General features: G+C 38.2%; 4 protein-coding genes across 5 annotated transcripts; 1 reads left to right on the forward strand and 3 right to left on the reverse strand.

The window, feature by feature from the left end:
- Positions 1-16811: 16811 nt before the first annotated feature.
- Positions 16812-17192, reverse strand: LOC139189912 (uncharacterized). Its single transcript, XM_070809178.1, has one exon. It carries the CDS (start codon positions 17190-17192, stop codon positions 16812-16814), a length of 381 nt encoding a protein of 126 aa, XP_070665279.1.
- Positions 17193-24520: 7328 nt separating this feature from the next.
- LOC103450799 (protein SCARECROW-like) lies at positions 24521-28281 on the forward strand. The gene is made up of 2 exons (XM_008390190.4): positions 24521-27012; positions 27611-28281. The coding sequence occupies exons 1-2, from the start codon at positions 24998-25000 to the stop codon at positions 28068-28070; spliced, it is 2475 nt and encodes an 824-aa protein (XP_008388412.2). The 5' UTR covers positions 24521-24997; the 3' UTR covers positions 28071-28281.
- Positions 28282-30280: 1999 nt separating this feature from the next.
- Positions 30281-35667, reverse strand: LOC103450798 (probable galacturonosyltransferase 7). The gene is made up of 10 exons (XM_008390189.4): positions 35047-35667; positions 34902-34933; positions 34743-34793; positions 34594-34653; positions 33143-33266; positions 32999-33048; positions 32612-32913; positions 31956-32313; positions 31346-31864; positions 30281-31097 (listed from the first exon to the last, which is right to left on the reverse strand). Exons 1-10 carry the CDS (start codon positions 35189-35191, stop codon positions 30819-30821), a joined length of 1920 nt encoding a protein of 639 aa, XP_008388411.1. The 5' UTR covers positions 35192-35667; the 3' UTR covers positions 30281-30818.
- A 5444-nt stretch (positions 35668-41111) lies between these two features.
- LOC103430562 (leucine-rich repeat receptor protein kinase HPCA1-like) lies at positions 41112-47138 on the reverse strand. Of its 2 annotated transcripts, XM_070809530.1 has the most exons (20): positions 47035-47138; positions 46351-46797; positions 45781-45904; positions 45597-45668; positions 45319-45393; positions 45138-45209; positions 44886-45047; positions 44703-44777; positions 44528-44599; positions 44357-44428; positions 44190-44258; positions 44014-44088; positions 43848-43919; positions 43623-43757; positions 43059-43528; positions 42819-42968; positions 42578-42717; positions 42268-42487; positions 41925-42160; positions 41112-41783 (listed from the first exon to the last, which is right to left on the reverse strand). In XM_070809530.1, the coding sequence occupies exons 2-20, from the start codon at positions 46436-46438 to the stop codon at positions 41271-41273; spliced, it is 2892 nt and encodes a 963-aa protein (XP_070665631.1). In that variant the 5' UTR covers positions 46439-46797; positions 47035-47138; the 3' UTR covers positions 41112-41270. The 2 variants fall into 2 exon arrangements, with proteins under 2 accessions (XP_070665631.1, XP_028945595.1); XM_029089762.2 differs by lacking the exon at positions 47035-47138 and having other exon boundaries at positions 46351-46934.
- Positions 47139-53506: the final 6368 nt, after the last annotated feature.

A 53506-nucleotide genomic window follows, 5' to 3' on the forward strand; every position in this document is an offset into this window, starting at 1 on the left:
ATAAGGGAGAAGTGCCCTTTAAGTAAGCTGGCTAAGTTATTCATATCGAAGGTTGTAAAGTATCATGGTGTCCCAGTGAATATCATTTCTGATCAAGATCCAAGGTTTACTTCTAAGTTTTGGATAGCTTTTCAAGAAGCTTTGGGCACTAGATTGCTTTACAGTACAGCTTATCACCCACAGACAGATGGTCAGTCAGAGAGGACTATTCAGACGCTCGAGGATATGTTGAGATCCTATGTGATGCAATTTGGTGATTCTTGGCATGATCGCTTGGATTTGATGGAGTTTGCCTACAATAATAGTTTTCATTCGAGTATTGGAATGTCTCCATTTGAAGCGCTTTATGGTAAAGCTTGTCGTACGCCATTATGTTGGTCAGAGGTCGGTGAAAGAATACTTGAGGGCCCAGAGATTATGGATGAGACTACTCAGAATATTCAGGTAATTAAGTCTAACCTGAAAGTGGCCCAGGATAGGCAAAAGAGCCTAGCGGATCGACATACGACGGATAAAATGTATAATGTGGGCGACTATGTATTTATGAAATTATCGCCTTGGAGAGGGGTGGTTCGATTTGGAAAGAAAGGAAAGCTAAGTCCCAGGTACATTGGACCTTATGAGATCACTGAGAGGATTGGTGAAGTTGCCTATAGGTTGGAGCTGCCTCCAGAGTTGTCTAAGGTACATAATGTGTTCCATGTCTCGATGCTTCAGCATTATGTTTCAGATCCTTCACATGTGATTCCTACTCAACCTTTGGAAATTAATCCGGATTTGACGTATGACGAGGAACCAGTGACTATACTGGATTGGAAAGATAAGGCTCTAAGGAATAAGACAGTGAGCTTGGTAAAAGTATTGTGGAGGAACAATGCAGCGGAAGAAGCTACATGGGAGACAGAAGAACGGATGAGAGATATGTATCCGAGGCTATTTTATGAGTATTGATGGTTTGGTTGGTGGCTGGAATTTTGGGGACGAAATTCTATAAGGAGGGGAGATTGTCACAGCCCGTCCCAAAATTATTAATTCCGAGGACGCGGAATTACAAAAATGACCTTAAACGGGATTAAGGTGCGTAAATTCGACATTAGTTTTACCTAAAGTTCCTAAACTATTGTTAATTAGAATATTAATTAGTGTTAGGAACTTAAACTAGGACTTAGATTTACATTTCTATATATTAATTTTGTGTTTGGGGGTTTAGGTAGGGCCTCACACCCTAATTCCCTCCCCATTTCCCGTATACTGTCACTCTCTCTCTTCCTCAGACACTCACTCTCTCTCTCTCCCTCTCGAACGTACGAGCAACCACCAAAACCACCCAAAACTTCTACCATCGTCAGATTTAAGGCTACCATTGCATTCCTGAGGACTCCACGATCACGTAGGTACCAATTTAAGGTGAGTTTTACTTCGAAAACCCTAGTTTCTAAAGATCCCGTAAATGTGTACTGTTCACGAGCTTTGAATTGGTTGTGTTTTAGGCCAAACTAAGCTCATAGTGAGCTTTAGGAAGTCCCAAGGAAGCTCGGAGTGTGTCGTTTGGAAGTTTTGGACGTCGGAATCACCTAGTTCGACGTTTGGCCGATTTCTTGAAATTTTGGAAGGTATGATCCCGTGGTTTTTAGTGCTTAAAACCATTCCATCGTGGTTCTACATGTTAAGGGCTTCGATTTGGTATAAAATTCGAGAAAAATGGACGAAAAACGAGTGAGAATAGTTAATTTGAAAACTTCCCAGTTTTCCGGTGACCGGAGTCCGGCGAGAGACCATCGGAGAAGAAACAGGAATATTCTGTTAGTTTTAATGGAATATTCCTAACGGCGTTAACGGTACCGTTAGGTTTTAACGGAATACTCCCGGAATATTCCTGACGGCGTTAACTGACGGCGTCAACATGCAACGCACGTGGCCGCACGTGGGGGCGCGTAGACCCGTGCCCAATTCGGCGCGTGAGACGTAGAAAAATTATTTTAAAAATAGTACGATGCTCGTGAGGTTGTGTAGATCGCGTTAGAGTATTTATTTGTCAAAATTGAGCATCGTATGAGGAATTAATTGCCTAGTTTCGTTTATGCGCTTTAAATGACGTTTTATAGTTGTTTCGCATATAGGTGAGACTTATAGGGAGGACGAGCACATCCAGGGGCGTCAAGGGGGTTACGACCCGGCAACATACCAGTGAGTGGGCATTGCTTTCTATATATATACCTATATACTCGATTTCCCCAGAAATCAACTTAAATGAAAAGTATGTTGAAATGAGATATGAAATATAGTTTGGTTTGCCATGCATAGAATTTCATGAATATTATGAATTGTTGTATGATGCATATATGTGAAATGGTGCTGTGGACGCACAGGTGAGTATCAGGTGAGTATTATTACTGTTATGATGATGTTGAGATATGTTGAGCTCATAAACTGCACCTTGGTATTAGTGCTTATATTATTCACCCTGCATCGCACGCTCACCTTGGATCCAAGTAGATGCTAGTCGTACAGACCACTAGGGGTGGTTCCGACATGCCAGTCGTATAAACCATTAGAAGGGTTCCGACTGGTAGGTGACCTTAGATTATGTGCACAGATGATTGATGAGAGAAGCACTAGAACGTAACATTAACCATTAAGTCGTATAGACTACATTAGGTAGTTCCGACTTATGTGCAGTGTAGTGCCGTACAAGTCATACTAGGTGACTCTGGCTAGATGAGATTTTGAGCTCTAGATTCAGCCGTACAGGACCATTGCAGGGTCTCCGGTTGATTTATCTTTCCACCTGATTTATGTTAATGCATTCATACTAAACTGTTGAATTTGATATGGCACATTTTCTATTGAATCTGTTATGAGATTGATGATTGAGATGGTTGAGATATATATGTTTATATACTATTTTTCTGGGAAAGTATACAGGTTTTCAAAGAGGGGTTATAAATGTGGATTATGAAATGTTTTGGAAAAGCTTTATTTTCGCCCACTCACGTTTTCTGTTTTGCGCCCCTCCAGGTTCTAGTTGAGGCGTTGGTGGCCTACGAGGACTTCTTCGGCGTTCTGACAGACTAAATAAATGTAGGATTCACCCGAGGGTGTTGTAAATTAATTATGGTCCTACTTGACTGCACCTAGACGCTTATGCTCTGTTTATGTGTGTTTAGTACACTCTTATGCACATAGAATACTAGGTTGTTAATAACTGCAATTAGTGGTTTTTGTTGGTTCGTATTTTGTTATATTATCGTTTCCGCCTGCATTTATGGTTACGTCACACTCACGTGACGGCCAGCACGTCCTAATCTTCGGGTTAGGGTGTGTCAATTATAATGAGGGATTTTAAATTTATAGGATTATAAATCTCATAAAATATCAAACAATTAATGTCAAAACTATAAAAATATAAATATTAATAGTAATATAATGAGGTGTACAAAGTCAAGGGACTTTGATCAAACTTTGAATACCATTAAGGTTTTAATCAAAGAATGTTAAGGATTAGGGACCGCATTGGTAACAACGTCCTTATAATAACTAATAAGTATTTAGTCACAAGCAATCTTCATGACTAAAAATCTTAATAACAACAACCTTATATAACGAAAGCTCTATTAGTCACAAGAAAACTAATGATTAAAAACAAATTTATCACTCACACATGTTTTTCATGACTAATATATTTAGAAATATCATCAACGAACGACAGAGAACTAACATCAAGCTAATCTCAACAAAGCTGGTTCGTACATATAGGAGCTTCCAATTCAGTTCTCAAATGTCAAATATGGAGAAAAGCTTCAACAACAATCTCTAAAGCTGCCGCACTTGAGTCAGAGAGAGAGCTCAGGAGCTGCTGCTGCCGTATTGCTGCTGTATTCTTAAGTTTGGAGATGCATTAACTAAACACTGAAAAATATTCACCCACCATTAGTCTTCAAAGTGAATCATACTTGTAGTTGAGGTAGTAAACTACCCTACCCAGGCATGCAAATTAATTAAGAAGAATTAAATATTTGAATTAGAAGATCAAATATATATCCGTGTATCTGTAACAAGCAATACTTTCAAAAAAAAATTCCCCCGGAAATAAAGAATAAAAAAAATAAAGACAACTGTGGAACAAGAAAAACCAAACAAAAAATAAGCAGTGAAACAAACCTTTGTGTATGTACATAGGTGGACAGTGAGAATCTCCCCTTGAGGAAATCATGGAGATATTATAGTGGAATCAGTCAAATGTAATTTTCCTTCCAACACATCTCTCTTTCAATAATATTGCAAAAATACATTATATAATTTGCGTGGATCAGTGTATGGCCACATCATAGATCAATCAAATCGAACACGAAAGTGATCTTATCAAAACTTATATGAGAGAGAGAGAGAGATAGAGATGGGACTGGAGTTATTGAAAGGGCATGGCATATCATGGCATGCATGACTCTGTGTGCTTGCTAGCTTTTTGTAGATGAATTATGAATATCTTTGCTAAGAAGAACAGCCAGCGGCAAGTTTTGGCCTATGCTTTGAACCACATTCTAAATTTGATGTAAAATTGAAATGGATGCCTTTGTTGTGTTGTTAATGTTCGAATGTTTTGGTACAAACTTAATTTGTGTCTTTTTTCTATCAACTGCAGATTATCGCCTTCTGCATCAATATTTTTAACCTATATAATGTGTGCAATGCTTTATACATCAATATCATCCATGTGACCTGCCTCAGTTTTTGATCAATCGCTTTAACAATATTAACATGACAATGTGACATTGCCTGTGCTGCCCATGCCACACCGCTCCCTTTCATGAATTTTGATCCATCTTTCCCCACGTGACGAAAGAGATATATACAAAATTGTGTACAATCCGTTATATGCAAGAGTTATATTCTCTTCACATACCAAACAATATTATAACACGAGTAATCGATCTACTACATCATGGAAAGTTAACTTAACTAATCTAAATTGTAAGGAATGAAATTCGAACTCACATGCATCAGCTCTAGTCAGTATAACAACGCATACGGAACAAGAACTAATGGAAGCGAGATTGGGTAGCTGAAACATCAAATATTCCAGCTCTCCATTATGTTTCTAGGGTTTGAATGGAAGTCTTCATTGGTCAACATGTTACTTTTAGAGGAGGGTGTATGCAGCCAAACGTGTCTTTTCAAAGGCCAAGAGTTATTTGAACAAAAAAAGAGAGTTATAATTGGGTAATTATTGGTATCAAAAGCTGGACGAGATGTTTGATGTGGTTTAAGTTACAGCGTTCATACACAAAAGCTGAATGCATGGAAGTCTTAGTACACTTGTGGGGTAAAGATTAGGGCCCATCTCGTTTTTGTTGTCACCTTTGCAATTATACGTAGAAATTATATCAAAATAAATCACTACACCTTTCACTTCTTAATGTAATCAATTTTCATAACGACAAGATAAATTAAACACACAAAATTAACACACAGAGAATGTGTTACTTTTGTACGGCCAAATAATAACATTTTTTAATATGTAATGTGTAATTTAGCTAGTTGCATGGCATATTATCGTACTAGCACCGCACTAAAGAAATAGGATACTCGTTGCACACAGTAACCTGTACTGTAGTCTTTTCTAAAAAGATTGTGAATCAAAATCTTGCTATAATAAATTAGTTCTGAGTTTAGTGATATTTATCCAAGCTTAACTCTACCAAATCATAATCCCTACATTGGTTGCGGTCTGGGGATTGAGTTTGTGACTAGGGGTTCGAACTATTTGAGAGGTGAAGATGCTAAGACCATCTCCAACCGAGAGTCCAGAGGGTCGAAAATGGTCCGAAAACCGTCTCCAACCAAGAGTCAAGGCAAAGGGCTCGTGGACTCCACTAGACAAAAAATGCCAAAGGGCCAATCAACCAGCCCCGGCCTGGGCCAGGATTCAAAAAACCAACAACTAGCCGTTATTTTTATTTTTTTTTATTTTATTTTTTTACAAATTTTTTAAAATTCTATTTTTTCTTATATAACTTCTTAAGCCATTATACAACATTAAATTAAATTAAACAATATGAAACAACATTAAATGACATTAACCAACATAAAAATTATACAACATAAAAAAAACATTTAATAACATGAAATTTAAACAACATTTTTAAAAACATTTAACAACATAAAACTTAAACGCCTACTTCATGCTTCTTTTGGCCCAAAGATGTGCAACAAGATCTTGTTATAGGTACTTGTTTGTGGCACGGGAACGTATCATTCTATAGCACCTCATGTACTTATTTATAGAAAGGTTTTTTAGCCAAAATGGTCTCTAAGATTGCATAACACATCACTTTGGTTCCTGAGATTGAAAATCAATAGAAATGGTTCTTGAGAGTGTCCACCATCCATTATTTTGGTCTTTTTTTTTAAAACTCTGTTAAGTGTCCAAGAGCTCTTGGCCGGAAGTTTGAGCAATTTTCAAAGCTTCGACCCATAATATATCAAAATAAAGATAGAAAAGTGTAGATAAAGATTATACCTATTTGAAAGCCCAATGGTTGGCAGAGATGGCCAGAAAATAGCCTGAAAGGTGATTAGTCTACTGGAAACTGGGTAAACTTTAAATGTTCATAACTTCTTTAATACTCAACGAAATCAAGTAATTCAAAAACGAAAATCATACTTTTCGATGAGATGAAGAGAATGGTACCCTTCTCGGTGACTAACTCACCTTAGTTTGGCCGGAAAATGGCTCGAAAGTGGCTAACTTGATAACCAAGACAGCCATTTTCGAACCATTTTTCAGTCAAAGCATGGCGAGTTAGCCTTCAAGAAAGGTATTCTCTTCATCTCGTCGAGAAGTATGATTTTCATTTTTGAATCACTTGATTTCGTTGAGTATTGAAGAAGTTATGAACTTAAACGCCTACTACATGCTTCTTTTGGCCCAAAGATGTGCAACAAGATCACGTTGTAGGTACTTACTTGTGGCACGGGAACTTATCATCCTATAGCGCCTCATATACTCATTTATAGAAATACTACCAGTTCTTGGATTAAAAGGCAAATTAGGCCTATCGTATATTTTTTCACGAGCCCATCTTGACCTATTTGGATCCTCTTGGTCATCATCAAACTCTCCATCCATATACCCATCTCACTCATCCTCCACAATCATGTTGTGTAATATGATGTGATAGGAGCATATTTATGCAACTTAGTTAGCTTGTTTCTTGGCATTTACTTAGTTTAATTCTAGTTATTTTAGTACTTTAAGCTATTTTCGTGTGTTTGTAGGTTCAAATAACAAAGTTAGCAACAAAGTGCTATTTGGAGCATTTTGGAGCATTTTTGGGCCAAGATTGGATAGTGCAAGCATGGAGACATGAGGATGGACGTTTTTGAATATTTGAAGGCTAGAAATCAGCATGTATGTGTGCAAGTGTGTTGACCTACAACTACAAACATCCATCCACTACACCCATTACATTCACTCATTACCACAACACTCACCCACTACACCCATTACATCCACTCATTACCAAACATCCATCCACTACACTCATTACATCCACTCATTACCAAACACTCACCACTACACCCATTACATCCACTCATTACCAAACATTCACCCACTACACCCATTACATCCACTCATTACCACAACATACACCACTACCACCTTAATTAGATGGTGATCCTCTCCCTAGCCTATAAATACATCCACCCTTCACCATAACAAGGGAGAAAAAAATCCATCCAAAACACACACACATCATCTACACAATTCTCCACTCTTTGCCGCATTCAATACAACCTTCATCCAAACACATCCATTCATCTTCACATTCATTCCTCCATACAAACAAACCTTCAACCACTTACCAACACCTTGTGCCGTAGCAAAGGAAGGGAAGGAAATTGCTTGGACGTGCTTGCTGTCCAACTTGGATCGTTAGAGCGTTTAGGTATTTTCTTTCTTTTGTTTCCAATGTTTAAATTCATTTTCTTTTGTTTTGTTGTGAATATGAGTGGCTAAACCCCTCTTGGCTAGGGGTGATTTCAAAGCCATGATTATGTGTGCAATATAATTTGATAAATTCCAGTTATGAACTCTTGAATCGTGAATGCAATTGGCTTAACTATTTGATTGATAACTTATTTGTATTTGTTAATTAAGGTTCAACACTTAATTGGCATGCATAAATCCGTTGCTAGAATATAAGGAAGTTTCACATAATCGTTACAAACTTATATTCACATGTAGTGAATGTCGTTTATAAACGATCGCGTTAAGTTCAATTCCTAGCATGAGTGACATGATGTCATAGTTGCAAGTGCTTTGTCAATGCTTATGATTTTCATTAAACTTAATGATCTTTTATTGTATCTCTATTATGATGTCATGTAGGGAACTTTAGAAGAATGTTTTGGGTTGTCGAATGATGTCATCCAATCCAATAAAATAAGGAAAATCTGAGAGTTAACTAGTGATGTCATGGTTAATTTGGAGCATTGTCGTTCATAATTCAATGAAGTAGTAACTGGAAATCGAGTTATTTGCATACATGTCATGTGTGGAGAAAAAGTCTCTAGCTATCCCATCCATCATCTTATTTCTCAAATTTGTTTTACAATCTGTCTAGTTTTTCATACTTGTTTGTTTGTTTGAACTTCGTCCAAAACTCAATCCCCATTTACTTTAGTGTGTCTAATTAGTTAGAATCTGTTTTAATTTGTGTTTTTAAATGTTTTGATTCAAGTAAAAGTCAATTTTCGTCCAAAGTCATTCCTAGTGTCTAGTTTAAGTTTATTTAGTTGTTTTAAGCTGTTTTGAGTATTTTAAGTTTGCTTTGAGTCTTGTTAAGTAATTTTAAGTTTAGTTTTATGTTTTTGAGTCAGTTTAGAGGTTATTAGCAAGCCCTCCTAATCCCCGGTCCAGAACGATCCCTACTTACATTCTTTACTACAATTGATAAAAGAGGGTTAAATTTGTGTGGTAAGATAATTTTCGCACCAAGTTTTTGGCGCCGTTGCCGGGGATTAGCAACTTTGCTAATCCCCCGTTGTTTCTTTTTCATGTCTTTTGTTTTTAGTTACTAACTTTGTTTCTGTTTGTGTTTTTTTTCTTTTGTTTTACTTTTGATATTTGATTTAATTTTGTTTCCTTGATTTCAAGTACTAGAGAAGTAAGACATGGATTTTGCTACCATTCAAGCTTAATTGGCGAAACTTACTTCTCAATTGTTACAATATCCCGAAAGGACCACAATGCAAAGTGTCCCTACATATGGTGTGTCCTATGGGCAAGGATATCCAACTCATCAATGTTCTCAATTCGCTGCGAATGAAGATGCTTGGGGTTATCAAGGCCATAGCCAATCATGGGACAACATGTTTTCCAACGCTTACAATTCGGATTGGAGAGATTATTCAGATTACATGTGGGGAGAACCTCAACAATTCCAACAAGATGGATATTGGCAGCAAGAAGAGGAGTTCTATTCAAGACCTATGCAGCCACCACAACCTCCTCCACAACAATTCCAATCAAATTCAAGTATGCCTATGAGTTATGATGAAATTCTTGATGTACTAACCTCGTTGACGCAGGGCTCACAACAAGAAGAATATTTGCTGCCATCGGATGAGTTCTATCACTGGGCATATGAACCATCACAGCCACCACAACAATCTGCCCAATTCAATTCAGGTACGTCTTTGGATAATGATATATTTAATAAGTTACTCACCTCTTTGAACCAGGAAGTAGAAAATGGAAACAAAGAGATGCAAAATCAAGCCAAGAAGACGGGTGAATTAGAGAAGCAAATTGGGCAGATTATGGAGTTCATGGCACAAATTCAAGAGCAAAGTGAACTCTCCAACTCAACTATTGAAAATTTGAAGGAAGATTTTGAAATCCATGATGCTATCACTTTGGGAAGTGTTATGGAGGTTGGAGGTGAACCCAAGACATCCAAATCAAGCCAAAACATGGATGAACAACTGCTGCTCAAAGAAGAGGAGAATAACAAGGCCACGGCAAGGGAAGAACCACCTTTGCCGCAACCCCATATGCCCTTTATGTCGTCCACTACAACCAAGGTAAGCCTAAATTCAAATTGTCCTGACCCCGTTTCACTAAATGTCCTTATTCCTTGCAAGATCATGCAATCTAAGGAAGAAGAAGGTGAGAAAGGCATATTTGAAACCTTTCCAAAGAATCAAGAGCAAGAAGTGGATGGGGAATGTATAGAATTCATCAAAGAAGATACACTTGAGACGAAAATTCCCAAAGAAGTTGGATTTTATGACATGGGACAAGTCATAACCCTCAAAACACCAAATCTGGCCAAGTCCCATATCCCTGCAACCTTCAAAGATGTGGTGTTCATAATTGAGTTTGTGTTGGAGCAAGAAAGTAAGCCATCTTCTCCAACTTCGATTTTATTTTATACTAACTTGCTGATTTTAATGATTCAGGCACCTACACTAGAATTTAAACCATTGTCGGATCACGTCAAGTATCACCTTCCATTCAATGATCAATTCCATGCTATGGGCCTTATCCAAGTTTAGAAGGAAGTTTCGTCCGGCTGAAGGACGTTAAAGCTAGCGCTTCTTGGGAGGCAACCCATGTATTCAAATAAGGAAGATTTTTGAATCGCTCCACAATCAATTTTGCGTTTCTAAAAACCTTCCATTTTCTGCATTTCTATTTTGCCATGATTGTCATTTTTTATTTTTGTTGTTTATTTAATTATTTTTGGGTGTGGGTTTATTTTTGAAACATTGACAGATATGCAAGGTATTTTTACATTCATTTTCATGAAAAAAAGGAACATTAAGCTGAAAATTACAAGAGGGAGCTTTCACAAAGGCTGCTTAGGAGAAGTCTCAGTAGTCGTCGGAGCCTCAGCAGTCGACGGAGCCCCAGAAGGAGGAGGCAGCGGAGGTTGATCATTTGGAGTTTCAGTACGCGGTATAGCCCCAAAAGACGAAGGCAAATGCTGTTGGAACAAACCCACAAACCTCTGATGATCAAGTAAAATCTGACCATCAGATTCCTGCATCTGGTCAATCTTCCTCTTCATGTTTGTAGCATAGTTATGTGCGAGCCTGTGCAACTGTTTATTCTCATGCTTGAGCCCTCTAATCTCTTGCTTGAGACTCATCACTTCAGCCGCCAATGATTCAACTTAACAGGTTCGAGCAAATAGGCGTTGGGCCATATTAGACACATAACCTGTACACTGAGAGCCAAAGAATCCTTAACGGCCAACTCATCAGACCGTTTGGAAAGTAGTATGTTATCTTTGGGAGTGACAAGGTTCCGGGCCACCACCACAGCGGTCATGTCATTCTTCATCACCGAATCCTCAACGGTAAGAGAACCAGTAGGGGATATGAAGGATGGGCGCCATATGTTGTCTGGAGAAGGCTGAACTACCTCTTCTCCAAGGTTTAAGTCAAAACGATGGTCAGAGGGGCCAACCATTTTCAGAGGTGTTAAAGAAAGAAGAGGTCGGACAAGTCAAGGTCGTATAAGTGCAAGAAGGGAGTTTCTGCAGGCAGAAATTCAAGTGTGCTTTGAACGTCCTGCGTACCTCTATAAAAATTAGCACTCGACGGGATTTCAGAGATCGAAGAGGTGAGCTCAGAAATCGAAGAGGCCAACTCAAAAATTGAAGAGGCGCCAACTTTCTCAAAAGATGGGCTTGCTCAGAAACCACGGGCCAATCTTCTTTTCCAAATTTGTCCGCACTTGTCACTTGCAACCTCTGCACTCGACGGGATTTCATAAATCGAAGAGGCAAGCTCAGAACTCGAAGAGGCAAACTCAGAAATCGGAGAAGCATCTGCTTTTCCATATGTGTCAGCATCTGTCACATGCAGAGTCAGCTTTGCGAAAATCACTGGTAGTTTGTCGAAGCGTCGATTCCAGATATCGAAGAGGTACTTGCTTTTCCAGACGTATCAGCGCCTGTCACATGCACACTCAGCCTTGCGGAAATTACGGGCAATCTGTCGAAGATCTCTTGTGAAGTAGAAAACATATGAAGTTTACTATTAAATCATCCAACGGTTGCTGACAAGGGTGAAAGAATAGTACCGGTTATTAATTCCTATAAATGTCACCATTCACCCTCAATTGCAATGCAGACATACATAACCCTTATTCTTATCCGAGAATGCCTTTCCAACAAACCCTCTCGAGTCATTCAGTGTTCCTTATTCCTTGGGATACCTCTGCAAACAACTCATCCAAAGAAAAAGTATTTCATATCATGAAGTTTGAAAGCAAGAGTATCTCATATCATGCTTTCTCCTTGTCCTTCTCCTTGTCGTTGTTTTCATCTGCGGGACAAGGAAAAAGAGAGCAATCAGCTAGCACTCAGTATCAATCTTCCAATCTGGAACCGACTGCCTGGAACCCCTTCCTGATTGCTTACCTAGCCCTGCTCTCGAGTACTCATCTTCAACATCTTATGCTTCCTATTCGTTTACCACATCTGTATGGGGAACAGATAAGGGAAGTGAAAATGATACCTCGAAGCATGTGGAGACAATGTGCTAATTCATCCTCAGCTAGGGACAAGGAGAAAGAAAGCAAGAGGTGGGCACTTGGAAAGATTGAAGAAAGAAACAGACCATCACCTCTACCTCGTGTCTGCCTGCCGTGCAGAAGAAACAAGCAAAGAAGAATGCAGACTGCACAATCAAATCAACCCAGCAGAAGGAGTCTGATTTGAAACCAAGGAACTCTCGTTCAGAATTCTGAACCAGTTCGAGATCAAAGCTATGGAAAGATAACAAGATCATCTATCTCCAAAACCATATTTGCGTTCTTAAACTCTACTCTGTTTGGTTTTTACTTTGCCATACTTGTCATGTTTATTCGTTGTTTGTTTGATTGTTTGCTTGTGTTTGTGTGAGTTTATGCTTGAAACATTGAGGACAAAGTTTGATTTAAGTGTGGGGGGGAAACCAAGTTGTTTTGCATGAAATTCGTGGAAGTTTATCATCCATTACTTCTAGTGTTGTTCCTTGCTGTTTTTAAGTGTTTTTATACTGTTTTGGAGTGTTTTAGTGTGTTTTGACATAAAAATCCAAAAATTTCATAAAAATTTGAAAAATTGTTTTGAAAAAACCCAAAAAGAGTTGTTTCTGTGTGTTTGTTTGTGTCTTATGGTACCTTCCAACACAATGATGAGGATTTGGTTTTTAATTACATGACTGTTAAAGAGAGTTATAAACATGGATGAAAATTTGATTTACTCTTTGGTGTATGCTTGGTTGTGGTTATAATTTATGAATTCACATTATAAAGGAAAAATCAGTTTTTGTAACATGCTTGAAAGAAGGAACTCAAATGAACGCTACAACCTTGTGAGACTTGAGTCTAAACGTTTGTTTGGAGAGTTAATAATATGTGCATCATTGTTTTCTAAAGTTGTTGCATGATCTTATTATTCTTTGCTTGGTTGCTACTTAGAAGGCGTTTCATCATTTAGTTCCAAATGCTAAAACTCATGCCTATTTCATTCAAAGCATGTCATTGATTTGCATAACACATATTCAAGATGAAGTTGTGTAGTGACCACCAAAGCCAAATTGTAGTGCCCCTATTTCATTATGTGTTTAAGTTTAACCCCATTGAGCCTTGTTAATCCTATGTTCTTTGTTAACCCACACTATCCTTACCTAGCCTAGTGTTAGGACCATCCATACCCTTGTTCTTGAAGCATAGTAAATCATGACTTAAAATGAACTCCTTTTTTATCAATGTATTGCAGAAAGCAAGTGTGGGGGAAGTGATTCTTGTGTGTGTGTGTGTGTGTGTACCAGAGTCCTTAATAAGGCACGGGTAGAGAAAATAAAAAAAAAAGCATGAAAAAGAGCTCTAAAGTGTTGTTTGTTAAAAAATGGTCCAAAACATTGAATTCGGCCCTAAGTGTTGCATGAATCTTCCCTTTGTATGTAAAAGTTGATTCTGCATTTTAAAGTGATTTCCAAGTGTCTATTTCATTGCTTTGCTTGCTATCGCTTTAAGAACGTTTGTTATCCCTATCCTTTCTTTGTTAGCCATTACCCCCAAGCCCTGTTACAACCATTGACTTCAATCTTGAGTGTTGTGTGTTTCAATTTGTGGAGTTCGAAATTGGTATAAGCATATGGTGTCACTGGTTCTCGCATCTAAGTAGTAGCATTCCATTCATGAGATCATATCTAAACATGCTTAATAACTCCAGAAAATTGCTTTCTTTGTTATAACATATGTGAGTTCTAATCTTTCGTGTTTACATCAATCTTCTCACATATACTAGTGTAGGGTGTGTAGTCAGAAAATGTGTGTGAAAATAGAGAGTATCTTGTAAAAAATTGAGCAAACTCTCTAAGGCATGTTACTACATTCAAAACAACGTTTTAATTGATTAATTGTGAAATAGTAAGTGATGACTGTGATTAAGTATGTGCTCAAGTGTAAGGATGACCAAAATCTGTGGGAATGAGGATTTTTAACACGTCATGTTTCATTAAATCTGTGGGAATGATGATTTTTAATTGTTTCGTTTTGTTTCTTTTGTTTTGCTCGAGGACTAGCAAAAGCTAAGTGTGGGGGAATTTGATAGGAGCATATTTATGCAACTTAGTTAGCTTGTTTCTTGGCATTTACTTAGTTTAATTCTAGTTATTTTAGTACTTTAAGCTATTTTCGTGTGTTTGTAGGTTCAAATAACAAAGTTAGCAACAAAGTGCTATTTGGAGCATTTTGGAGCATTTTTGGGCCAAGATTGGATAGTGCAAGCATGGAGACATGAGGATGGACGTTTTTGAAGATTTGAAGGCTAGAAATCAACATGTATGTGTGCAAGTGTGTTGACCTACAACTACAAACATCCATCCACTCATTACCACAACACTCACCCACTACACCCATTACATCCATTCATTATCAAACATCCACCCACTACACTCATTACATCCACTCATTACCAAACATTCACCCACTACACCCATTACATCCACTCATTACCACAACATACACCACTACCACCTTAATTAGATGGTGATCCTCTCCCTAGCCTATAAATACATCCACCCTTCACCATAACAAGGGAGAAAAAAATCCATCCAAAACACACACACATCATCTACACAATTCTCCACTCTTTGCCGCATTCAATACAACCTTCATCCAAACACATCCATTCATCTTCACATCCATTCCTCCATACAAACAAACTTTCAACCACTTACCAACACCTTGTGCCGTAGCAAAGGAAGGGAAGGAAAGTGCTTGGAAGTGCTTGTTGTCCAACTTGGATCGTTTGAGCGTTTAGGTGTTTTCTTTCTTTTGTTTTCAATGTTTAAATTCATTTTCTTTTGTTTTGTTGTGAATATGAGTGGCTAAACCCTTCTTGGCTAGGGGTGATTTCAAAGCCATGATTATGTGTGCAATATAATTTGATAAATTCCAGTTATGAACTCTTGAATCGTGAATGCAGTTGGCTTAACTATTTGATTGATAACTTACTTGTATTTGTTAATTAAGGGTCGACACTTAATTGGCATGCATAAATCCGTTGCTAGAATATAAGGAAGTTTCACATAATCTTTACAAACTTATATTCACATGTAGTGAAGGTCGCTTATAAACGATCGCGTTAAGTTCAATTCCTAGCATGAGTGACATGATGTCATAGTTGCAAGTGCTTTGTCAATGCTTATGATTTTCATTAAACTTAATGATCTTTTATTGTATCTCTATTATGATGTCATGTAGGGAACTTTAGAAGAATGTTTTGGATTGTCGAATGATGTCATCCAATCCAATAAAACAAGGAAAATCTGAGAGTTAACTAGTGATGTCACGGTTAATTTGGAGCATTGTCGTTCATAATTCAATGAAGTAGTAACTGGAAATCGAGTTATTTGCATACATGTTATGTGTGGAGAAAAAACCTCTAGCTATCTCATCCATCATCTTATTTCTCATATTTGTTTTACAATTTGTCTAGTTTTTCATACTTGTTTGTTTACTTAAACTTCGTCCAAAACTCAATCCCCCTTTACTTTAGTGTGTCTAATTAGTTAGAATCTGTTTTAATTTTTGTTTTTAAATGTTTTGATTCAAGTAAAAGTCAATTTTCATCCAAAGTCATTCCTAGTGTCTAGTTTAAGTTTATTTAGTTGTTTTAAGCTGTTTTGAGTATTTTAAGTTTGCTTTGAGTCTTGTTAAGTAATTTTAAGTTTAGTTTTATGTTTTTGAGTCAGTTTAGAGGTTATTAGCAAGCCCTCCTAATCTCCGGTATAGAACAATCCCTACTTACATTCTTTACTACAATTGATAAAAGAGTGTTAAATTTGTGTGGTAAGATAATTTTCGCACCATGATGCAAGACATCATGATGGAGTCCAAATTTTCTCGACTCCACCTTCTTGCCGATTCCTTGATGATCTTCCACCATGCTTGTAGAACACCAAAAACTCTCAACATTTTTCTGGTATGCCTCTTGGTGTAAGGTAAAACACTCTTTGGCGTCATTTTTAGGGTTTGGAATTGCTTGGACAAGTGTTGACCACTTTGGGTAGATGACATCTGCCAAGTAATACCCCATATTGTATTGACGGTCGTTGATGTAGTAGTCAAGTTGAGGTGATTTACCTTCCGTCAGGTTATTGAAGATGGGTGAACACCCAAGAACTGTAATGTCATTTTGGGATCCAGAGACTCCAAAGAAAGCATGTCAGATCCATGTGTCATACGAGGCAACCGCCTCTAACACAATAGTTGGCTTTCTCGACCTTCCGCTAAAGCCTCATTACCATCCAGTGGGACAGTTCTTCCAATTCCAATGCATGCAGTCTAATGACCCTATCATGCCTGGAAACTCACGGTCTTCAGCTTTGCAAATGAGTCGATCCAGATCTTCTTGATTTGGCTCGCGGAGGTACTCCTTTTTGTAAAGCTGAACAATTGTGTTACATAATTCAGCAAGAGTATCGAGGCATGTAGACTCAGACATACCATGGGTTTCATCCATCGAATCAGTTGGGGAGGCATATGCCATCATTCGTAGTGCAACAATAACCTTCTGATGAGGTGAGAAACCAGGGCGGCATGCTCTGTCCAGTTTCTGTTGAAAGTATGGATTGACCTGATGGGCATCATGAAGTAAACGCTTGAAGACATGACGCCCCATCTAGAAGCGATGTCTGAAATCATCTTCTGTGTACATCAAGTTGAGGTTGAAGTAGTTGTTCATCAAATTGGAATGCGTCATTGCTCTATTTCGTGGTTTGTAAAAGCGACCAGCAACAGAGCCACCCCATAGAGGTTGTTCCTCAGTTGGCTGACACACCATGGCCGCAGCCATGGCTGCCATATATTGTGTGTTACGTCATGCTTCATCTTCTTCATAAACTCATCATCTTCTCGTCTCATCTGCGCCCATTTTTCTTCCAATTCGGAATTGGATGAGGACCCCCAATTGGAATTCGAAGATGATCCAAAGTTGGAATTCATTATAAACTTGAATTGAAAGAGATTGAAATGAAATAGATTGAATTCAAAGGTGTGTGAGTTATAGCCCAATATCCATCCTATTTATAACAAAAAACAATCAAATCCAACAATTAGCTGACGTCATGCTGACATCAACTAACCGTTGGATTTGAATTTGAATTTTTTCGGCCAAAATTTGTAAAAAAATATTAAAAAATTCTCATTTTTTCCTATAAATTTAAGTTGTTGTAGTTTTTAAATTTAATTTGTAGTTTTTAAACATAAGTTATAGTTTTTAAATTTAAATTGTTGTAGTTTTTAAATTTAAATAATAAATTATGTTTGGCCTTATGGCCTTTTGACTATCGGTTAGAAATAGTAAGAAATATGCTCATGCACTGTTTATTAAAATATTAATTTCTTGAATGATCAGAGAGCTAAAACGAGCCATATGTCATTCGTTCAGTTGAAAATGGTCCAAGTAAGACTAAAAAACACCAACACTTTTCACGAGAATAGTCCACGACCATGTCCATATATATCCAAACGGACCCCCAACCAAATGGAATTCTGCATGCCCTATCTCTATCTAGCTGCCCGGTCCTTCAAATGCAGAGAAAGGAGCTAGCGCAATAGCATAGTAGGCCATGTCATCATCATGATTGTCGTTTTCCAGATTTTGTTTGTCAAGTTGCTGGTTTTGATCTTTCCAGTTTTAAATAAATATGGACAACCATACGCGCTGTTCATAGAAAAAAAGGCAATTGTGAATAATTTTCAGAGGGACAAGATTCTCACAGTGTCATACTATAAAGAAATATCTCACATTAAAAGTTTATCAAATCTTGTTGCTTATAAAGAGTTGGATACTTCTCATATTGTCCATGAATTTTATGTAGGAATCTCAACTTTCTTTATAGTATCAGAATCAAGTTGCTCTACGACGTCACACGTAAGTATAAGCCAAATGGCCATCTGTGCTACATAACATTCAATTTGTAGTGCCATGTACTGTAGGTAAGAAAAAGGAAAACGAAAAAGAAGTTGCATAAAAGAACGAGAACACAGAAACTTAGATAATGAGACATGCCTGCATGGTGAATGGTGATGGAGTAAAAAGACACAAGAAAAAGTGGAAAAGGGGAAAACAAAAAGCTAATGAATTGAAATTCATCCAGAAATGTGTGAAAAGGACTAGTGTGGTCGAAATCTTCACATCTCAAAAATGAAGGAAAGGGTGGGTTCTGGTGAATGGTGATTTGTCTCTCCTTCACGTGTTCTTAGCTTGTGACTGTGTCAGCAACGTCAGAAATGCAGAAAGAGAACAAAAGGAGAAGAGAAAGAGTTCGAGGGGACGATGGTCCAAAAGACGAATAACTTTTACATGCAATGCCCACACCATAATATGTATCTATCTACTTCTGATCGAACTGCTTCATCTATTAATCTTTTGATTATTTACAGTAAATTATTTAATCTTTTGATCACTTTCTCTAATTATGTATTAGGGATTCAAATTAGTCGGCTTACTTTTTGTGGTAGAACGTGCTGCTTTTTGTTCGTATCTGTTTTTGGTTCTCTAGTTGTCAGTTGTCCAGACATTTTTCACTGTAAAAATGTTGGATCTTATTTACAAAAAAAAAAATTCACTGTACAGAGAGGGAGGGGATGCGGCACATAGAGAAGTGAGAGACGAGTAATTGTGAGGTATATTATATTCCACGCCATTGTACTTTTATTTAGGGGTGTGCTATCCAGACACCCCATTTTACTTCTCACACACCCCTTGATAATTTATGTCCGGTGATCTTCTTCAATTCATCCGATCCGACAGCCGAAAATTAAAAATTTTGTGAGAGGTAAAATGGGGTGTGTGGATATCACACCCCTTTATTTATAGTAGTAGGGAAGGTTAATTCCTTACCTAATAGGATTAACTCTAATAGGATAATATTTAGTCTAAGAGATATGGTAAAATCCCATAAAGATATCTTAGATATGTTAGAATTTACACAATTATATTCCTAATCTAACAGGACTGCAACATAAATCATATTTTACAAAAAAAAAAAAGTTGACGTTAGAGAGATTATCTAATTTGAACTATATTTATAAAACACATAATATATTTTATAAAATATGGTCCAAAAATATGAATCTCTAGCATTTTTCTTTTACAAAAGTCATACTAAGTGCTCTTATATTCTTTTTGGTTTCAGATCTGTACGAAATTGTTTTTGTCAAAAACACTTCTATTTATAAGTACTCTTAACAAAATTTCAAACACTAGAAAGCTTTTTTGATAAAGCGCACGTGCTTTCATAAAAAATAGTTCTAGATCCAAAATAACTTATGAATTTTTCTGCCGAACGTAGTTAGAAACTTAGAAAAAAATTGATTATCAGAAAGCGATTTGAAAAGTAGTCTTAAACAATCTTTTAGCGTATTCTTAACTTGTTATTGAGTAACAATGCTAAAGATGTTTTTGTACTTGTACCAAGTTTTTTTGTACCTCGTAATTAATAATAAGAAAATAACAAATTTCGGCATATTAACTAAAACTTGGTTAATAAGTTATATGCTTAATATAATTGTGAATAATAACATGCTTTTCAATTATTAATACTTGACGTTATAATATGAAGTATAATAATTTGAGTGAATTCATAATTACGTCATGTCAACATATTACCGTTACGCCAAATAATAAATTTCTTGAATTCTCTATGTTAAATTTTGCCTAAACCCCTTGCTTAATGATGGTCATGCATAACCCTAACTAGAAAATTTAATTAGCAAATACTTATCTCCTAATCTAGGGCAACATATAGCCGGTGGGAGAGGGTCAAACAAGGCCACATAGTTTTTTACTGCTAGGCTTTTGTTGGCTGTAAAAGTAAGTAAAAAGTTAAGTAGTAAAATATACAGAAGAGATCCTATACAAATAAAAAAAGAGCAAGAGGAAAAGGTTGATGGTGGTAATGCAGATGAAAGCAAAATGTCAACCACTAGGCTTCAATTTTCAGGAACTGAGAGATACTTCTCTCACTGGGTCGGTCACGAGGGTTCAATATTATTAGTGCATGTCGACAGCTTTTTACCCTCTTCCTTGTATTCTATTCATTTTCTTACTTCTATCGGAAACTTTTGACACGTATTATTATTTTATATGTTAGAATATAAGTAAATGATATCGTAGATATATATCTCAATTTTCGTTTATATTAATAAAAAATAAATACACACGTTATAATTTGAAAAACATAGTAACATCATGCCCGAGTATTCCTACATTGAAACCCTTCTCCTCTCTACCTTTTCATATGAGAGATGATCTTACACTCTTCTTTGGTTTCAGCCATTGAATGAAAAAAATGAAACGAAAATAATAACCAAGATTAAACAAGAGTGTGAAAAGTTAAAAAGAGTGCGTGTTTATCATTTTCGCTTAATAGATTAATTGGAAAAGGACCTAAATGTAATTCACATAAGCTAGTTTACGATATCAACGCAGCTATTTTCCTCGCTGTTAACGAAGCTGCAATACAAAAATGTTACATTACTTTAGGGTTTGCTTGGTAATGTAATCACTTATTAAGTAATCAGTAGCTAATTACCTTTTAGCCATAGCATCGTTTTCCCATGTGAATATTGGAATCGAAGACTTTGAGAACAATGAAAAGTTGTCCTTGTGAGGTCAAATACATATTAAATGTTAATTAGTAGTTAATTAGCATACAATTACTGGAATTACGGGTCCTTTTCTTGGACCAAAAACTAAATTCCAAAACAAATATTAATTGATTAAACAAGGACGAATTCGGACACTTCGTTTGGCGGAAGAAACAAACATTTCATGCATCTGCATGACTTAAAATACAAGATGCATCACAATCTTTCGTGTTGTCATATGTATTGCCATTCTTGGAGTAAAAAACCTTGTAATTATTGTCACAATGAAACTTGGCAACATGGAAATTGGATGGTTTTGTCATGACTCATGCATGACGTATCATATAGTGATGTGGCAAAATATATATTGCAAATTAGTGTCCATTTCAGCTTATTGTCTTGTTTCTTTTTTGTCAAGTTCAATGATCAAAAGCTTAAGAACTGTTTGATAACCATTTTGTTTTCAGTTTTTACTTCCTTTTTTTTTAATTGAAAGTTTGTTTAGTAACTACTTTTCAGTGTTCAATTAAAAAAAATGAAAACTCAAACTAAAATTTGAAAACACAAGGCCTTATTTTGAAGGGAACTGTTATTGGGACTCTAAAAAATCTCATTATGCACTCTAAACTTTCTATATTTAGAAAGAAAAAAAAATACAATTGAGAAGTGCACATTAAAATTTTTGGAGTGCTAACAACAATTCTCATTTTGAAAACTCTATAAAGTAGTTTTCAGTTTTCATGTTTTTGAAAACTAAATTAAAGTAGTTGCCAAACAAGATTTCAGTTTCGGTTAAAAAAATGAAAATAAAAATAAAAAATTGATAAGGAATTAGTTATCAAACGACCCCTTAATTACGTAGTGTGCAATGAAAATCTTTAGGGTATGTTTGGGTGAGGAACCTTGAAATTCCAAGGAACTTAGACAAAGTGATGAAGACATGGATCACAAAAAGTTAGATAAGAGGGATTATAAATGCATCTTCATGAATATAAACATAACATGATAAATTTGTACACTTTGTGATGCTCATTTGGTGCATTTTTATTTCCTCCTATTTAATTTTTTGTGATCCATCTCTTCCTCATTATGCATAAATTCCTTGGAATCTTGAAAGTTCCTCGCCCAAACATGCCTTGAGGAGTTTGTCTACAATGGCTAGGGTTCTTAAGGTTTCTCAATATGTTTTTTTTATCTTTCGGAAAATTGATAGGATATATGTAGAAAGATCTTTTAAATTGCCAATAACTTATCTATAATAAGCTACAATATTAAATTTTAGTACTCCTTATGAATATGTTGTGATCGTATGTTAGACCAAACATGAGATCTCCTTCAATCGAGTGGAGACTTGGTGCTGCAAGATAACTGATCATGTGTCTCAATAGGTGTTGAATGAAAATGTTTGTTGTTCGAGACCATGGTGCTTAAGTGGAAAAATATGAAGAAAGTCGAAATTCCATTATAATTAAAATTACTTGGTAATATTGAGAGGAGCCAAACTCCTTATAGGCTTATAGCTTTTGTATGGTTTGGTCCCTCACGATTTGGGACTTTGTCCTCACATTCTTACACGTCCCCTCACGTATTGCGAATTTTCAAGCCTACACATGAACAACACAAACATGATGACGTGTAACACGTGTAGTAGTTAGCCTTCACACACGTGTGGCTGTTTGGGCCAACCTGCTCTCATATCAACAAAGTTGGGGTTCCACCATAAAACCGTCAATTCTTATACCAACATTATAAAACATTATACTAAAAGAATAAGGTGGCAAATAGTTCATAGAAAATCTCACTTTAGAGAATTTCCTTAACCTTTCTCATTTAAGAATGGTTGCTGCATCCATGAGTACTAGCAGTCCCCCAAAATATGCAACAATTTCATCGAAAATAAATGCTCCCATCCAATTCCAATCTGATGAAAGAAAGAGGTTAGCACGTTTAATTTGTGGCAGGTAATAAATTAAATGGAAGAAATTAGGTTTGGTAATTAGTTGATTAACTTGTAGTGCTAGGGTTTTGTCTTCTCACTGTGGAGAGTAACAATAACGACGGACTGGTCTCCCAAAGACATCAATGTGCATCGCCAGATATCATAGGAATGGTCGTTCCAATTTCTGAACGCCAATGAAAACGTCAAACGCTTTACGATGAACCATGCACAGGAGAAAATTTTAATTGTGATGGGAACATATGTGGTTCACTACGTGTTTTCTATTGTTTTAATAGAAGTGGTGAGAATTTTTATTTTTTAAGTTATTAACTTTTTAGCAAACATATCCCACCATTTGTATAATAACACGTAGTGTACCTCCCCGTGTATCGATCACATTGAAAAATCTCTCCATGCATAGAGCCACAACCCACACCCTTCCCTTCTTTTCCAGTTCTTCCATATGTTTGTTTCTATCGCTAGCTAGCCTGCTTGGCTTCCACTAATCCTTATGTGTGTGTTTGAGACTGCTTCTGTAAATTTATAAGTGGGTATTGGGTATAGAAGTGCCTTTTTCATAAGCACTTGGGGCTGTCGTTCTGAATGTTTTGAGCTAGAAAGGTTCTTTTTATTATGTTTGACAAAAAAACTTGAGGCATGTTTGAGACAGCTTCACGAAGGGGTAAAAATTATTTATGATAACTAAAGGTGTTTATGACTACGTACGTTTGACAAAAAACTTAAATGTGCTTATGAATTGTAGAATGTTTTCTCAAAAAGCATATGAAGAAGCACTTCCAACTCTTTTTTTAGAAATTTGGAATTTCAATAAAAATTCATTGTATCTCTAATAAAACACTTCTTGTAAGTGTTTTCTAAAGAATCAAATCCAAACGAGCCTTATTAGTTTGTATATGCGATTATGGTTTTCTTATAGCATTTGTAGCATAAGCACTTATGAACAATAAATACTTCCTACAGAAGCAGCCAACGAGCAGAGAAAGCCCATTGTCCTATGAAGAGTAGCAACTATGAATTTCAAAATGCGCTTATGAGCAAAAGTGCTTCCTACAACAACAGTCCCAAAATATTTAACCTGCTACGAATAAAAGTGTTTACAAGCATAAAGTGTTTCCTGCACAAGCGGTTCTAAACCAACCCTAGTTATTTAATCCATGAGAAACAAATTAAAAGTTAAAAACAAATTATAAATGTCACTCAATACTACGGTCTGGTGATAATACTCTTCACTTGGAAGTGAGAGGTCTTAGGTTCGAATTTCGTGGATGGTGAATTCGATAACAAATTAAACTGTTCATTTTGTGGCTTAACCAAACTTCTCCTCCTCTTAGTGTAAATATATCGAAGCACGAAAAAAAAAATTACAAAGAGATTAAATTCATCCATCCACAAACAGACGTTTAGCTAATCGCCATTAATCCCACTCTCCCACCACGAGCAACCCTCTCGCCACCCTCCCTCCCTCCCACCTTTTCCTTCTCGGTTCTGGAAAAAACCAGATGCTTCCAAACGACATAACTTCGACGTACTAATATTATTTAAACTAGCTTACCACTTGGGACCTCGTGTTTTGCTTTGAAGTACTTCGAGCTAGAGAGAGAAAGACACACTGAGTCAGAGAGAGATTAAGAGAGAGAAAGACTGGAGAGATTTAAGAGAGAAGAAGGAATCCCAAAGCCGCTGTCCCAATCTTTACACCGTTATCTGCTTGGGACATTGCAATCCCCCTTGTTCCTCCCATTGCCGAGATCCCATTTTTATTATATCGGTCCAATCCATGAAGAAACCCGAACATCAAACACCTTCCTCTCTCTTTGTCCCAGTACTATTTAGTCCCGTTAGGTCCTCCAGGATCTCCAATAATCTTCCCAATGGCTACTTGTGCTCTTCTCGGTGACAATGGCGGCGATCGCATCAGCGGTAATGGCAGTAGTAACAACAACAATAGCGATAGCCTCGGTGGCGGTGGAGGAAACCCTTCTTACCCCATGAACAACAGCACTACCAATTCCAACAGCAGCAGCGTCGGGCAGCAGCCACCCAAGATGGTGAGAAAGCGAATGGCGTCTGAGATCGAAGTCCAAACCACCCTGACAAGCAGAACCGCCGGTTCGGACTATTTCAGGCTCTCCCGCCGCGGGATTATTAATAATAGTCCGCCAGTCCAGCCGGTTAATCAAAATCCAAACGCCAGTAAAGTGAATAGTAGTATGTTTTATCCCAACCACTCCACTATGCAGTTACCAGTACCATCTTCCACAAATTTTGCCGCTTTGACGTCACCTGGTGGGGCTTTATTGTCACCTACTTCTCCTTCTCCTTCTCCTTCTTCCGCTGCAGCAGCCGGCACCTGGGGTCCTATCGATCCATTGTCTTTTCATCGTCCTCTTCCGGTTCAGCCGACGACGACCTCCCAGACCACTACTACTCCTGCCGTTTGTGGGTTTTCAGGCCTGCCGTTGTTTCCGCCAGAAAAGACTACGCCTTTGAATACTAGTATTACTGCTACTACTCCGTCGTCCGTGTCCATGGAAGATGGGTCCTCCGCCGCCACGGCGTGGATAGACGGGATCATAAAGGACCTCGTCCACAGCTCCACCAACGTCTCCATCCCCCAGCTCATTCATAATGTTAGGGAGATTATCTTCCCTTGCAACCCCAGCCTCGCCGCTCTTCTAGAGTATAGACTCCGGTCAATATCCGAGCCGCTGCCGCCGCCTCCTCTGCCTCTTCCAGTTCCAAGCTTTAATCCAACCCCAATCCCGGACATAAGGAGGAGACAACAAGGTGGTCCTGGCCCTGGGGCTTTTAAGCTCAATATGGACTCCGGTGCACTACAAGACGTTGCAATCTTCAACCCATCAACGGTGGAAAACAATGACTTGTACTTGCAGTCGTGGTCTGGAGGAGCTGGCGGAGGAGGAGTTGGGCTGTCCCTACCCCAACCCAACCCTACTCCTGCCCCTATCACCTGCAACCAAACCAACCCACATCACCAAAGCCCTTCCTTCAATCAGGCAATTCATCAAACACAAGACAAGCAGTTAGAAAACTCTTCACCATCCTCCCCTGCGGCGGAGGCCACCACCCCAACAGTTGCACCCGCACCCACAACCACCCCCGCCACTGCCCCGCCAGAACCAACAACCTCAGCAGTATCCCTACTCAGAGAGAAAAAAGAAGAGATGCGGCAGCAAAAGCGAGACGAGGAAGGCCTCCACCTCCTCACCCTCCTCCTCAAATGCGCGGAGGCCGTCTCCGCCGACAACTTCGACGAAGCCACAAAAATCCTCCTCGAAATCTCGGAGCTCTCCACCCCGTTCGGCACCTCCGCCCAGCGCGTCGCCGCCTACTTCTCTGAAGCCATGTCGGCCCGCCTCGTCAGCTCCTGCCTCGGCATCTACGCCTCCCTCCCTCGCTCCTCCGTCCCCACCACCCACACACAAAAAATGGTATCCGCCTTCCAAGTCTTCAACGGCATCAGCCCCTTCGTCAAGTTCTCCCACTTCACAGCCAATCAGGCGATCCAGGAGGCGTTCGAGCGGGAGGACAGGGTTCACATCGTCGATCTCGACATAATGCAGGGTCTCCAATGGCCCGGGCTGTTTCACATCCTGGCCTCCAGGCCGGGTGGGCCTCCGTACGTGAGACTCACCGGCCTCGGAACCTCCATGGAGGCCCTAGAGGCCACAGGGAAGCGGTTGTCCGACTTCGCGGACAAGCTAGGGCTTCCATTTGAGTTCTTCCCCGTGGCGGAGAAAGTTGCGAACTTGGACCCGGAGAGGCTGAATATCAGCAAGAGAGAGGCTGTGGCGGTGCATTGGCTTCAGCATTCGCTTTACGACGTCACGGGTTCCGATTCCAGCACGCTCTGGCTTTTGCAGAGGTAACGTCTCTTCAATCCTACACAGTCCAATCCACTGCAATCCGATTCCAACACGCTCAGACCTTTACCACTTTTTCTGGTTAATATATATCATGAAAAATTCGAACTGGGTTTCTTTTGGGTTGCACTTTTTGATGTCTTTGATCGATGTTGGTGATCAAAGTATCAAACTTTATTAAGCACTATTGCACTAGCTAGCGCTGACTAATTATTTAACAAATAGTGATACATTGGGTTTAGATCAACCGCAACTTTCATGCACTTTCCAAATCTAGTAACTGCAAAAAGCTGCACCTTCGTAGTGGGCAAGAAGCAAAAATTAAAGATTTGATACTTTTTCTTTTATTCCGTTCATTTCTGATCTTTAAATTGAAAAAGTTGAAGCAGATAAAATTAGAATTAAACATAAGTGTGCTTAGGAGAAATGAGTGTTCGAAAATAATTTTTCGTGTTTTAATCAACGGCAATATTCAAACTTGGATACATTTCGGTACAAGGGTCGGACTATGTCTCATGTCTGCATGTTTTATTAAATATTACAATGCACATGTTATATATATTGTTTTTTTTATGTTTCTGTTACTGTATATTGATTCAGATTGGCGCCAAAAGTGGTAACGGTGGTGGAGCAAGACCTGAGCCACGCGGGTTCGTTCTTGGGCCGGTTTGTGGAGGCCATACACTACTACTCTGCCCTGTTTGATTCCTTGGGAGCGAGCTACGGCGAGGAGAGCGAGGAGAGGCACGTGGTGGAGCAGCAGCTGCTCTCCAGAGAGATTCGTAACGTTTTGGCAGTGGGCGGGCCGTCGAGGAGCGGAGAGGTGAAGTTCCACAACTGGAGGGAGAAGTTTCAGCAGACCGGGTTCAGGGGGATTTCCCTGGCGGGAAATGCTGCAAATCAGGCCGCCTTGCTGCTCGGGATGTTCCCTTCCGATGGGTACACTCTGGTGGAGGACAATGGGACTCTTAAACTGGGGTGGAAGGATCTCTGCTTGCTCACCGCTTCTGCATGGCGGCCGCCCTTTCATGCCGCTGCTAATCCAAACCTACACTATTGAGATGCTTTTGCCCATGTATGTATGAATACGATGCTTGGCGTCGGCGGTTGATGAGTTTGAATGTATTATCTTGTTGTGCTTACCCTACTTTAATCTTTTTTAGTTGAAATTGATGTTGAGTTTTGGAAGAAAACTTGGGTTTGGGGCCTATGGGCCTTGGGGAGGGAGAGGCTAGGCCTTCTACGTTTATGTTCGAAAATTATTTATCGCACTTTTTTTTTTTTTATCAGTGAGCGGTTGAGATTTAACTAAATAAGCTATAGTTAAATCTCAACCTTTCCTATTTTTTTCTTCTTTCTAAAATAATGCTCAGGTGAGACTTGCTCTTGCTCCGAAAGGCTTTAAACCATTGCCAAAAACTCTACATTGTTGCATCGCCTTGCAGTCGAGTATGTATCTTAGTCCTAGTGTGGTTCGATGATCCTCTGGGACCAACTACTGATCATTTTTAATAGAGAAATACTACCAAACTAATAATTCAACGTTCAATGCCCTATTTACAAAACAAACGTGTTATGTTTGATTCAACACCACCCAGGGGAATTTGGAACACTAGTCTTTTTTGGGAGCCCTAGTAACATTTGCAATAACTTTTGCATTTAGACCTTTTCACTTTTATCAAATATTATGTATCATTTTGTACATAAAAACAAGACATTTTAATCATTTCAGCTAGGGATTAAAGATGCAAAGCATAAAATATAATTTCAAAGACATTAAATGTCTGGTTTTTGTGTAAAAAATAACACGACGTTTAATAAAGTAAAACTGTCTAAATGTAAAGATAAGTGCAAAGGTTGCATTTCTCAAAAAAAAAAAAAAAAAAAACCAAGATTTAAAAAAGGCCTAATTGGATAAATGGTCCCCGTGGTCATAAGGTATTCGGATGATAGCCCCTGTGGTAAAAAAATTCGGATTTAAACCCCTGTGGTCTAAGTCTGTTAGGATTTAAACCCATGTGGTCTAAATCTGTTAGGATTTAAACCTTTCTGTTAAATAATGCTGATGTGGCTGCCACGTGGCTGCCAAATGGCTGCCACGTGGCAAAATAATAATTTTTAATTTTTTTTTAAAAAAAACCTGAATTAAAAAAAAAAAAAAAAAAAAAAAAAAAAAAAAAAACAAACAAACAAACCGGATCTGCAAGAAGAAGAAGGAAGAGGGAGAGGGAGGAGGGCGCGAGGAGACGGCTCCGGCGAGGGGGGAGCTAGTCTCCGGCGGGAAGAAGAAGAAGAAGAAGAAGAAGAACAAGAAGAAGAAGAAGAAGAAGAAGAAGAAGAAGTCGCGCAGGGAGACCGGCGGGAAGAAGAAGAAGAAGGAAGAAGGAGAGGGAGGAGGGTCGCGCGGGGAGAGGGCTCCGTCGGGGGGGGGGAGCTGGTCTCCGGCGGGAAGAAGAAGAAGAAGAAGGAGAAGAAGTCCGGCGGGGTGGGGGAACGGGCGGAGGGCGGAGGGCGGAGGGCGGGGGGGATTTTCTGGGTTTCTGCGTTTTTTTTTTTTTTTTTTTTTTTTTTTTTAATTCAGGTATTTTAAAAATTATTATTTTTGCCACGTGGCATATATGTGGCAACCACGTCAGCATTATTTAACCGAAGGGCATAAATCCTAACAGACTTAGACCACAGGGGTTTAAATCCGAATTTTTTTACCACAGGGGCTATCATCCGAATACCTGTTGACCACGGGGACCATTTATCCGATTAGGCCTTTAAAAAAAGGGAACTTTAACGAAAAGCACCCGGTACTGTTCACTTTAACGAAAAACCACATTTTTACACTAAAAAGTCAATCCTGGTACTATTCACTTTACCCTTTATTTTGTCCTTATCATTAAAACTCAAAGTTTTCAAGCCATTTTCATTAGTTTTCTTTTAAAAATATAGTCACTCAAGATCCTTCGAGAGGTGACCAAACCATCCTCAAGTATGCTTGAGCTCACCTAGAGCAGTTAAATAACTCTAAACCTACACCAAAAGTCATTAATCGAAAACTTCGCCACTTCTGAGTCGGGTCGTGTTCAACTCGTGCTTCTTAATTGTCGAAAAGCATAAGCGACTATCTTACCATGTTGCATTAACACGCAACCCAAACCCTATCGTGAGACATCATTTCAAGTGTCATTCTCATTTCTGACGTATCTTTCATTTAATAAGCACAAACACACAAAGAATGAAAAAAAGTAAAGATCTGAAGAGGAAGATGACAACACACACTTTTACTAATGGTAATTGAATTGATTTGTCAGAGAACAACAAAGCTGATACAAATTATAAAGTAGTTAGTCCACTGATATCACCTAAGAAAAACAAAAGTTGAAAAAAATTAAATAAAATAAAAATACAATCTCAGAAGAAATAGTAGCTAGCCACCCTTTCCTGTGTGCACATAATTATTTGCACAGCTTTCCCCTAAGCAGAAAATCTCCCCTTCAAATCATCACTTCCACCGGATTTGCCCGTCGAAATCGCCCTTCGTTCTCCTAATCCGGTAACCTCGGAAGCTTAAGCTGCCATCCCGGGAGCTTCGTCCTTCTGCTCTTTCCAGAAAGAAAAATAAATGTTTTGAGTTTTTTATTTACCAAAAAAATCACACTTGTGTGTTTGTGAAACTCTGGGCGGCTATCACTTCCTCTGCCTTGGAAGCTTTGATGAAAAATTCTCAGCACCGGTAAAATAAGGCATCCATCGGTAAGTGCTTCAGGAGCCCCATGCTTCATATAAAATCTGGTAGTGAACACGGACAATCAGCTCATCATGAATTCACGTTGCAGTCGCTCAAGAACTGATCTTCTCGGCTCAGAAAAATCTTCCAGTATCGTTTATATTTTGGGATCCCTAACTCAAGCCAAGGTTTCATCTTCCCGTTATAGTGCAACACTGCAGCTTTCTTTATCGGATAAACATCTATGTTATAGTCATGACCTAGCCCAGAGAGAGCCCAAGAACCGTCAAGAGGATAAATCAAGTCCCGAAAGGTAAGCAAACTTGCATGTAGTGCGGCAGCTTCATTTACTCCCTCTTGCGTCATCACCTGCAAATAAATCAGAAAATGCGAATGGCTCACAGACAATTGTATTAGCAAACCAAAAGCTAGACATAAAAATTGCTGAAATGGTTTTCAATGACGATAACATTTCACCAAAGATCATGAAACCCAACGGGGTCAAGCATTCAATCCTAACTCAAGCTAAGGTTAATGTTTTTACCCCCTCTTTTCCAAAGATAGTTAAAATAATTGCAACGATCATAGGTATTAGGTGAACTTAAAATGTCACTCACCTCCGTTACAAACTTTTTGTAAGTTTCAGTGAGATCGAGCTCTCTCCACTTAACCAGATCAATCACATTCAATCCAGACATCCAAGCGCATGAATTTTTATCGAAACTGTTCTTGCCAAGAACACTCTTCAGCAGACTCAACTTCACTGAGCACAACTGCACAGCAGCATTAACTTTCCCTTCCATGTTGAGGCTCCATAGTGCAGACAAGTCCTGCTGGACAACAACATCATCATCCAGAACCACAACTTTCTCCAAATTCTGGAATATCTCAGGGAGAAGATAGTGCGAATGAGAAAAAGTAGATAAGTATTCGGTCCTAGATTGGGCATCAATGCTATAGGAGACAAAGAACTCCAACGGCAGTGAAAGATAGAGTTTGCGGTTGTCCAGATTAAGCTGCTCCATGTTTAACACCTCAACTGTGGCTTCCTTGTAAGTATTTCTGAAAAACCATAGTTTCATAGCAAAGTAATTCTCTTGATCTGTCAGCACATGAAAAACAAGTTTCCTGCTATCCTGAAACATGGAAAAAAATTTAATCGGGATCATCACTAGAAGTGAAGCTAATTAGCAGCGAAATACGTATGAGAGAATAACTAATACATACTTCTGCATGCATTACAGTTGAGTTGATTACAACTGACGATGCAAGTACATTAGTGGAGAATATGACATAGTGCTGCAATGTACGATCAATGTATTTGTCAGCCAGAGAGGAGTCGGTATCGTCAAAAGGAGATCTAAAATATTCCACAGTCAGCCTCATTGACAGGCAGTGGTGGCTCTTTGGCATCGTCTGGACAGCAAGTTGGTAGAGAAAGACACTTTGTCTCATGTGGAAGTTAGCTTCATCCTCAGTCATGTCATATATTTGTCTCAGTTTCTTGTCAACGTTATTACAATCCACATGGAATGTTTTGGCTTTGGCTGTTGAAGCTTGCAACCTTTGTAGCTTCTTCTTAATCCTGATGAAACAATTGGCCATGTGCTTAGTTCAGCGGGGAAGCCGGACACATTGTCAATGCCCATGAAAAAAGAAATCTAAGAAAACCAGTATCGGACTGTCCCTAGAACAAGGTTCGAAAAATAAAACAGCAGCACAAATTTGCAAGAAAAAAAGAATGAATTACTTTCGCATTTTCAAGGCGATGCGACAACGAAATTCAACCAGTAGATCTTAAAACATCAATTGCAAGTACAAAACCCTTTTATGTTGTCATTGAGTGGAAAATGGGGAAATCACAAATAGTTTCCATAACTTACTGTGGGGGAAGATCAGCATCTGTAGTACTTTCACTAAGTACACGCTCCACCTCCTGAATATTTTGTCTCATCTCACGAGACAACTTGTCCTGTGATGAAAGTTTCGCTATACTAGGAAAATATGCTCGAGCTACAAATAATTGATCCTTCAATCTCTTCACCATAGCATCCTTCATGTCTTCTCTATGTTGTTCACGCCAAAGGCAGTAGCTCCCAAACTTCAACTCACATGATTTTCCACTTTGATCCACACCACCTTTGGCATAATCAATGATTTGAGCTGAGTCACCAGCTTTAGAGTTCTGCCAAAAAGATTCAAATTAAACAGAGGAGAAGACGATAACTATACAAGGACTTCAGAAAAGAAAAGGACTGACTTATACATACATTTTCAATGGGTTGTGATTGCGGATCATCATGAGGTGGCACTGAATATCCTGCAGTTATTAAAAATAAAATTTAATTTAATATCTATTACATGGCAAGTAAAAAGGATAGACAAACCTTAGAAGGCATTCAACATTAACAGACCTTTTGCTTGTTCATTATTGTGGACGGCACTGGCTTGTTCATTGTTATGGACGGCATTGACATTTTTGGTTTCATTTTTGGCTTGATGTGAAATAGCTTTATGCGAAATATTCTTTAGTATATCCTGGCACAAAATAAATAAAGGTAGAGAAAAAAATCAGGTCACTGATGACTTTAGATGCCTGCATCACATCCTCAAATTATTGACCATGTTTGTAGACCAAATGAATAAAATATTCCTGCAATGGTTCCTATAGGTCTTACATGCCAAACGTTTCAGAGTCAAAAAATTAATTCTCACATCATGGGTTAGTGAATGGCTGCCTTAAGCCGACCCACATGAACCTGGATACATGGGTGTCCCAAGATACAAATTCTGTTAATTAGGCAGCAACTATGAAAGGAGGGAAGACCCGTGAAACATATAGAAGCCCAGATGGAGAAACTAGTATGGTAAATCATAACGACATTTCTTCACTGTGGATCTTTACTTTCCTCGTTTCAAAGATGGATTAAATGCCAAGACGTGTAGAAAAAAGCAAATTTGTATGTGCCCATAACTAGTTTTCAGCTTCTCCTAAGGTACACAATTCTACAAGAACCAACCAAATGCGGTTTAAAATGATTTATTCATTTTTTTTCTTTCCATATTTTTTTATTGAAAACAATTCATCCATAAAAGCTTATGATCTTCAGTTACTGAACAATACGGTTGTACTTGTCCAAAGGAAGTGTCTACTGATTACTGTAGTGTTTATTCCTCAAGCTCCTGATCTAAAAGGTCTAAAGCACATCCTCCTGAAGAACTCTTAGATGTGTTAGAATAATCCAAAGCCCATTGGCATGTTAATCCAGTTAATGTATCCTAAACATAGAGAAAGAAAAATCAAAACCTGCTAATTGCATGTGACTCATTAATTTGTTGTGATGAATTAAAAGGTGCCGTACTCGAATATTTCAGAGCTGATTGTGTATTTTGTTGTATTTTCCCATAGTTTAGCACTTTTTAGAGGACCAAGCCAACACTTAAAAGTTCTTAGATGACCAGGGTGGATGAGGAAGTTGATGAATATCGTAGGCACAGGCACATGGCCAGAAGAATAGATCCTGGTAAATTCTGTGTCACCCCTTAGGCCCTCACACGTTAATAAAAATTAGACTTTTCGGGATAACGACCCTTAATGAGATGAACAAATTCCTAGCATAATTCATCTAAAATGAGGCCCAAGGTCTACTAGCAAGAGAATATCAACACAAAACTATTCCCTTTATCAACAAATACCACACATTTCAGTAAAAGTCGTCTGAAAGCGTAATAGTGATGATTCATCTAGAAGCCTATTTTCCTTTAACTAATTACGCATTGTAATCGCCCAAACACGAAGTAATCAAATGGAAAGCAGGGGTACCATAAAGAAACAAACATCAGAGCAGTGTGCAACGAATCAAACCTTTGAAAGGGTTGGTGCGAACTTTTTCACGAGATCATCTACACGCTTCGAACCAACCCCCTGCAAGCAACCAAAAAATCATTAATTTATCTCCACCAATGTGTTTCTGTTCGTGAATTCGATTTACAAAGGTGGCTAGTATGGTATACCCCTGACATATTAGAAGCGTTTATGATGATTCTTGTACCATATACTCCAATCTGACACCCAATTGAAAAACCGAAAAACGGATTAAAAACAGATCAACAACAAGAATGTAGGAAACAGAAAACAATTCCAAATTAACAAAACAAAGTTCTAGTTCTTACTGAAGGCGAACTTCGTTGTTCTGGTACATAACCTGCATTTGTGAACAAAAAGAACAAATCGAGATTTGAGAGAGATCCAAAACTACCATTGCAAAAGCAAAATCGGATCGGAGAGAAACAGATCTAGAGAGAGAGAGGAAGTTACCGGGAGGGTGAAAGCCATTGTGAAGGCCGAGAAGGAAGAGAAGAGGAACGAGCATGGAAAGAAAAACCAGACCCAACACTCCAATCACCAGCCCCTTCCATCGCCGCTTCCCGGAATAACCACCGCCCGCAACCCCGCCCTTCATTGCTTCGCCAACTCCTCCTAATCCGATCTCATTGCCGCAATTAAGCACCAAATCTACGACAATTAACGATAATCAACACCAATCCTCCTCCTCCTCCTCCTCCTTCTTCTTCCTCCCCCTCCGGTTGTTGCAGTGCCGATATCAAATGCGAACTCCCACCCGCACTCGCACTCCCAATCGCCGTCGCGGTCGGCGTCGCATCAACAAGCGAAACGCGGTGCTTCCTCTGTGGCATGAATCATTCTTTCCAATGATTTGATCGGTTGTTTCTGAGCTCAGAGTGTCTCGCACTGCGATTCCGAATCAAGGACGGGACGGGATTGGACTGGATTGGACAGTCCGGCACCGATTGGATTTTCCTACTTACAAACTGTGATTCTGTCCTTATTTTCTGAGGGAAAGATAAAGAGAAAACAAAAGAGAAGAGCTTACCGTGGTCTCGAGCTTTTTGGTTGGATTACATTCTTTACCCCTTCGCTTGATATTTATTTATTTTGTTTGTTTTTTATTTTTGGTTCGTGACCGGACTTTCTTCCTTTATAAGCAACAATTAGTATCTGTATACTATTATCTTGCATTATACAAGTGTGATATTTTAATTATTTTGTTTAAATTTTAATTAGATGTGAAATAATACGTTATATAATTTGTATTTTTTCAATTTTTTTTTATATAAAACGAGTTTATCGTAACGTTCTAATCTAATAATACAATTTTATATTTAAATTTCTATCCGCATAATTATGCATAATAAGTTCAACATAAATTGTTCTCGTGTACTTTTTTTTTTTAATTAAGATTGCAACAAATCACCTTAATGCTAGGCGCAGCTAAATTATTTATAAATTGTTCTCGAGTATCTTGTTGCTTATGTGTAACTAAGCAACAATTTATTTTAAGAAAAACTAATGAAAATTGTTTGAAAATTTTAAGTTTTAACGATAAAGACAAATAAATGGTAAAGTGAATAGTATCATGATTGATTTTTTAGTGTAAAAACGTGGTTTTTCGTTAAAGTGAACAGTAGCAGGAACTTTTCGTTAAAGTTCCCTTCATTTTAATGTCATACTCTTACAAGTTTCGGCTACTAAGCTCAGCAAATTGTTCTGTATTTTATACGGGTAATATGTATTTAGTCTTTTCAACATAAAAATCAACCAAAAATATTAGAACTCGTTTGGATGTATTTTTAAAATGACTAAAAATGTTTTTAGAGAAAATATTTTTTGGTTTCAAAAGCACTTGAAGTGCTTTCTACAAGAAGCACTGGTTATGTGATTCTTCTAAGAAGCAATTTAAGTATTTTTTCAGGATTTACTTGCATTTTTACTAAGGTTTGGTTCCAAGAATATTTTCATCAAAAATGTTTTCAGTTATTTTAAAAGTATATCCAAACAAGTTCTTAATTAAATTTGTTTATATCATATTTAGGGCTTCCGTATTTAGACCTCGTATAAATACTCGGATTACTTAAATGTAATTATATGATAAAGGAAGAGGCAAATATGTAATAAGTGAGGATTCCTTATTCTATAAAATAACCCTTCACCCTCCCAATTGGGAGAGGCCATTTCTGAGGCCATTTTCCTAAGCCCTCTCACCCCCTCTCAAAGCTCTCATATTCAGAGGTTATCTCCCTCACCTCTCAGATAAATACAATAATCAGTGTGGACGTAGTCCAAATATTGAGGTGAACCACGATACATCTTGTGTTATTTACATTATTTACAGATTCACGGTCGGATTTACGTTGTTCCAAGACCTTCGGTTTTGGGAATCAACAAAATTCATAAACTAACCATGGCGGAGTTTTTTTCAGTCATAACATCTGTGAAATGCTTACATGGCAGCGAAAATATGACACAAAATCAATTTCATAATTGTATTTGTTTAAATTTACAAATCCGACTATAAATTTTGAGTGTTAGTCGAATTTTCATTTAAAATGCAACTGTTGAGTTTTCAAACAATCTTTCTTAGGAAGATTACGAAAGTACTTGTGGCTGTCCAAAACATTTCTGTCGCAATAACATGCATGGGCTCCGCGTCCGGATGAAAATTTTAGTGTGTGGAAACACGTTTCGGTACATCAAATATTATAATTCAAATACTTGTTTATTTTTTTTGTCCATCCATTTATATTATGACAGTTAATATATTAAGAAATTTTATTTGAACCTTAAAAGCTTCTTTCCACACCCAACTCTAATATTTTTGCCCTTAAACTCTGCACTTTACCCCCAAATTAATGTGAGATAAGAAAAATATATTGAAATGAGATGAACCCATATGTGGAAGGTAAATGGGCTGCTATGGAAGGCAGAAGTTGCCTTGAAAAATCACCAGCAAATCTCTGGTGGGGCATGAGGTGGAAGTGACCATGGGTGTAAAAAGATACTTTGAGTTTGTTTTTTGTTTTTTCAGTTTTATAAGATCATCTCTAATGATGGGCTAAATGCTAAATTTTTCCATTTATTCCCCCCCCCCAAAACATCCTCCAACCCATGCTAAAACATAGGGCTAAAAGCCAAATGCCAAAGCTTGGCCAAATTCCCCCTGCGAGTGAACTCGCGAGCAGTTGGGCCAATCTCGGCCCGGTCACTCTCAAACGCACCCACGCGATGGGTTTGCAGACATTGCCCGACAGGGGTGTGCCCCTCTGTCATAGGATGTCGGCCACCTAAAAAACCCCAACGACTCTATTTTTAAACCAAGGGCTGAGATCTAAGGATAGTTGGTTGATCCAACGGTCCTGTTGACCCTAAAAACTACCAAGCCTACGTGGCGCGCATGCCGAGTAATTTATGAGCTAACTATGTCCTTCGGTGAATGTGGGGCGTGCCAACTTGTCGGCCGAGCTCGGCCGAGGAGTAAAATTTGTTGATGTTGTGTTGGGTGTGCAGCTGACTTCTACGTCTTGCGATTGCGACTGAGGAAGGAACACGTCTCGACCTCTTGGGTTCTCGAACCTGAAGACAAGGCTACTATTCTTACGAAGTTCACGAATCGTCGTCGTCGAATTCGGTCACAGTGACAGTATTCGTCAGAGTAAACTCACGCCGAATCGACACCAAAGTGTAAGGGCACAAATACTCAAAGCGGATATAAGTCTTAATAGTGAATGTGATTCGTCCGTCTGAATGCCGAACTCTAAATCCCACTTGAGAGTATCCAATCATAAAATAACTCGGCGTGCAATGCGCCGAGCTCAGTAAGCTGTAACACCTCACTTCGCCAAGAAGGCTAATGAGATGACCTTGATCAATAAGGATTCAGAAATCCTTCTCGACCAAGATTTGGATAGGTAACCAACCGTCATCACCGCAGTACTGTTGATGCCAACGGAAGATGCTGCGAGATCGGCTGATTCTACAGCGACAGAGTTATCTATGCCGACTAAAGATATCACCGGTTGCTTTCACAATGTTGTTGATGCCAACGGAAGATGTGTTAGCGAAAAGAGAAAAAAAAAAATCTCAAAGTTATTGAGAGAGTTTGCGCAGGGCAGTTGTGTGTTGAATTTGAGGGGCTCTGGAATGGTGCACGACCTCTTGTATTTATAGTAGTTGTATATCTGCTGTGACATTCAGGCTAAAATAATATTCCTCAGAATATTATCTTTAATATCCCACAGATTGCTTTTCAATTCTATCTCTTGCATGTAATCTCTTCTGAGCAATTAGTCTTTGATTTGATAATGTCTGACAACATCATCATCACCCTAAAAAGACCTAGCCACCCTAGGCTTCTTAAATGTCACCATTATCCAATACTTTTATCTTGGCATTCCCCCATACTTTTAGACTAGGTGCATGCAACGAATGTGATGTCAATCTTCTGAAGATACACCCAAGCCGTTCTAATTCGCTGCATTGCTAACAACTCCAAATTAATCCGGACTGTTTCGCTTGCTTGGAGGTATAATTTGCATCTTATCTTATCACATTCAAGAATATGTCAAGATAACTCACAAAAGATAATTTTTACGGTAAAAACCATAATATTATCATTTAAAAATAGAATTACCCTTATTTTCCATCCAACGGTTGGGAGCTATGCTCACTCAACGGCCTTGATTACACGGGCCGATAGTGTAAATTTGAGTCCAAACAGGTCCATATGCAAATTTAATTTTTTTAGAATATGTTATTTTAAAATACATTGAATCCAACGGCTGAGATCAAATATAATCAAATCTAATAGTAAAAAAAAAAGATCTAACGGCCCAAATTTAAATCCAACGGCTCAAAAAATTATTTAACTCAACATTCACCTCAAAACTCTATAAATACATATGTATTTGTTCAAATCTAACGGTGAAAGTTGAAAGTTTGATGTTGAACGGTTGGTGAATTAAAATTTTGGTGTTTAAACGGTTGGTGAATTGAAAGTTAGCCCAAGGTTGAAAGATTAGTGAAAGTTGAAAGCTTGCTTTGTGAAAAATTTAGTGATTTTTCAATATTTATCGGAATTAAAATATTTTTAGATTAAAATATTCATAAAATTAATTTATGATAGTCTACATATTTATTTATTTTTAATTTAATTTAAGAAAAAAAATAACCTAAGTTCATTCTTTAATAATCTCGGGCTAAAATTTTAGGTCATAACAGTTGGAGCAGAAAAATTGTTTCTGGGCTAAAAACTAAATTTTCCGGGCTAAAATATTTGACTTTTAGCCCAATTATTGGAGATGATCTAAGGGTTGAATAGGAATTTGAATAAAATATTTTTAAAGTTGGGTGTAAAAAGAGGTTGACTGTGTTTTAATAAAATTTCCCTAGTATATTAAACTGTAATTTTGTCACATCGAAAAATCTCTCGGGACGCCTAGCACCAAAACTAATTTAACAGTTTTGGTAAAAAAAATAAAAAAAAAACTAATGAAAAAGGTTTGAAAACTTTGAGTTTTAATGATAATGACAAAATAAAGGGTAGAGTGAATAGTATCAGGATTGACTTTTTAGTATAAAAATGTGATTTTTTGTTAAAATAAATAGTACCGGAAGCTTTTCTTTAAAGTAAAAAAAAAAAAAAAAAAGGTACAACCCTTTTGGTAAATTTCCGGATAGCTGAGTCATAAGCTACCCAATTGAGAAGTTGAGCAAAAGCGAAAAAATGTTGGTCGCAGAAAAGAGCCTTATCTTTAGCAGTAGCCGCAACCTCTCACCTTATCTGTTGCTGAAGAGAAAAAATGGCAGGGAATTTGGAAGCACATTCTTATTAGCCAAAAGGAAAGATATGCCTGAAGATTCGAGGACATTGCCGGAACAACAGTTGGTCTTTCCGTTGAGGATTCGGGTTTCGAACACGGTTCTTGCGAGGGCTGCGGTTGCGGTGTTCGGGTTGGGATTCATCGATGCAGGATACAGTGGAGATTGGTCGAGGATTGGAGCGATTTCAAAAGAGAGTGAGGAGTTGCTGAAGATTTCTGCATTTCTTGTCGTTCCGTTTTGCTTGTTTCTCATATTTTCCTTCTCTAAAGAAGCTGAGGATTGAATTGTAAGCTGCAGGGGTTCTGTGTAATTTTGTATGTTCAAAACTCAAAAGCGCTTGTGCTAGAAGTGCTTTTATTAGAAGAATGTCGAAATTTTTATTAGAAATTCAAGTGCTTGAAGTTGGAAGTGCTTCTCTATGAAACATAAGATACGTTTGAAACCGTTTTTGTAGAAAGCATTTCTGCTAACAAACGCTTATGTCACCCGGTTTTACCATAAACTTTTCAAAATATTTGTTATATAAATGATATTATTTGGAAAAATACTTGGAAGTGCTTTCTGAAAAAACATCTAGGTACTTCTCAAGAAAGTGTGTATGCAACTCATGCTTAACTTTAAGTTTTATGTCAAACGTAGCCAGAAGCGTTACATCAGAAGTGTTTTTAGTTGTCAAAAAGCACTTTCAGCTGTTTCAAAAACAATTTCAAACAGACCAACCAAAGATTACATTTCTATGTGACTGTTGACACGAAGAACATTACATATTCTTTAGCTATATTTATGTATATATGGATATAGAAAAAGTTACAATTACAAAAGAAATTAATTAACACCAAACTCTGCAGAACTCCTTATAATTACTACTTGGGTTCGATCTTCGCTGAAACTGCATATCCACCGCTGTAATCAAAGGTGCCGGAGCTGTCATTGACATCCTTTTTCGGCAAGCCATCGTTGTAGGGATGTTTCGGAGCACCTTTTGATGTTGCAAAATCCGTGGCCGAAGAAGATGCTGATGTCGAGTTTGTGTTCATCCCATCATTCTGCAGAATGGTTTCGATAGCCTTCACAAGTTCACTCATTGTGGGACGATCTGCAGCTGAATCTTCGACGCATTGCATGGCTAGCTCCAAGAACCTCCCAAACCCGATGAGAGTCCCTGAGTTTCGAATGCTTCGGTCTATTAAGTCCCCCAAACCGCAATGCTCTTCGTCATTCTTGTCCATCACTAATCGTACCTCGCGGACAATGTATTTTCCCTTCTCAATCGGTTGCCTAGCAGTTATCAGTTCAAGCATAACGACTCCAAAGCTGTATACATCGCTCTTCTCGGTCAATTGTTGAGTCATGTAGTACTCAGGATCCAGATATCCCTGAAAGTCGAGACAGTAGCTTACAATACAAGAAATGTTGGAACTGGAAAACACGATTTTCCTGCTTTGCGCTTACCCTAGCAGATCACACTTCAGGCAGTTATAAATCATAAGTTTCGAAATGCAAATTGTAAAGCTTACCAGTGTGCCTTTGACCTGAGTCGAGACATGTCCTTTTCCGCTGTCAGAGATCAACTTGGACAAGCCAAAATCTGCAACCTTCGCAGTTAAATGTTCATCTAATAAAATATTGGAGGACTTAACATCTCTGTGGATTATAGGAGGATTCGCAAGCTCGTGTAAGTAAGCCAGTCCTCTTGCCGAGCCAAGAGTGATTCGGAGTCTCCTCTTCCAATCGAGATAAATACCAGATCTCCCTGCAACTCATATTTAAGCAAAGCTCGTCATTACGATTTACACGTTAAATCAGTAGTGCAGATTGAAAACTAAAAAGTATGAAGTAAAAGTAAAATGCAGAACTAACCCAACAAGCTTTCCCTAAGCGTTCCATTAGGCATAAACTCGTAAACCAGCATCTGCTCTCCTTGTTCGAAACAGAATCCCAAAAGACCAACCACATTTTTGTGATGAACGCGCGAGAGCAACTCAATTTCAGTCTTGAACTCAAGGCCGCCCTGCATTGATCCTTGCTGAGCTTTTTTGATTGCTATTACTTGTCCATCAGAAAGGATGCCCCTATAAACCTATGGATAACCAACCCAAATGTATATGAAAATAATCTTTTACCTTCAAGCAGAACTTCATAGATGTTACTGAACGAGTTCAATATTTACCTTCCCGTAGCCACCAGATCCTATTTCATTACTGTCAGAGAAATTATTGGTGCACTTCTTAAGCTCATCATACGAAAACCATCTTGCTCCCTTTAACTGTGGTGCACCGCCACTATCTTTTCCGCTTGGCGCCCAAGAAGCTGGACGATAGAGAAGAGTAGTGAATGTAAGCTGACCAGTGTCTAGTATTAATGACAGAATTTCAGTCTACCAATTATCCACAACATGAATGATTACTAACCGAAAGGTCTGCTTAATCCAATGGCTCTTTCCGCACGTTTCTTTTGCCTAATGGCGTAAATTCCTAATACCACAAGGCCCAGAACAAGAACGAGACAACCAGCTGATATCCCAATAATAACACCAGTGCTCATAGAGCTTTTACGCGCGTCTGAAACAATTCGGGTTTTTTACTGTCAGTTTAGCTGATCTTCTAATGCAGGGAAAATGTATATGAAGTAACACTGCGATTAAAAATTACCTGGGAAATTATATTGAGCTGGAATAAAAATGTAGGGTCCAAACTCCTTCGGCGGCTTGTAAGTCTGATTGCTCAAATCAAAACCAATCCTGATAACCTCTGACCTATTAAAATGTGTTCCTGAAGATGGAAAGAGTGCCAGATGTATTTGAAGATAGTCATTGATGTCGAAGAAAGGGTTTTCAAGCGACACTGAACCGGGAGTGAGGCCAAGTTTCACCCATATGCTCATTTCTAGTGAGTGAAACAGATTCACATTTGTCAAATCCCTGAAAGAGGGCGCTCGGAAATACAATGTTCCTTCGAAAGGATATCCACATTGACAACTCTGAGGGCTTTGCTGCTGACCCCCGGGGCATGTAGCAGATGGACAATTCGTGCTGGTAGTATATGGTTTCGTATTTGGCTGTGGAAGCTGACAGAAAGCATTTGAGCTTGACCCATTGGTGCACACCGGGTTCCCCACAAGTCTGCAATATGTAAAAGTGACAACTAAGACAGATTGTCCCAGGAAGATACACAATATCGTAGAAAATCAAGATCAAGGCGCATAAACCGTCTTACATTAATGTATTTTGGTATTCATAACCCAGAGTTATTCTGGGAATATCATTGTTCTGCAAATCAACAAGCGTCAGTTGCTGACTGATACTATCACCCATGTTTAATGTATCGTTGAACGCATTGTTTTTCAGTTTCCTGTCAAGAGTCGGAAAAAGGATGTATGGTCAGTTTACTAAAATTGCGGTAAAACCTCAACCTAGTATTCCATATTCTCCTCACACTTACACTTGCTCCAATGACGGGATGCTGAACATCTTCTCTGGCACGGTCCCTTGAAGTGCTCCATATTCTAAAACGCTGGCGTCATAACAGTAGAGAATTTAAACATAAATTTTACAATAAAGTTTTCAGAACCTCCTACGGCATTATCGTGTAACTCCTACAGACTTACATAGTGGTGAGCGAGGGTAAGGTTGAGAACCAAAGCGGAGCTTCTGATGGATCAAAGGAGTTGTTACTAAGGTCTCTGAAGAAAAACCGTTAGGACATATCAGTACAACACAAGGACAAGTGAACAACCCACAGAAATCTGAAATTGCAAATGACAACTCTATGCCATGTACTCACACATAATTGAGGGAATTCAATCCAGTTAAGTCGGGTAAAGAGCCATTCAAATCGTTGTAGGCCAAATTTCTGGATGAGAATATAAAAACCATGTAAAAGCTGATTAACCATCACTGAGATCATGGTAAAAGCACATCAAAGTATTTTCTTGGAGAAGTTGTACTCACAGTTCACCGAGATTTATAAGGTTTGTGATATTTGAGGAGACTGGTCCCGTCAGAGCATTTCTATCAAGCCGACTGTTGCACACAAGAACGGTTTTAGTCCAATAAGTGTCAAGAAGCGGTTACACTTAAAATGTAGAAGAAAAAGCAAAATCAAGATGGTTTTTCACTCACAGAACCTCAAGAGTCTGAACAGAAAATATTGTTGATGGAATAGTCCCACTGAATCTATTTCCATCAAACAATCTGCAAATAAAGAATGACAAGCAGTTGATGAGTACAAGTATAGAACATAAACCGATAGACAGGACCAGAAAAAACTAAAAACTGATTGTTCGGAGCAACTTACATATGGATCAGTACCATCTTGGAGCTGAAAAGTCTGGCTGGAATGATACCTGAAAGCTGGTTCTGGTTGAAATGGCTGCAAGTTCATATAACAGTTAAATGTTTACGCAATAAGCAGTGGCATAATCCTTACTAGAAACTTTTTTTTTTTCAGAATGGAGAGTTTTAAAACGTAAACACTCACAAATGTTTAGCCTTCACCAGTTGGTCTAAGCCGGGAGCAACGGCGGTTGAAACTGGGATAGGTCCAGTCAACTGATTGTCTGCCAGGTCCAGCCAGTAGAGGTTGGAGAGTTTACCAAAAGAAGCAGGTATGCTACCGGTGAAGTTATTCGTATTCAAAGCCCTGAAAGAAACAAAAGTTATATAAACTTTTGAAAAGTAAAACATCATATTGGTTTGCAATAACAGTACGAATTATCAGTCCGATTCTTACAAGAAGGTTAGCTCTTTTAGATTCCCCAATTCACTCGGAATACTTCCAGTGAAGCTGCAACCAGCTAGGATCCTAAAAGATGAAAACAGTATCGTATACTTATCTGATATAAAAACTCATGTTGCATATATGAAGTTCAAAAGGTGCAGATGTGAAAAATTGCTTGGTAAATTGTTCTTACAGGATGTTTAGCTTGCTCAGATCCCCTAATCGCGGAGAGAGAGAACCGGTGAGACCTTTGTTGAATGAAAGATCCCTGCAATGTTAATGTTTCAGATTCGTTACAAAAAGAATTCCATCCCTAACCAAGATTTAGCTAAACAAAACAACTGACACTGCAAAATAAATATGTTTTATGCATATGTTTACAATTAGACATCAAATTTGTTGTGTGTTGTTCAGTTCATAATATGCTGCAAACACAATGCTGGTACGAAATGAGGAACAATCATTACTCACAAGGATCTTAATTCAGAGAGGCCCCCGATGTCGCCTTCAATTTTCCCTTTCACGTTTATTGCTGATAATCCCCTGCACGGTGAAAATCAGAAGAGGTTCTGGTTCAAAACTTGATTAAGAAAGTAAGCGAGAATGCTCGTAATTACAAGGATCACATCAGAATTCAAGGATGAACAACACTCACAATGCAGTCACCCTCGAGTCGTTGCAAGTGACGCCTTCCCATTGCGCCCCACACGGATCGCTTGACTTGTCCCAGCTGGGTGGAACATTGCTCCATGTCTGCTTCAAGGATTGGAGTGCACTAGCTGAACCAACACAGTTATACGTCAATCAACTACCCTTAATTGAAACAATGAGGGTTTAGACCGAAGTTTAACCAAAACTTCAAAATAATTCACATTAAACCTAAATTAAATGGACTAATCGCTAAGTATCCACACACGCCCGAGAGAGAACCTACACCAAGGACCCAAACCAATCACACACTGCCATCAATTTTTACTTTCCAACATAACAGGGTATGGTTAGTTTGGAATACCGACGCAGAGAATAGGAGGATGAACATGATATCACAAAAAAAATTTCCCAAGTCAACGGATATGAAGGTATGCTTTCAAATTATAGACCAAAAATAGAAACTACACAAAACCCAATTTTTCCATGAATTAGGAGATAAATACATATATATATATATATATATATATGTTTAATTATATGAGAAATAATCATTGATAGTTAAGACTATACATACCATCATCCGGGTCTGTAACAGAGGAGATCACATGAAGCCTAGAAAAGCACAAAGCCAGAAAGAGCAGCAGCAACCGCATGGTTGCCATAGCAAATCAGCAGATATGGTGTATCAGTCTGTGAGGCCGATCAGCAAACAAGCAGAAGCCAAAAGCACATTTGTGCAAAATTCTACTTCCTTCAAATGTCAAAAAAAGCACTTTTCAAATATTTCTTCTTCCACTATACAGACCAACCACTACACCACTTGGATTTTGATTTAATGAGGAAAATCTGGAGTCCCACGCATGCATGTACATGCTAAATCTCCATGTTCCCACCAAGCAACCAAAAAGTGCTTTTCTTGGAAGCTCTGCTTAATTCTGAGCAATGAAGCTGGATTTTCTGAGTTGGGTTTTTTCAACTGTCCAAAAAAAGCCCGGCAGGCTCCAATATCTAGAGAGAGAATCTAGAGAGAGACAGAGAGAGACGAGGAAAAAGGTTAGGGCTGGCTTTCTGGAGCTTCTTTTAGATGATTAAGCCTTGTCTTAGAAGCCAAAGCAATTGATTAAACCCAACAACCGAAATCATCATAGCTTTCAGGTTAGTCCAAAACAAAAACCACCATCACCTCATCACTACCTGTCGGGGTTAAACTTAGTTAAACAAAGTGATTAAGTTAATTAAATACAGTGGGTGGTTTTACCGTTTCCTCCGCCTGCCCGCGCAATTTCTGACGGACAATTAGCATAAGACAAATACAGTGTGAAGGAAGCAACCAACAAAGCAAGCATCTTTTGAATATACAACCAAAAGGGTCTCACGATGATTAAATTATGAAAATTAATTAAGATTATAGCTTGCAAATTAAACAAGAGATGTAATGGGTACAGTTGGCTTTAGGTGGAAGTGGGTCCAAAACGCTGACTGACATGAGAATCAAGGGGATGGGGCTCCTTCGGCTGGGACCCTTCCTGGTTTGATCCATTTTCTTTTCTTGTTGAATGGAATATGAACAATGTTCGGTCGTTTTATTTGGAAAATTCTTTATAAAGTAATCTGAAAATTAAGTCCAATTAATTGTTGATGTTAGTATCGATAACATAACAATCAAATATGATGGTATAGCGATCAGATGTTAAGAACATAAACACTAATCAATTTACTAATTAAGATATAATACATGATAATTTTGATCAAATGTATTATTTTATAACTGTCAAATGCCAATTTGTAAGTAAAATGATGTTCGTCGTAATTGAAGAAAGAAGACTCCTTACATGTAAAGGGTCCAAAATAATGTTCTTTTTTATATGGTAAGCTGCATTTGAAGTCATTATTTCGTACTTATAAATTATTGTCTAATTAATATGAGAAAAACTTGCATGCAATCAAAGACGATGAACACTGTTAATTTAGCGTTGTTGCATGAGAATCTAAAATATATAAGTTAAACCCTAATTTATTAGGAACCAGTTTTCGTAAGAAATGGATAAGAGGAGTAAGGAGTAAGACGACCTATGCCCATGGGGTGTGTGTAACTAATGTCGTTGCCTCCACTAGGTGGTGATGGTTGAGGCCATTTTTATCATGGTAGGGTCTTCTTCCTCCTTTTCTTTTCTTAGCATTCAAGCATACATAATTACAGATGAGATCCACATCATTTCTAGAGTGCAACTGTGTCTAGAAAACATCCAAATTCACAAACTAATAAAGTACAAATTGTCTAACAAATCCAACTAAAGTTTTGAGATGACGTGTGCCATTTGATTGTGGTTAGGCGTAGTTGAAATGCTTTTAGCCTTTTCGGGGTTCACGAAGATCCCATCGTAAGCAATCATCAATGAAGATGAACACTACTTCCGCCTTAGTAGGGATTAGTCATACCCTTCGGGGTGTGAGATACCTCACGCTTTGGGGGAAAAAAAAAACACCAATAACAACTCCAACTAAAGTTTTTTTTTTTCGTTCACAAAGAAAATGTAAGCTAAGGGAACCAAAGGCGCAACATTGTGTAAGAGATTTATAGTTCGAATAGTTAAGGGTATTTAAATTTGTGGACAACTTAGAGTTTGATTCTCTCATTTTCAACGCCTACGTAGTTCGAATAGTACTTATTTAACGTATCTAACATTGAGTTTGACGTCATTATCTTAGAGAAGGAAATTCCAAGCTAATACTTAATAGAATGTGGCGCGCAAATGAGTCTCACATTCATCCGTAGGCTTATGGTTCTAGACTTTTGGGTGGCATGACTTGCACATTGAAGCCAAAGACAGAGACTGCACAGAGGCATAGATCAATAAGTGGTGCATATACCATCGTACCATTTGCTAAAGGTTTTGTTTTATGTCAAAAAATCAAATTAAACCACAAATATCTCAGCACGCCGTTGCCGAGGATCTATCATTGTTGACTTTTAGGCATCGTTTGGACAAAGGTTCGTTCTGTCAAACCCTTTTCGCTCTGCTTAGCCCTATTCCTCTCTAGGGGTACTTTAGTGATAGGTTCTATAGGTGATAGTATGGATCGAACATGGACAATAGTTGGAGTCAGCGGCTCTTCTGAGGTTCCTTCATCTAGGATCCCTAGGTAAGAGGATCAAGTTGGCCCTTGTGAACAGCTTGATGGATCCCATGATTATGAACCGATCTTACTTGAGATCACACCAGAGGTGTCCTTGGGGTGAACTCATAGTTCCTATAGGGTGGAGACGATGGGGTCTATCCATGAGCTTTTCTTCATTTTGCCGCATTTCGCTTTGTTCTATCAAATGATTAAGTTTTGTGTAAATTAATAAGTTGAGTCTCAGTATTTTTAAGTTCACAAAATAGCGGCAAGATATTACTTCTAAACCGAGCCACCAGATGGGCAATATTCACTCACGTAACTGAGATTTTGAGTTCGACTCACCACCCTAAAAACCACTTATGTAAATAAACTCAACATCCAAAAGTTTAATTCCAACTCATAAGTAGTTAAGCCTATTCCTCCCTTTGTGCATATGGTTGGCTATGAAAGAGAATTTACACGGAATGAGTTCACCGCTATATAGCATCCAAGAATGAGAATGCATTATTTAGACCAGAACATCACGATAGCTGGCTATAAACTCGTTCCATGTAAATTGTTCTCCTAATTATAAGCATGTCGCAATAACTATTGTTCTTATCCAAGTGAGGAGTGACAGTTGTCTTGTGACTAAACTGATGCCTGGACAAGACATACAGTTGACACAAAATATATCTACTTTCATTTGAACGGCAAAGAATCCTTTCATCCCAAACCAAACGTTGCTGGCCTACATTTGTGCTGTGAACACCTAAACCAGTAGCCTTGCTATTGCCAGCATTTTTGAGTTCGACACTTGTCCAAAAAAAAAAAATTGAGTTTGATCTAATTTTAGGTTATGATTCATGAATCATGTAACACATGCAACTGTTTTTTGGTACAATATTAAGTGCGATGTTTTCTAAGTTCTACTGAGACAACTTGAGTCACTTTAATTCAGCTCGTGTAGTTAAGCCGAAGACAATATCGATGCAACACGGAAGACAACATGTTTATCCCGAGAGGCTTCTGGTTTGGAGCTAGTAGCTTGGTTAGCTTTATCTTGACCCCCAAAAAAAAGGAGAAAAAAAAATTATGCATCCGTTTCATGAGTATGTTCATCTATATGCCCTTTAGAACATTTCCACTGGAGATGGAATAGCCCAGCACCCAGTAAAAGAACCAGGCTGGGAGGCTGTCAATCCACTCCAGCCCACAAACTTGCTTGGCACCCAGTCCGTGCCAGTCTCCAGACCAGCCCATTTTTTACTGACCTTGGGACCGGCCTATTTGGCTAGCGCGTGTCTTTCACTTGCGAGTGGGCGCAAGTAGGAGATAAGAATGTAGGCAGTGGGGCCCACTATCAGCGCACTCACCCATCACCCAGATCATGGCGACGTGGCCCTCTCTTTGTCATTGGATTTCCAACAACTAGTTTTTCTAGACCGTTGGATTTTCAACGGTAAAAAAAAATTGAATTTCACTTTTAAACTGGACCGTCCGATCACAGATCAACGGTCCACGTTCCCCCCCCAAAAAAAGGCCCAACGGTCAGAATTATGACCGTTGGCCACGTGGCAGCTCGTTGGCTGTTGGATTGGAATATTTTTCAAATCCAACGGTCTAGATTAATTAAAAACATTAAAATTTATTTAAAAAAGTACAGAAAAATTTAAAAAAATTTACTTTTTTTTCTTCTATAAATACCTAACCCTCATCTTTCACGTCGGGATTGGTTGAAAATCTTATCGTAATTTTGACTAAATTATTGTAAACAAATAGTGATACGTGGCGCATCGAGATTGATTGCAAATCTTAGCGGAAATCTATTCACAAAATAGTACGTTCGGATAATGACACGTGGCGTGACGAGATTGGTTAAAAATCTTATCCGAAATTAAAACTATTTTATTTATTTATTCTTTTATAAAAAAAATTTAAAAAATTTTAAATGGGCTGGATGCCAGTGCATTTTTTTAGGGATTGAGATGTTTTGACCTATTACTATTCAGTGGGGTCTATTACTATTCACTTGAGTGGATAAATGCGCTGGGTGCTGGCACAAAGTCTTAGGGGTGAAATTGCTCTTAGAGTTGGACATTTTAAGTTTATGACCAGCATTGCACATCGGCATGCGCATGATGACATTGATTAGTACATTTGCGCATGGGATTCTTGAGGTTAGAGTTCATAGCGTGGAATAAGTGGTACCACACTAGTGTTTGTTAGGGTTCGTCAAATGATCAAAACCACTACAAAAATATTTTCCACACAAGGTTTTTCTTCTTTTATAAACTTAAACTCTTAATTAATTTCAATTCCCTGATTTTTTTAATTTATTTTATTGAAAAATCAGAAATACACATGAGTGTATAGAGGAACCAAAGAGGTGATTTTCACACACTTTTTTTTAGTATCTCACATATCATTTTTTTTAACAAATGATATTTTCTACATTAAGGAGATAGGGGAGTGGATTAAGTCTTACAATGAGGTAGTCATATAATGTGATTTAAATTCGTCTTTAACTAGAATCGAACTTAAGACCTTTAGCCATATAATATGGTTCAAATTCGTCTTTAACGAAAATCGAACGAACCTAAGACCTTTTGCCATATAATTAATGTGATTCAAATTTGCCTTTGACAAGAATCGAACGAACCTAAGACCTCTCACTTATAAGTGAAAAGAAATATCACTAGACCGTAATACTAAGTGGTCTCACACACCATTTTTAATTTCTGATCTTCAGATTAGATAAATCAAATAAAATTAACAGACATAAAAAGGTCGTACCCAGTGCACAAGGCTCCCGCTTTACGCAGGGTCTGGGAGAGGTGAATGTCGGCTAGCCTTACCCCCATTTATGGAGAGGCTGCTCCCAAATCTCGAACCCGAGACCTACCGCTTATGTGTAAGACTTTAAAAATGATGCGTGTTTATCATTTAAAAAAACAAAAGTGGAAAATTCATTCCCGAACTCCAAATATCTCAGGTCTAACCATTGTCAAGGCTCTGTTACAGTTGATTTTGAGGAGAAGTGATTAAAAAACCAAAAAGAACCTTTTGACTGTTTCAAAAGTTAGCAGTTGGCCAGAGGGATTTCATGTGGAATGGACCTTTTCAAAGCACGAGTCCATAAATTCCATCTGGTTCTACAGAAGATTCATCAAATAAAATCAGATCGTATGCATGTAAAGAAAACAAAGAAGATAAGGAGAGAAAATACTTGAATATATGATTCCCCATTTCACAATGTTGACTTGGAACTCAAATAAAATCCAATCATAAGAAGATTTAAAAGCTACCATTACATCCTCTTCAGTTTTGAATTTAGATCCTCTCTGGATTTTACTCTCTGGAACCTAAGAATTAAGAAACTCGAATTGTTCAATAGACAGAAAGAGAGATTCGGGCTTTTGGTTTATGTGAGGTGGGTCAGTAAAATGAGACAATGGGAACCGTCAGATTCAAGTTGAGTAGTCCGGATTTCTTGCTCATGAGCTCCATAGTGAAATCTGGAGAGGATCCTCAATTTCATACCATCCTCCAGAAATTGGTCAAAAACTCTAATATTTTTATTCGAGTGATATTTTATCTAATATTTTTATAAAGCTAATTGAATGTAAATGGTGGTGCATTGTTCTAGTCTAACTTGGCTGAAAGATCTTGTTTTGACCATTTTAAGATTTTGTAGCTTGATGGGAAGGCTGACAGAAAGTAACATTTGAGGCACCTGCGTACCGGGTTGCCGAAAAGTCTTCTACGTGTAAAAGTGTCAACCAAGAGGGATTGTGACGGAAAATAACACAAAAAAAAGATCGTACCCAGTGCACAAGGCTCCCGCTTTACGCAGGGTCTGGAAGAGGTGAATGTCGGCTAGCCGTACCCCCATTTGTTCATAGAAATCATAGAAATCAAAAGAGATCAAGAACCATGAACTCTCACATTTGTTCATTTTTGTATTCATAACCCAGAATTAGTTTGGAAATCTGATTGTTCTGCAGATCAAGAAGCTGCAGTTGTTTGCTGATGCTATCTCCCATGTTCAACGTCTCGTTAAACAAGTTGTTTTTTAGTTTCCTTGTCAAGAGGTATGAGAATATGAATGATCAGTTTCGTAAGAAATGATTTTCAAACGGCCCTTTAATTATGGTTGAACTTGGACGCATGTTTTTCTTCGAGTGTTCTCCGTTAAACTTTCGCTGTAATTCTGGATGGCCGTAAAGCTTCTCTGGCAGAGGCCCTTGTAGTGATCCAAATTCTATTATCCTCCTATTGCCATGACATAGTAGAGATACATTTTTGCACAGCCCTATTTATCTTTGTTCCTTGATTATTATTGTTGGATATATTCGATCTAAAGATCATAAATAAATAAGGGTATGCATAAATCATTCATTCGTAATGCCATGATAATCAAAGATTGAACGATATAAGAAAAATGGACAGTTTGTTGCATCATGTCAAAATTCCAAGGATCTTGATTCAGTGAGTTACCCAATGTCACCAATAAGTTAACTCTTCATGCCAATGCTTGACAATGCCCTGCACATAGAAGCATAAATCTGTTCAAGAAATTTCCCTTAAGAACGAGGATCTATCAAATGTCAATGACAGATCAACGG

Source organism: Malus domestica, chromosome 12 (genome assembly GCF_042453785.1).
Source record: "Malus domestica chromosome 12, GDT2T_hap1".
Taxonomy (NCBI): Eukaryota; Viridiplantae; Streptophyta; class Magnoliopsida; order Rosales; family Rosaceae; genus Malus; species Malus domestica.

Bases quoted from the DNA above. Each gene is read 5' to 3' on its own strand.
- LOC103450799 (XM_008390190.4), top strand. From the start codon at position 24,998: ATGGCTACTTGTGCTCTTCTCGGTGACAATGGCGGCGATCGCATCAGC. The intron at 27,013-27,610 runs GTAACGTCTCTT...ATATTGATTCAG, and splicing joins ACGCTCTGGCTTTTGCAGAG to ATTGGCGCCAAAAGTGGTAA.
- LOC103450798 (XM_008390189.4), bottom strand. From the start codon at position 35,191: ATGAAGGGCGGGGTTGCGGGCGGTGGTTATTCCGGGAAGCGGCGATGG. The intron at 34,794-34,901 runs GTAAGAACTAGA...ATTGGGTGTCAG, and splicing joins AACAACGAAGTTCGCCTTCA to ATTGGAGTATATGGTACAAG. The intron at 31,865-31,955 runs GTATGTATTAGT...TCCATGTTTCAG, and splicing joins CAACTGTAATGCATGCAGAA to GATAGCAGGAAACTTGTTTT.
- LOC103430562 (XM_070809530.1), bottom strand. From the start codon at position 46,438: ATGGCAACCATGCGGTTGCTGCTGCTCTTTCTGGCTTTGTGCTTTTCT. The intron at 43,529-43,622 runs GTAAGACGGTTT...TACATATTGCAG, and splicing joins GAATACCAAAATACATTAAT to ACTTGTGGGGAACCCGGTGT. The intron at 42,969-43,058 runs GTAATTTTTAAT...GAATTGTTTCAG, and splicing joins AGCTCAATATAATTTCCCAG to ACGCGCGTAAAAGCTCTATG.
- LOC139189912 (XM_070809178.1), bottom strand. From the start codon at position 17,192: ATGGGGCGTCATGTCTTCAAGCGTTTACTTCATGATGCCCATCAGGTC.